Below are 69,470 nucleotides of genomic sequence, written 5' to 3'. Positions count from 1 at the left end.
GATAGAAAAGTCTGGGGGCGGTGTTGGCCTATACGTTTCAAAAAAATATTCTTTCAACATTTGCAAGGATGTTACTATAATGAATGATATCTTAGAATCCCTTTTTATTGAAATCCAATTGCCAGGCCGGAGAAATATGATAATTGGTGTAATTTACCGCCCTCCAAATAGCAATAACACTGACTTCCTGTCATCCCTCAGGAATATTTTGCATAATCCAGTAATGAATAATAAAGATTGTTGTATAATGGGCGACTTCAATATCAACTTACTAAAATATAATAATGAAAGTTCATGTCATGATTTTTTAGAAACATTTTTATCAAATGCATTCTTTCCTCTTGTTACTAAGCCAACTCGTGTCACTAATGTATCGGCAACATTGATTGATAATATCTTCAGTAACATTATTCCGCATCCCAATTCATATGTCATACTGTCTGATATATCTGATCATTACCCAATCTTCTCTCAGTTTACTCTTTCTAATTTAAGTAGTGGTGGACAGCCTCCCAAATTAAGACGTCAAGCTTCCCCTGAAAACATAGCTAGACTCGGAGCGAGTTTAGAACACGTAGACTGGTCAAATGTCTACAACACTGATAATGTTAATAGTTCGTACAACATATTTTTAGATATTCTGAATAAAGAACTAGATGCGTGTATTCCCCTTCAAAAATGTCAAACAAATTATAAAATTACTCCTAGACTTCCCTGGATATCGAAATCTCTTTTAAAGTGTATAAATAAAAAGAATAAATTGTACTACAAATACAAATCCGAATTTACAGATAGAACAAAACAAAAATATACTTCATATAAGAATGCTTTAACCAGAATTTTGCGTTTTGAAAAGAAGAAATATTTTACAAGTCGCTTAGAGTTGTATAAACGCGACATGCAGAATACCTGGAAAGTCCTCAAACAAGCTATGAATTTAACCAAAAACAAAAATGAAATTACTAAGATAAAAAGAGATAATGATGTAATCGATAATCCCAACCTAATTGCTAACCTGTTTAATACACATTTTTCCTTAATTGGTGAGAAGTTAGCACAAAAAATACCTACATCAAATAAATCTTTTAGAGATTTTTTAAATCCTCCAAATTCAAGCTCTATTTTCTTTGTTCCAACTCACAGGAATGAGGTAATGGATATTGTTTCTCATTTAAATAACAAAAAGAGTTCTGGTTTTGATAGTATCAACAATGTTATATTAAAGGGGATAATACCTTTTATTGTTGATCCACTCGTACATATATTTAATTTGTCTTTTTTAGATGGGATAGTGCCAAATACGATGAAGATAGCAAAGGTCATTCCATTGTTTAAAAAAGGCGACAATCAAGATGTGAACAATTATCGCCCTATATCTTTATTGTCATCCCTCTCAAAAGTTTTAGAAAAATTGATATATAAAAGAACAATTGCTTTTTTAAATGATCATGATATTTTTTGTGATAATCAATATGGGTTTAGAGCAAAACATAGTACAAATCATGCGTTATTATCACTTGTTGAAAAGGTAGCCCATGCTCTCGATTCATCTTCTCATATGGTTGGAATACTCCTGGACTTCTCCAAGGCCTTCGACACTATCAACCACAACATTTTACTTCATAAACTTTCACATTATGGTATACGTGGGAAGGCTTTGGAGTGGTTCAGGAGTTATCTTTCCAATAGAAAACAATATATTTTTCTGAATGGCTGTTCCTCTGAATTGCGGGATATTACTTGTGGTGTCCCTCAAGGGAGTTTGCTAGGCCCTCTATTGTTTATTATCTATATCAACGATTTTTATAGATCATCAGATATGGCATCTTTTATATTATTTGCTGACGATACAAACTTGTTTTTCTCTCATTCAAATCCAAACACCCTTGTTGAAATTGTGAATACTGAACTAAAAAACATTACTCAGTGGATTCGAGCAAATAGATTATCTCTAAATTTAGAAAAGACCAAATATATCCTTTTTAGTAATTCAATTGATGCCTTACCAGCTGATATAGTTTTTGATGACACTCCCTTAGAAAAGGTATTATATTCTAAGTTTCTTGGTGTAATAATTGACAATAAGCTTTCATGGAAGATTCATATCGATAATATTTCTAAAAAGATTTCACGCAACATAGGTATACTAAATAGACTAAAGATCCAACTTCCACCTTCTGCCTTACTAACATTATATTTTTCTCTAACATTACCGTATTTGAATTACGGCTTACTTGCTTGGGGCAACGCTTGTTTGTTTGTTTGTTTTATTTCCGTCATAAAAAATACATAACAATATATATACAAGAGATACAAGGAGTAACATATACATACAAAATGATTCTAAGCATTGATTAAAATAAAAAATAAATGATTGATTGAAACATGTTAAGAAAGTTAAAAGATCAAACTTAAGACAAGAGACGGTTGGATAACCCATATTCAGCTGCACCAATTATATGTGCGGCTGGTCTTCCATGGGGACCAAGTAAAAAAGAAAGAACAGAAAAGAAAAGACAAAAGAGGGAAATGAAGGAAGAGAGAAAAGAAAAGGTAGAAAAAGAAAGAAAGGAGAGAAGAGGGGGGAAAAATCACTATCAGTTTGCTTACTCCTACACTACTACCCCATCCCCGGGCCCCATCCCCCTCCCCCCAAAAAGAAATCAAAGTCTCAAATGTGACAACACTGATCTAAACGAGTTTAAGGTCATACAATTACGAATACTATCTGGGATACTGTTAAACAACTTTGTCCCCCTATAGAAAAATGTGCGTTTGCAATAATTAGTTCTGGGTTTGGGGAGGCACAAATTATTTTTTCGAAAATGGTAAGGTCTTGAGGTGTAAAATATGTATTTTGTTAGATATTTGGGAGCCAAATCATGGAGGATCTTAAACATCATTGTTTGAATATGAAAGTTTTGCCTAGACTTCAGGGTTTGCCATTCCATTATTTCATGAATTGAGTCAGTAGAAACATGTGACCGATTATTAATATTAATTCTACCAGCTCTATTTTGCAACTTTTGTAGCTGATCTGTATATTTGTCATAGGAAGATTGCCATATTACATCAGCATAATCCAAGTTGGGTAGTATAACGCTCTGATAGATAATTTTCAAGTTATTCCTATTGATAAATTTACTTAATCTACGGAGGAACGAAATCATACGACCCACCTTTTCACTTAAGTGGTTAACATGAACATCCCATTTCAGTTCTGAATCAATATACACACCCAAGTATTTCAGCGAAGATACTTGTTTGATGGTATGACCATCAATTCTTAAATCTAGTTCATTGTGTTTTTTTAGCATATGTCTATTTCCAAAAAGCATGCACATTGTTTTGTCATAATTAATTTTAAGTCTATTCAAGTCCATCCATCTATCAAGAATGAGCAACTCTCTATTTAACGTTGATTGAACTACGTGGGGATCTTTATGAGAAAAGTAAATCACAGTGTCATCTGCATAGAGATGGATGTTGCGTGACTTGAAAACAGTAGGTAAATCATTAATAAAAATTATAAAAAGCAATGGACCTAGTATCGATCCTTGAGGAACCCCTTGCCTGATTGGTAATTCTTCAGAGTTGCAGTTATGAATACATGTTACAATTTTCCTGTCTGAAAGGTAGCTATGAAACCAGTTCAAATTCGTTTCTTTAATCCCAGCTCTTTTAAGTTTTTCAAGTAGACATTGAATGTTAACCATATCAAAAGCTTTTTGGAGGTCAACGAAGACCGCACCAGTATACTTTCCGTCATCAAGGTCTATTAACCACTCATCCGTGACTTTGATTAGGGCAGTTGAATTAGAATGTTTAGGACGGAAGCCTGATTGGTCCAAAGTGATAATGTTGTTACAATTTAGATGTTGTACGAGCTGTTTATGGATTAATCTTTCAAGAACCTTCGATAAACAACAAAGAATAGAAATCGGTCTGTAGTTATTAGGATTTGATCGATCACCTTTTTTGTGTAACGGAATAACTTTGGCAATTTTCCATTTCTTTGGAAAGACACCTTGAACGATGGATTCATTCATAAGATAGCTAACTGGACGTATAATTTCATTTATGGACATTTTTAGGATATGAATGGGTATTCCGTCTAAACCCACGGATTTCTTATTTTTCAGTTGTAGTACTTCTTTCAGTATATCATTTTGACTAACAGTACAAAGTTTTAATGGATGTTCAACTGCCATACCAGTAACGTTTTCATCATGTACTAAGTCATTTTCTGTCGCAGAGGCCGGGTTCAACAAATTACCTATATTTGCAAAATATTGATTAAATTGGTTGGCCATGGATTGACTTTGACTGGATTGAGGTGGAGACGAAGAAATGTTCTTGGGTAATAAAGAAGATAGTGTTTTCCATGAATTATTAGAATTTTTATCTTTGGTTAGTTGTTCTGTATAATAATCTTTCTTAGCCTTTTTGATCAGAGATGTTACTTTATTCTTCAATACACGATAATCTTTCCAAAAATTCTCATTTTTGGTTTTGATAGCCTTTGTTTTGGTCATGTCTCTTTTCTTCATTGCTTGATATATACTTTCATTCATCCATGGTGATTGAATTTTTCGAACCCTTTTTGTCTTAAGAGGCATATGTGTATTTACAACTTCTAGGAATAGCTTTTCAAATTTATCAGTAGCTTTATCGATATCATTTTCCGACTCAACCTCAATCCAGTTTTGCTGAGTTAAATCAGACTTGTACTTATTGATATCAACATCTTTCAATTTCCTGTACGTACAATACTTGACACCAGAATGAGTATGATGGGATTTCCAAACGAGATAGCTCATCGAATGGTCACTAACACCATTATGTATGACACCAGAGGACTTAATCATGGAACTATTGTTAGTTAACATGTGATCAATAAGAGAGGCAGATTGACTTGTAACTCTGGTACATTCAGTAGTATTGACAAAAGATAATGAGAATACGTTGTTAATCTGCTTATATCGTCTCGTGGTACAATCGTCAAACTCTTTCAATATATCAAGATTGATATCACCCATGATAATAAGATGGCAGTCTAGAGTTTCCGAATATTCCAAAAAGTTTTCATAATGGTCTAAAATATCAGACTTAGAATTCGGCGGTCGATACCAATTTAATAGCATTATTGGTTTAGACTTTTTTATATTTATGACAACAGGTATGGCTCACCAAACTATCTTAGACAAACTTTTAATGTTGCAAAAAAGAGCGGTTAGAATTATTAATCAAGTAGATTTTCGTGCTCATACTGATCCACTTTTCTATGATAGTAGTATTCTGAAAGTAAAAGATTCATATCTGCTTCAATTAGGTCAATTTATGTTTAAGTATACTAACGATTTGTTGCCAAATTCTTTCGAGAATATGTTTTTAAGAAATCGCGCAATTCATTATTACCCAACGAGACGATCAGAAGAGTTTCATTTGCCTTTGCTTAGAACTCTCTTCGCTAAAAATACGTTTATATATGAAGGTCCAAACCTCTGGAATTCCTTTTCTGATTACTTAAAAAATTCTCCTTCTTTACATGTATTTAAAAAAGGATTGAAATTATCGTTACTCTTAAAATACAAAGATTAAGTTATTGTTCCTGCTACGCGCGCACCCATACATTATCTGTCCTGGGGCCCGTTGCAGAAAGAGTTGCGTTTAAACGCAAGTCAAAAAATCAAACGCAAGTCCCAAATGCGCGCTGTTGATTGGTTGAAAATCAAGTTGCGCATGATTTTTAGAGTTGCGATTGATTGCAACTCTTTCTGCAACGGACCCCTGATCATCTGAATGATTTTGCATTATCACTCTTGCTTTCTTTTATTATTTATTCCATACGCGCAGTGTTACCTTATTTAAATATTTAAATTTTAAAATGTTTTATCTGATGCTATGACAATTTTGTTTCGACAGTAATTCTTCAGGGTATGAAATATTTAATTTTCGTTTAATTTTTGTGCTATAATTTTTTGTTCTTGTTATATGTTTGTGTTTTGTAATTTTGTCTGTCCTATATTCTATTTTACATGTCCGTCTTCGCAGGATTATAGTTACTATAGCATAATAATTGCTATTATAAATATTGTCACCGTTATCATTATTTATTTTTTTTTCTCTTTTCTTACAAAATCAAGTATTTTTCAACCAACAAATTTGTTTTTATTTTTTTGTTAATGTTGTATAAATAAAAAATGTTATTTCACTGGGTCCTAAGCAATACAAGCTTTGCTTTTAATTTAGGTTCCCCCACTTTTGTTATCTTTTTTTGACAAATTATTGTTAATTTTTCGATTTTGTGTAACTATTTCTTGATTGATATGTATTGTCATATTTGATTTGTTATTGTAAACGAAAGTGGAAAAATAAATTCAAATCAAATCAAATCAATAGTTACATACCTAAAACATTGATTAATACAAAAAGTTCTTAGAATGACCGCATTATTGATATATATATCGTCTTCGTGGGTAACTGTAAGCAGTCCTTAACAGGTCCCTTTTCGATAATGCTAGAACAGTTGATAAACATTTCTGTTCGCGCTTGGGGGTACATACGAATCTTGTTCAGGATCACACATAACATTGCCCAGAAAATTAAATTTCAGGAAAAAATACATTAAAGTAAAAAAAAAAAAAAATCGCTCGCGCTTCGCGCTCGCACTTTCTATAAGGCTTATGAGATTATTTTATTTTTATGTTGTTTTATAAGAATAAAACTAACAAGTGACTGATATAGGTGAAGATATAATTTCGGGCCCCGTCCCCTATTGGCGAAAGTCGGATCCGCCCTTGTGGGCACATACACACACACCGGAAAAATGGCCGGTGCCCCCCCTGAAAAAGCAAGGACCCCCAGTGCCCCCCGGGAGAAAAATCCTAGCTACGCCACTGCCTTCCTTCCTTCCTTCTTTCTTTCTTTCTCAGGCTCTCTCCCTCTCTCTATATCGAATTTCTTTAATTGCATACCTACATGGTCCCATTCCTGATGAAGATGGCAGTAATAAATGAAGCAGAGTACAACTCAGTTCTGGGAATTATCTCCGTTTATGAAAATAGGCCTTCATATTCACCAAAAAGTCGACGAAACCCCGCCTATAGCTAGGTGCCTTTTATTTGAAGGCCCAATTCATTGATTATGAAACAATGTCTTGCTACACCTGACAGAAATGCTGACTTAAACTTTGACAGGACAATTACCAATGAAAACAAATCTGAAAAGTACGAACCAGCTATAGTGCTGCCGGTGGTTCATTGATGTCAATGAACAAAATTGATGACACTTTTACACACTTTGTTGAAATATTTTTCATTGGAAATTTTATTTCATACAAAAATGATCAAACAAAAAAAATTAAACACAAAAGAATAACGACCTGTAAAATATACACGTTATGTTCTGCCTTCAATTTACGTTCATGAATGGTATAGGTCTACGCCAGCGTTTTAAAACATGTTGTCCACTAGTGTACTCCAGGCTAAAAAATGTTATATGTAATTAAATAAAATAACATTTTTCAAGCAAAGTAGTGAAAATTTCATCAAAATCGACAATAAAAAACAAAGTTGAACAATGTTTTGTGAAAACAGTTACATGAAAATCGTCATGAATATTCATTAGGTGGGCTGATTATGTCACGATCCCGCTTTTCATTTTCTTATTTTATTACATGAAATCATATTTATTTCATATTTTCATACATTTGTGTATGATATGTCTCCTTATTTTTAATTTTAATTTCAATGCATATTAAATCAGTTGTCAATTCATTTATTTTTTTTTCTTGGAGGATAGAATTTGATTGATTTTATAAATACAAAAGAACAAGTGGGGATATGGCATTATCAGTTTGCTCATTGAATATTCATGAAGACATGCCTGTTTCACCGAAATAATGCAAATCTTTATATTGTCTTACCTTTGTTATTCCTTGTCCGATTATTTTTCTTTATCTGTTTAAATCTTATTTTGTTCAGCCTGGAGTACTTCTTTAATACGTCAGCCTCAAGATCAGTCATAATTTTGGGAGGGGAATTCATATTTTAAAACAAAATATAAGGCCTATATCATCTCTTATTTCGTGGAGGCCTTACTTTTAATGTATGTCCAATCAAAATTGGCAAAATTAAGTAAAAAGTTGATAAGCACTATTAAAGGTCCTCATTCATCACACAAAGAATGATGATTCATTTTTTCTCATCTAAATGATTAGTGGCCGTTAATTCAATGGGCCTAACACTCGTACACTCTATTTTATATTTTCCCTATTTTGTTTATTGAAAAATTGCTTGAGAAGTCTATACGAACTACTGTAGATTTCACCAAATCATGATATCTCAAAATATTTATAAGGTCAGTGGCGGATCCGGGTAGGGGCACATTCCGACCCGTGCCCCCTGTCAGAGCCATATTTGTCAGGGAGATATGTCGTTTATATACGCAACTGAGGACTCCCTTATTTTATATTTGCTTGTCAATTTTTCCGGACATAAATCACCATTAATTGGGAGTAAAAACTTTTTTTTCGGGGGGGGGGCTCGTTAATTTCTTGTTCTATTAAAAAATGCCCCCTCTTTTGGAAAATCCTGGATCCGCCCCTGAAAAAGGTAGAACATTTTGAAGTATACCATCCACTAATCATGACAGGTGATGATTATTTTTTTATTTTTTTTTGTTCTCCGTGATCTTGATGGGGGAGAGGGAAGTGTAATTACTATACCGTTACCAATCAATATCGGGTTAAGACATCTCCCATGCATGCACCCAAATGGCATCCTCTACCTTCGACCAAATTTAACTTATTGCCAATTGATTTTGAAAAAAGATAGGTCCCATATGCCTCTCTGTATAAAGGGGATAAGCTATAATCATATTATTTTATATTTTTAATTTGTTGGTAAAAAAAAGTTAGCTCTTCCTTTGTTCGCATCAGTGATCTCGATCATCTCGTCTTGGTATCACACAGATGGCATAGTTCAGATCAGTTGTTGAAAGAGGCTCCATCATCATCAATATTTCCATTGCACATTTATGGATGGGAATGGGACTGAAAAAAAACATGAAATTAATTACATAACTGTGAGCCAAAGAAAATGGGAGTGAGTTGGTGGGCATATGGGCAAGTATAGTATAGACTCAGACAAAGAAGATAAAGGGTAAGGTTAATTTGGTATGGCTTGTAAAGACTTTATATGCACTGGCGGATTCAGGGGGGGGGGGCACAGCCAGCCCGCGCCCCCTTTTTGAGAGGCACAATTAAAATTTGTAATGTAAAAATGCCGTTAAAACAGAAGTGTGCCCCCCTTCGATAGCGAAGACCCTTTTTTTCTTTTTTCTTTGCTTCTCAAATTTTACCTCGGGAAAAGCCCCCCCCCCCCCGCTATTGAAAAAATCCTGGATCCGCCCTGACTTTATGGACTGTATATAGAGACCCCCGAGAAACCCCCAGAGTACAAATGTAAAATGTAAATCATGTAGATATTATGAAATAAATACGTATTCGCAGGATATGAAAGATTACAAATATTCTTCAATCGATCATGAGAATGTGTATTCGTTTAACCTCGTAACTAACCCTGGTTTGAAGATACCGAAAGAAACAAAAAGGGAATAGCATATTGGATTTGTAATCTATATAGCAGAGGTAGGAAGAAACTATATTTTAAATCAAGTATAAAAAACGAAAAATCAAAGTTACCCTTTTTTCTCAGAGGACTGCATAGATCTGTGGGGAGGGGATACAAACAAAATTATAATTTGTTTATCAATAGAAAAACGGAGTCAAATGTTTTTACCATGCACGATACCTGTACCCCTCCTCATCTTTTCCCTTATAAGCTCCTTACTTCTGTGTACTTAGATTTAGGATGTTCACTGTTATGTCCCCCTTCCCAAATCTCTATCCATGTCCCTCACTTTACTCCCTCTCTCATTGTTAAAGGTCAAGTCCACACCAGAAAAATGTTAATTTGAATAAATAGAGAAAAATCATACTAGCATAATGCTTAAAATTTCATCAAAATCGGGTGAAAATTTTTAAGAAAGGTATGACATTTTAAAGTGTTGCTTAAATGGGAATGAAACCCTTGGAACAAGTAGGCTTGTGTCGAAACAGAAAAATCAAAGAATAAGAACAAAGAAAGTTTGAGCAAAATCGGACAAATAATGAGAAAGTTATGAGCATTTGAATATTGCAATCACTAATGCTTGGAGATCCTCTATTGGCAATGCGACTAGGATGTGTTATGTCACATGTGAACTTTCCCTTTGATGGACTATAAATTTCTCCCAAAATATTTCTTTTTGCTTTTTCTTATGGTGATACAAACTCTTTATCCATGACGTATTCTTTAAAAATCTGTATTACATGCCCTCCTATAGAAAGAATTATACTCTCCTGATAGATGTGAAAAAAGAGGCAGTTTAAGTGAAATATATACTAAAGTAATGGGGAGAGTTGTTCACAAGTGACATCATCTTTGTATCATTGCCAATTTGAGGATCTCCATAGCATTAGTGATCGCAATATTCAAATGCTCATAACTTTCTCATCATTTGTCCGATTTTTCTCAAACTTTCGTTGATCTGTTTCTTTGATTTTTCTGTTTTGACATAAACTATCTTGTTTGAAAGGTTTCATTCTCCTTTTCATGATTTCACAAACATCCTCGTCGATATGCAAATGAAACAGTTGATGATGTCCCTCACTCACTATATCTTTTTTTTTTAATTATACATTATTTCATTTTTTTACAGATATGACAACTTGACTGAACCATGAAGTACAATACAGTGCTAATCCCACATGTTCAGATAGAAATTAATCGTCGTTTCACTTGGCGATGAGGAGAAAATTTGAAAATTTCATAATACAATACAAAAGAAATAGTGAGTGGATGACGTCATCAGTCTACTCATTTGCACAACGACCAGGATGTGCATATAACTCTTTTGTGAAATTAAGCAAAACTTTAAAATGTCATAACTTTCTTATTTACATCCGATTTTGATGAAATTTTCAGTGTTATGCGTGTTGAATTTTTCTTGTTTTTTATTCAAATCAACCTTTTTCCGGGGTGGACTTGACCTTTAAAGACATCACCATCTTCCTATACCCATCCCCTGCTATATCTTCTTCATCTTAACTTTCTTCTATTGGCCTACATTCAGCTTTAGTCCTGTCGTATGCAAAATTTACTTTCCATGTATTTAGGCCACCCGTAACATTTCATTATCTCATTGTTAAACTGCATTATCATCAATCTCATTATTTCCATATTTATAAAATTTATCATTGATCGTGGTTACTTTCATAGCAAATGACTATTCCATCATTATGAATATCATACTGATCAGTGATTGGTCAAATACACATTTTTTTAATTGGCTATATAGAGTTGCCCAGATCTGATATGTTGGGGAAGTGTGGAAGCAGGGGGAGGGGGCTGGGAAAAAATTTTTGGCAGAGGGTGCTGAAAAAGACTTTGATAAGCAAAAAAATGGGTTTCACTACAAAATGAAGGTCGTTTTGGTGCCAAGAAATTTGACAAGCAAAAAAAAAAAAAAAAGAGAGAAAAAAAAAGATCATCTCCCCTAGAAAAATAGATTCGCGACACAAATCGACACCCATGCTATCAAGAACAATACACGCAGCACTCCCTGAGAAAATCTTAGGGGCTGTTAAAGCACCCCGCTTCCCAGGGCCATGGGGCTGGGATTGTATCCTCTACTTGACATGCATAATTATATTTCCATTTAATAATATAAATCACTTGCATGCCATGCTTCTCTGATTTCCTTCACTAATGCCCCTATTTTCCTCGATATATTCTCCCTATTTTCTCCAGCATGGAGTCTATAATATTGTGAAATGGTGATAATGTATAAATGGTAAACTCCACAAAGAGCGTGCAACTTCAATTGCATAGATATCATGCAATAGCTTCTAAATACAGCGTGTCCCCAAAAATGCCCCTCTGATATGCGGCTTAATAACTTCCAAAAATAAAAATTATTCTCAATGAAATGTATGGATATAGGAAGCCCATCTCATGTTCTAACTTCTATAAAAATTTCATTGGTCTCACTTCAGTGGTTTCGAATACACAGCCTATTATGTAACAGTGCTGCTTTTCAGCCCATTCCAAGTTTGTATGCATGCAACACTGCTTTGTGTTCTGCACTTTCTTGCATATCAACCCCCTTCGACCATTCTGACCAAGAAGATATCACCTCTATCTCCTTGTTCTGACCAAGGAATTCCCTGATCTGACCAGGGAAATCTCCATGATCTAACCAGGCTCATCAAATCACAACCTTGAGCATGTTCAGAAGGGCAAAAACAGTATTTGACAGTTCATTTCATGTTTGATAAACGGGAGATGCACAATGATTGAGACAACGGGTCATGTCTGTTTCATGCATAATTCCAACAATACTGCATTTTTGTTTTCATTACTTTTTTTTTAGTTAATTAGCTACTGAGGTCAAGTTCAATAATTTAGTGTAACTTTTTAAAAGAAAAAAGTCAAAATTTTCCTTTTCGCAAAGGGTGATTAACTTGTGGATTCCCCCTTTTTCAGCTCATTTTACTCATCCATCATTCACATTTTCTTTCAAGTTGGTGCACTGATTCCCCTTATCAATCATCAAACAAACTTAATTTTTTATGTTTCTTGTCCTTCTGAACATGCTCAAGTTTATGATTTGATGAGCCTAGATATGATTAGGGAATTATCCCTGCTCAGATCCTGGATGTAAGAATGGGGGTTAACATGCCATAGACAATGAAGAAATGCATCAATGCTGCAAACTTGGAATGAGCTAAAATGCACCATTGTTACGTAACATAGTGTGTATTCAAAACCGCTGAAGCGCGACCAATGAAATTTTCAGAGAAGTTAGAACATGAAATGAGCTTCTACTCGTGAACATTTATTTGAGAATCCTACCACATTTTAGAATTAATTCAGTCCTATGTCAGAGGGACATTTTTTTTGGGACGCGCTGTATAGGACAGGGTAACATCAATTTGTGTATATGCATGCATAAGACATCAAAGTATATGTATATGTTGTCTACCACTTCATCAACACAAATCCAAATACCTCCAACAGAAATATTCATAGACAAATGAATAAAACAAAAATATAACAAGCAAACATGCATTTGAATTCCAAACTTTATTTTTGGTTAAAAAAAAGGTAATACAACTTTGTCCATATAAAAAAATAATAACATATCCAAGCACAAACAGTTTCACCCAAATTTGTATGAGATATAAAGTTATACACGTATATGTGTAAATAAAAAAAGAAAGTAATATATCATCATCATTTTCACAAATTATCTCAAGAAGGTTTCATCGAACAGGGACAAACTTTGAAATTCCACATGTTTTAAGTCCAACTTTTGTTTTGTGGCTATGAGAAGTATTGGATTGAATTTAATTGATAGTACAATACATGAGGAATTTAGTAGGGCAATCAGTGAAATTAAAAATTAAATTCATGTGACAGTCTAGTTCAAATATTAAAGGAAAAACAAATTGATTTTGGCTTCTTGGGACATTTTGTTAAAAGAACGATGACACATATATATAAACAAATATCCACAGTACCTATCAATGGTATATGTATATAATATATATATATATATATATATTATTTCAATGTATACACAATTATTTTTTTTTCAGTCTTTGTATAGATGTAACTTAAACCTCAAAAGTTTGAAGTTGTGAAATAATCCAACATGGATATTTTCCTTTTTTTCAATATTTTCCCTAACCACAATTGATTGGATTGATTTCAAATGTAAGTAATTCAGAAGTAATGAGCCATATCAGCACACAATTAAGATATCAGAAAGCACCAGAATTATATATCTCTCTTTAAACATATATTTTACAGTGAGGATCTCTTCTTTGTTATCATCAACAAGTTTATGAATACAATAATAAACATCTTTCTTGCAGTATCATTTCTAATTATGGTATCTAATCCAACAAAATAAATACTAACTACTATTTTTCTTTACTTAGAAGAACTCTGATTAACACACTCAGTCAAGTATATGACTATGATTTCAACCTAAATTAAGGGCAACTACTTATGAGCCTGAAACCCAGCAATAAACGCCTTTGTCATACTACACCATTTTGGATGGAAAATAAAGCAAAGCCCTGCAAGCAGGGGAGCTGCGTGTATTATTCTCCTTAAACAGCACCCCCAGGTTTTCTGGGAGGTGTGTAAAAATGGGAAAATGTAATAAAAATTACCTTCATTTTTTTAGTGAAACACCTTTTTTTTTGGTTGTCAAATTTATTGAGCCCAATTTGACTTCAGTTTTGCAGTGAAAACCTTTTTTTTTCTTTCTTTTCAAATACCTTTAACATCAGCACCCCCAGTGAAAAAATTGTTCCTAGGCCCTGTCATAATACTAATTATAATTGCATTCTCCAAATTAATCTTGCTTTAGTACTTGCTTGGATACAATTGGAATGCGACTACAGCCTGACTTCACTGGTGACACCATGCACAAATTTCTCCATATCATTCCATATCAAGCAAGCATGCACATCACTTTTAAAGGTATATGATGCCCTACCCCGTACACTTTGACCTAATATATATGTCTTGTATATATGTACATAATATATGTGACTTCAGAATTGAGTCTCTGTAGTGGATTCAAAGCCTCACTTGGAGTAGATTTATCACTTCGGGTGCATTGTTTCATAAAGCTGTTTGTAAGTTAAGAGCGACTTTAAGATTGACGAGTGATCCTTCCTTGGGGTAAAGGGTATATTGAATTGGCGATGGTTAAGTGTGTAAGTCGCTCTTAACTTACGAACAGCTTCATGAAACAGCCCCCAGGTAAAGATTTTTTTATTACCTACGTATATGTGAAAGATTTATCTTAATAACTCTGGACTACCAGCCTAATAGAAATGTAATGTATTATATATTAACATATTATAAACACATATTCAATTATTGATAGTTGATTCTGAACATAAACCATGAAAGACAAAATTGAATGCATATTAGTATATTTCAAATCATATTCATATAATGCATGTATTTAATAAATTATGTTTAATTCATTTGTCATTTGTATTCAAATTCATGCCTATATTTCAATCTATTCAACAAAATAAAAACCGAAACACTTTTATATAATATGCGTACACTTTAAAAACATTTTACTGATAAATTGTTAAGTAGATAGAGTATAAAACTTTCGACTTATAAACACTGGAAAATATACATTAATTCTTCAATTGCTTAAAATCCTTAATAGCACCTTAAATCTTTGGGAAAGGGGCTCTATACAAATCTATTTGCTTTTATTATCAGCATTATTATCATTGATAGTTGATATATGTACACATGCTGTTTGAATATTTTATACAATGCTGTAAACTATGTGAAATTTACACTTGTTATTTAACAGTTTAAACAAGTGTTTAATATCAAAGTTGATTTTAAATATTTCATTTATATGAATTAAGGATGGTTGTTTAAGTTGTTAAAACAGTTAAACAACTCTTAAATTCATATGGTAAACAGCATTGTATAAATATCAAATAGCGTTTTTACTGTGTAGATTACTTTATAAGTATGTGCTTTCACATAAGGTATGTAGTATATATTTAGTATATATTTTCCATGAAGTTTGGCCAAATATAATAAACTGACAAAGGATCAAAGAATTGCAGCACTAGATAAAATGGTACATTACATACAGTATCCGTAGTTTGTCAAGGATGACATTTCTAGCAGAACATAACAAGTCAAGTGGAAATCTTGCTTTTCTTAATAATATATATGTATATATATATATGTATTTATGTATATATGTAATATACCTCTGAAACCTAGCATCTTCAGAGGCTATGATTATGACCAAATTGAATAACAAACTGCTGATCTACAACTTGTCTAACTCAAAGGTTTGCCAACACAAGTGCACTATTCTGAGGGTTAAAACTACATATTTCGGGTAGAAAAACATTACTTTAAACTATTCTGTGAAAGACATTGTAAGTAAAATAATTTGGGAATACAGTATTTTCAGTAAAACCATATTATTATTCACTCAAGATTTCATATGTATCTTCTATTTCACAAAAATGACAAATACATCACAATTGCTATTTTCTTTCAGCAAACAAATAGCTCATTACTCTTGCATTTTTTAGAACTAATTTTTCCTCCAGATTTTGATGAGCTTTCTTTACACACAAATTTGAAATTTGTTTGTTGCATATGCGTGTTTACTTATTTTTCTGCACAACTTTGCGTTATTACTTATCTATTTTTTTTTTCATTAGCCATAATTTTATGATGAACAAAATATAATGTGCAGCATTACAAATATCCTGAGAAAACCAATAAAACACAGAGAATATCTGTAAAAGCGCTTCATGAAAAAATGTGTCTTTCATGATACATACAAAACTATGCCAAAGCATGCCAAAATAAAGAACATTACGAAATACAATATTCATGCCATGCTTCAATAGGTGGTTTCAAACCGCCTCAATCACAAGAATCCCCGTTAAATTACGAGAACTTTTTAAGGCTAAAAAACACCCGTTAATTATTCCTGCATTCACACCGCCCTGAAACATACCATTTCGGGATAAGTTTCTGAAGTTACGAGCATGCGCAGTATGGTCTGATAAGCAGACAAGGCGCGAGATTCAAAATCACTAGCCCAGCAGCCACTCGCGGCTTCCATGCCCAACGACCCGCTGGGCTAAAAGTTCCCGTAAATTGCTTTCACATTGCCAAAATACCTGCGACCTTGGAAAAATCCCCGCAAAAGTTCTCGTAATTTCGCCAAGTACCTACTATTTAGCGGGTATTTTCTTTCGGGGAAATTACGCGTAGTTTGCTTTCACATTACCAAAATACCTGGTATTTTCTGATCGGGGTAAATTTCCCGATCAATTCCTGGAACTGACAAACTTCAAGGCGGTCTGAAACCACCTAATTTAACCATGCATTTCTCTGCATCTATGATTCATCAGTGATCTCAATTTCATTCAATTTAAATTAGAATCTTTCAGACACAGCATCCGTATTCAACATTTTGAAAACATAATAACAATATCTACATTATACATAAATATCTTCCTATTGGATTGACTACAGGTACATTATTTAAAAAAGAAAGCAAACAATCTTTTTTCTGAAAGCAATTCTTTGGTTGAAGTACAACTTTATCAGTGAATGTGGGATTTCTGTCTCCTTAATTGTTTGGTTTGTGGGATTCAGTCATTTAATGAGAAAATATGTTTCATCTATAGGGGGGGGGGGGTTGTATTACATGGGTGGATCAGCCCAAGGTTAAAGGTATAGGTCACTATCGGGGGGGGGGGGGGGGCTCCTATTGACTTATGAAAAAAAGTCATTGATGTTAAAAAGGTGTTTAAAAATTAAACTATTACTATCAGCTACACATTCAACAAAAGAACAAAAGTACATATAATATTTTTGTTTGAAAAACATTTTTCAATGTCTTCTTTTAGGGATAAGAAATGTGTTGTTTCTGTTTATGGCAACTCCCGCAGGAACTTGGCAGGACAGCATTTTGCTGGTAAACGCCAAGCTGGTATATAACCAATTACCTAGGAAACATTTTACGTCTAGGTTAATCAGTCATAGTGGCTGACCTCATAGATGACAGATGTCACTCTCGGGCCTTTTTATAAAAGTGGAGAAAATGGCAGAGTTGGGATTCAAACTCACAACCTTGAGATTGGAGCAGTCCACTGCTCTAACCACTTACTGCTCGTAAAGGATCTGTTTGTATTCAAGTTAATGCTAGAGAACACCACTTTCTTATTTGAAACCAATCTCCTACAAACAAGACTTCAATAACAGAAAAAGATTGTTATAAGAATCCACTTGTATACATAAATAAAATGCATGATGACAATACTATTGGACACAATATATACATTTTTGTAGTTGTACTTTATTAAAAAAAAATCATTTTGCATCATAAATTATTGGCAGCTTTGAAAAGAAGGCAGCATGAAACATGCACGGCCAAACATCATGCCTTGGCAGTCACATCACTGTATACTTTGCCTCTATTCTGCACAGCAGCGTAACGTACCCCAGCAGTAGTCGCTTTATTGATCGTCCTGGTTTGACGATACCAGAGATACCCTGCTATGACTGCCACAATCACGGTGATCAGTATTATGGGAACTACTATGGCTGCTACATCTGATTCACGCAGAAAAAGTGTATAGGGGTTGGACGAGGTAAAATGAATAGTAAGGAGAGAAAAGAGAGAGCAAAATATATAAAAGTAAATATCCATTTTGAATATCAATACGTAATTAGATTATTTCTTTTTTTGAAACATCTACTTGTAAAATGAAGAGCAATGGACACTGTTCATCTATCAATCATTGGGCGATGTCAAGTATGTTTTTTTTTATGTTGAAAGCTTTGAAAGCTACTGAAAATAATTATGTCTAAATAATGAGTGAATATTTATATTTGATTTAAATATCAAAATCTGACAACAAATAGCAAAGCCATGGAATGTTAAAGTTTAGTAAAAGTTCTGTAAAAATATGCACATTGTCATATAATTTTCCATTTCTTATGTTTATTTCATATTTTCATATACATGTATGTGTATGCTATGTCTCCCTATTTAAGTTCTAAAAGAAGTTGCAGAAATGCATACATGCATGAAATCTGTTGTCAATCCAATTTTTGTCATTCTTAAACAAAATTTGGAAAAATAATTTTTCATATAATAAGACAAAAGAATAGGTGGGGATATGACATCAACTTGCTCATTGCATATTCATGAAGACATGCATAGAACTGTTTGACTGAAATGATGCAAAACTTTAATTTGTCATAACTTTGTTATTCCTTGTCCAATTTTGATAAAAATGTCAATGTTTCGTTTGCCTGAACTTACTTTGTCTGTTCGAATCATATTAGGCCTAGTTTTATTACCCGCCTGGAGTAGCCTTTTAAAGTGCAACAACACTAATACACAAATAAATATTGATGGCTTTTGATGGCTTGAAACTGAGTGACTTCACACCTTCATGTGAAAACATTTCAAAGTTAATTGGGTGATGTTAAGTTCTGTGTTGACGTTTTGATGATTCTGTCGGTACAACACCAAACTTCAACGATGATATTGGTCTTATGACAAATCTTTTTAAGAGTTGAGCTATCAAAAGGAACGTGAGTTGGATTATTTTTGTTAACTCAGAGGAGGTGTTGGAGCTAGAAAAGGCAATCTAAATAGTGCTTTCAACACCACACCAATATCAACACCGAACTTGAAATTACCCACTGCAAAAGGTATAACATGGCAAAAGCAAAATAAATGAGATATAGCACCAATATGATCATACACAAATTGCAGAGGAATGAAGAAAAACTATTATAAGTCTTTAAAAAAATATTTAGAGCATGAATAATTTTCAGAAAATTTGCAATAGTTTTGATGCAAAAAAAAAAGGATATTAATGTGACATTTCCACTAGGTGTATGGTCATGAGATTCACAAACATATAAACAAACTTAGTTAAAAGTCCTCCAGCCCGAGTACTTTGGCTAGTATTGTTAAATGAGAAATTACCACTACACTAAGTTTGAAACCTTCAACACTAGTCTTTAATAAAAACTTCTTAATACAAGGATTATTTCATGTATGTCATACATATGTCCCACCACCAATTTTGTTTCAAGTTTGGTGATGTCAGCTAGTGTTGGCATATTAAAAAAAAATAATGAGACCAGCTTCCAAACACCGAAAGTACAATCACCGATCATGGCCCGGAATTGGTTGCTTTTGTGTTCCGAGCGCGTCGATACCACAAATACCCGACTATAACCGCCACTATCACGACGATCAGAACAATAGGTACCACAATGGCTGCCACATCTGATTCTTTTTTTTTTAATAAATGGCAAGAAAGGGGAAGGGAGAGATATGGGTGAAAATGATAATTGACATAATGGTTAGAGAATGACACACATATACATAACTGGGGAAGAGAAAGAGAGGAAGAAAGAGAAAGAGAGAAAGAAATGTGTGAGAGAAATTTAACAAGCAATATTTAACATACAATTTATTTTGGGATCAATTTGCTATACAAACATATAGACAGAGAGGAAAATAAAAGTGAGTGAGAACTTTTTTTTACAACAGAACTTCTTGGGTACACCACATTAACAAATGAATGGGAGAGAGAAGAGTGGGGGTAGAGAGAGCGATCGAGGCAAAGAATTAGAAGAGGGAAGTGAGAACTGATAATTTGTGAATTTTAAAAACACATTTAGAAATTAAGACTTACTTCAAACATACCCATATAGAAGTATTACCAAGTTGCAGCATTATTAAACATTTAGAGATTTTTTAGGGGATGATAATGGAATGTTGAATATTATGGTATAGGCCTTATAAAGACTTTTATGATATAACATATAACTTCTCTATTTTTTGTCTGAAAAAAGGTTTTAATAAGAAAGAGAACCCTCGCGAAATTTAATTTTCCTCTCGAGAAAGTTGATGACTTAATGAGATGGTAAATGGCAAGATTGTTTTGTAAAATTCCAACTTATACTCCAAAGGTAAAAACAATGTAATATCAATGGAAATTGATACTTGTAAAGAAGAAAAAGCTTAATAGAGCAGTGATAACTTACTGACTGCGTTGGTAGTAGGTTGTGGTGATTGACCGGCTGTAGTCATCATTGCCACCGGGTTAGTAGTTTCATCTTGAGCCTGGGTAGATGCTGTGGGACTAGGGATTGTTGAAGCTGTCGTTGACACCATGGTTGGAACTGGACTATCATCTGTTTAGTATAAGACAAGTGTGAATTGCAAATCCAAATAATGATAAAGCCATGAAAATATATACTGATGATAGGTATTGCTACTTTTGAGATGATCAAACTCTCAAGTAAAGTTTTGACAGCAAAACAAAGAATTGGAATAAATTTCGATATTGACACTCGGGTACCAAAGTTGAAAATCCCAGGCTTCATCTAACTATAACTTTAAATAAATGTGTCCTTGAGTACAAGTTGTCATGGGAACTCATGAATTGAGCGACACCAGCCACGCATGACAGAAAGGGGCAGGGGTTATATACCCCTTGGGTAGTAATATATTCTCCTCCCCATTTTTCACTTGTAAGATTTTTGAGTGGGGCAATTTCATCATTTTGGAGGGGTGATAACATGAAGAAGTCAATCCACCTAAAGCTACCTAGAAAGGAAAATTCTGAATCCACCCACCCCACCCATTCAGATATTTTTATTGCCCACAATGCAATCAGGAACAAATGGAAATTCAATTTGTTCACACAAAAGTAATTTAGAATGTTTAAAGATAGAATGTCTTTAATAAGATACAAAGATTACATGATACATATATGTAAACATTTTACAAGTCAACAAACAAAGATCAGTGAAATTAAGGTAAAGGCGGGGGTAATATCATTTTATGGTATAGCTATTAAATGTACAGATTGCAACAGGAAAAAAGAATTTACGAAGCATGAGGTTCTGCCGAGAGGTGATCTCTGACGTTTGCCTGACCTAAACAAATTATAATATTTATTGAGAGCATGGTTCTCATTGGTCAGGATCTCTTAAGCTTTTTCTAGGATATAACCATCATTCTCATTAAAAAATTACCCCTTTTCTTTTGTTACTTTAGAGGCTTGCTTTTAAATTCTTTGTAGTTTTTGTAGATCTTCTTTCCTACTCGCATGTATTCAAACACTCCAACCTCCCTTAAACATGGAATCTCCCTTAAATTAACACTCACTATCCTGTATGGTAACTCGTGTGGTGCCATCTACGACGGTTCCCATGTTAGCTTCTCCACGCGACTCGATAGTTATGGATACCGTGAAGGATTCATCAGTCTCTATGATAGGGTCATCAATGAGGAGGATATCAATACCCACTCTGGTTTGACCCTCTAGCATGGTGTGTGTGCTACCCGCAGTAGGGGCAAAATCCTGTCCTTCTAATGCTGTGCCACTGGTAACTGTCACATCTGCAATGAAATACCCAAGGAAGAACATTCCATCACTAATTTTTACTAAAATAATGCAATAACATATTGAGTAGAATAAAGTATAACACAACATTTCAGGGTTTCACTACATTGGGTTATATACAAACAATATAAACCCCTCAAAAAAAGTTTGGAAATCTGAGTTTGGCCATTAATTTCTCCCAACTCCCAATTTTAAATGATCATTCATGGATATCAATCGCACATTAATATTCACTAAAACTGAGGAGGGACATCCATTTCATATCTCCTTAAAGATTGAATGGTTAATCAGATTAAATGTCTTGATAACTCATTTTACAATAACTGGTGAATTCATGATAGTTCAAAAACTTTATTACGAATGAAAATATTTCTGATATTTCATCAAATTATATTAAAATTAATTTTACACCACAAATAATAAGAAGAGAAATAAAAGTCTGTTTTCAAATTAGTCAAATATGCCATTCTTCACATTATATTACTTTTTCCTTTCATCTGATAATAATTTAAATGATGCACAATAAACATCCAATCTCTGTAATAGTGTTTGAAAGATGATTATCAAGGACATATATGCCCTTTAAAATATACGCTCTCATCATCACAAAACATGAGGACATATCTTCCTTTGTTGACTCTCACATGGAAATATGCTGTTGTTTCCCAAACAAAATGGAAATATGCTGTTGTTTCCTAAACAAAATGGAAAAGCAACTACTGTTTTGAAGCTTGGCAGACAGCCAGACATGCAAACTCAATATCTCCCCAAGGGATTTTCATATCATATCATAAATGGGTTAGCCCATTGGTACGTTGGGTCCATTTTTGTGACATACCAGAACTATAAAACTGTGTCTCATTTAAATCAGGCAAAGATCTTCTTAAGATTTCTTCTGCAAAAATGGTGGCCCACAAAGATTACTACTTACACATCGATCATGATGTGTTGCAATTCAGACCTATTTCCAATGATATATATGAATGTGATATCCGTGTACCATTGGTTAAAAAAGTTAATTTATGCTACAACAGGTCCAGAAAGATTTGAAGATCAAACATGAATTGCTATATATGGTAGGAGACATTCCTCACACTAAAACATCAAATCTGAGCCACATCCGAATCAATCTTTACTGTGAAATAGAATAGTTGATACCTAATTTACATGAACATCTTGTAATTTTTTTTTACCCAACCTGATGGACTCGCCCAAATGCAAGAAAAGATTTCTGGCAGCTTATGACAAAAGTCAGTGTAAATCAGTAACTGCATATCATAAAATGCTCCAAATTATGGTTTATACTTCCTTCAGAAAGGGTTCAAATTTCTGAGAGAACAGTATATTTCTCAAGTGGCTGCCAATAAGGTCATGGGCATGTGATTTACTACCACAACTGCTTGTTCTTAAATCCTTTATACTTTTCTATTTGATATTTGAACCCTGGCTAGAGGAAGTATGAACCATGATTGGGAGAATTCCCAGAAAATATAGTCAGTAATTTGAACTTAATTTTGTTATAAGCCACTAAAAATCCTTGCATCTGATTGGCTGAAACTCATTGTGAAATGCTCCGTGAGGATGGATTGCACCAACCTCTTCATCCAGGATCTAGCCAAAAAACACATTCTAAAACCAGCAGCTTTGGTAAATATTTCATGATCATTATTCTAAAATTCAATATCAACAAAAATCAAGTGATCATTTTATGATTTATCATCGATTTATTCTTGAACAAAATTTGAACTTAGTCTTTCGATGCCTTCTCTTGGCAATGGTTATTTGAATATAAAATCATTGTAAACACATACACTTCGAATTAATGATCAAATATCAGCAAGTTCTATTAATGAATATATTGTATCTGGAAATATTTGCCCAATTCATGATTTTAGAAGTGGTATCATACCAAAATGAAAAATGAACCAAAAAGTATGTACTACAATTCAAATCATTACATCTTAGTTGTGAATTCTACATGTTTTTATCAGATCTAAACTAGCATCTCTCACCTAATACATGCCTCTCAAACTGACAATGAACCTAAATTTTGAAAATTTATAAACTTCTGATTTTCTGAAACTTAATAAACTGGTTTTAATAAACTGCAAACAAACTTTTGAAGTACATGTATGCATTTCATCATAATAACATGATTAACTTAATTTCCAGTATGAAGTAATTGGTCATAAATTATGTATCAATAATTTGCAAAGCTTACTGATGTCATTTGTAATGCATAAACCTGTTTCAAATGTTCTCCCTTTTCTGAGATATTCAGGGGTATAAAAAAACCTGCGATGAAGATCAAAGCTATTACCACTAAGTATTTGGACCACATGAAACATGATTTCAGGTATGACAAAAATCATCAACAAGGCCAGAATTTTAATTAAGTACACAGACAAATAACCACACACACCAAAATCTCTCATTTGTGACATTTTAAACAAGTTGTAATCATCAAAGTATGCATTATCAAATTATTCATGCATATCATAATACCTGTGTATTATAATGACCCACACAAAGAAGAGTAAAAGCACCAAAATAGCCTTGAAATGAACAGACTAAAACTCATTGATTTTTATTACAGGTAAAACCATCTTTAAGATAAACACCCCACTCACAAGTTGTTTTCTTTTAATCAAAATTTCAATGTAATCTGTTTTTTTTTCTTTCCTCTCATACAAATCTGCACTAGTGGACAGATGTGTGTGGGGGGGGACATGGACCCTCAAACATTGGCGGTGGAAGCCAAAAAATTTAAGGGGGTCCACCTGGAATTTTGTGATGGACACATGCAAAAAATTAAAATTTGGCAAGCAAAAAAAAAAAGGTTATCAACCAAAATTTTAGGGGGGGGTCACCGGAATTTAGGGGGGGACACAGGGGACGCAAAAAAAAGGTTACCCCCCCACCTCAAATTTAGGGGGGACCTAGAAAAAAATAGAAAAGAGGAAAGAAAAAGAAAGTGAGAAGGGTGGAATATAATTATTTTCTGAATATTATGCAAAAATCTATCACAAAATTTGAGTTTTGTAATAAAAAAATCTAATTTTTGCTTGCTCGCTTGCAAGTTTTTATAAATTTTGCCTGATATGCCATATCTGGCCCCTTAAAATTGTTGGCTTATTATGCCACTGCAACTCTCTCTCTCTCTTCCTATGTTTCAAAATAGTTGAAATGCCCTCTAATTTCCTTGATGTGGTCTTGGTAATATTAGTTTATATATTCTGCTTATATTGTAATACTTGATTACTTTTTCTTACCGAACTGCACGATTGTCCCCACTATACCAGTTCTAGTAACCACAACTTCTGCAACCCCAGCATCCTCTGCTACTCTGTAATCAAGTTGTTCAAACGAAAACAAGGCAGAGGCCGGCTCTGCTAATGCATCTGCAAATTCAAAATTAAAAAAACAACCACAATGAGATGTCCAGACATTTGAACTATGTTCTTCATGCATAAAACTTCATAGTTTGAATGCCCTGAAGAGCGTAACTTCTAAAAAAAAATAATAGTAATTGTTTTATGTAACAAAAAATGACACAATAGCACATCATATTGCATTAACACACATAGGAACACAGGCAATATGAGCAACAAATGCAGAATTTAGGAAAAGTATAACATTAAGAGTAAATATCACATGATCTAATAGTTAGATGATTGGTCTAAAAATAACTAATTTCTTCATTTTTAAAAGAGAACATTGATAGCTTTAGTTTTTTTTTTTTCTATCTTCCATAAACAAAATCATGTTTCAAAAGAATATATACATATATTTTAAAGTATTTTAGTTGTGCGATGCCATTAATGTCATGAAATATACATAATTTTTGAAGTTGTGCAATGCATTATCATGAAATAGTGTTTTAGCACACATTCTTCTTATATGAAATTTTCAATCACTATGAGAATGCATTTTAATTAGATATTTCTTGTAGGGTTTCAACTGTTATCTAGTCAGTTTTCTAAGTGAAAATATCATTAAAATGCATTTTTGTGTATTGCACTTACCTATAGCTTCAAATATTGTTCCAGGAGTACCTGAGCATTCACCAGTGAGAACAGGGCTATCACTCGATGATGCCAACCAACCTTTTAACCAAGCATTCGCCGCATTACTACAATCAAATGGATTACCATTCAACAACCTGTATTGAAAAAAGATGATTGCATTCTGATTATCAAACCAATTTTGTCGGCAGTCATCCAAAATGTCGTATCACAGATATGACAGTGCAAACCCATTTCAGAGATAATCAACTTCAAAGTGTACTACAATTTCCACACTTTTGTCCCCAGCCTTAGATTTTTCATTGCCTGAAAAATACATTTTGTTTATTTGTCTTCTTTACCTAGGGTAGTCTGTTCAGTGATTAAATCACTGTTCTCAACCAGGGCCCTGCACAATACATATGTACATCATAAGAACACACCATACAAAACATGAAATCAACACTATTACATTACAATATACATTGTAATTACATGGCACAAATTACAAGACAATGGTGTCTTTATTTCGAAACACTAAAACAAGAATCCAAGGAAATATTTCAAAAGAGCTACAAGATTGTAATTTCCGTTTCAGCAGTTCAGATTTTTCCTGAACAAAAACGCCATAGGGAATACGACGATGCTGACCACACTTTCCACAATTTATACGCGCGATCAGCATAATGTGGTATCACTACTTTCTTGTGCAAAATCATTGCACTGCAGAAACGACGGTTTGGCTGACCGTGCATTTGTAAAAGTGTGCATTTGTAATTTGTAACAGTGATCCCCTTACAAACAAAATATACATTAAAACGTGGTAAATTAAGAACTTAAAAGAACAATCAAATAAAAAATAGGTCAATTACAACCATACTACAAACAACAGACACAAAAAACACACACAAATGTTTGTGTAGGTTTTGTAGAATTAATAAGCAGATAAAATAACTTTTCTATATTTAGATTTAAAAGCATGTATTGTGAATGTATATTTTTTAAATTGATAGAACTTATTACATTCTACAGATTATCAAGCTACAACCAGCATTTAAATTAATTCTCCTCCTTCATCTCAACTTTCCTCCTAATGATATGTTAAAAAAAATTACAATTTTATGGACTATCTAAAAATTATCGTACTCAATAATCAATAAAATGATTACATATTTGTTTAATCAATCCGAGACAAATACATTCTATCTTCTGTATTTAAGGATATAAATGTATCACATCATCAGGAAATATGAATATGACATCACTCTCGTGGAGATCGTTTCATGACTTGCGATCAAAATGATGAAGTAATAGTCTTGCAATATCTTTTTAAGGTTTATCAACAAAGAACTCACATTGAAATAGGTGATTACCAGTACATATTAATGCTCCCAAATTCCCAATCAGTACATTGAAGAAGATGATTGTATTATACTGGTTTATCAACAAAACATCTGTATAAAAAAATGATACTTATACCATTCTAGATTCTAGTCTATATCAAATCACTGATATTAACAAATGGTTTTGAGATGATTTTTTTTCACATTCATGGGATCATTGTTCTATTTCTTTCCTTTAAATGAAAACGCCATTAATCCATATATGGAAGAATAATATTTGGACATAATCATACTTACAGCTCAGTTAGACCAGACACCAAATTGAAACCAGTCTGATCGAGGGTGGAAAGACTGTTCTGCTCAAAGTTTCTACAAAATGAAAAAAAATATAGCAATTTTCAAGACATGATCAACTTCAGTGTGAGATAGTGAGGGGGGAGGGAGAAGGGAGAGAGGGCAAGAATATATATTTTTTTCGAAAATATGATTTTGTGAAACAAAATTGATTTTTTTAGGCTGTACATGTATAAGTTTTTCAGAAAAAAAATGGTTCATTTTTTAACAAATCTATTTTTGTTTTGTAATGAATTATGCTTTTATTTCCATTTTTCCTTTTAAAAGGTATTTTTATGAACTTTGAAAAAAGTTAAACTGATAAATCATAACCAATTCTCTATATCATCTTTGGTGTAAATTCAAGCAGCAAAGCTTCATGTACTCTTCAGAGGGGATAAACTATTGTGTCCCCTCCCCCCTATTTCAATATTGTGAATATTATGAAAAAAATCCTCAGTTTGAATACTTTAAATGGCAAGGATTTCAATGAATACACAGAAAGAATTGATTTCATGACAACGGGTACTTGGAAGCAAAACTGAAATGAAATACAGCGCAGTACAATGGCGGAATTCGACCCTGAGGTCAAGGCAGCAGTTTGAATTTGATATCTAATGGGACCCATTAACATTTCATGGAAACCTGTTCTTCCCCGGACCCCCCCCCGGGAAGAACAGGTTGGCTATTAATAGCCAATCTGAAATGGGTCTATGGGGGGGGGGGGGGGGGGGCCACTTCCATTCACGAGTGGATACCATGCGCGACCATGGGGTCTCGAAAAGCACCCTAAACACGTAATTTCCATATTCTGAAAATGCACCCCTTAACAAGTATTGGCGTGTGAAACTCTACCCTTAACAAGTATTGGAAACAAAACGATACTCTTGGCAAATATTCCCTGAAATGAACCCCTTAACAAGTACAGGAACGTTTTATTGTTACGGGTCCTTCGGTCGTCGGCTTTACCTTATTTGGTTTAGTACGACCCCACCTTCTACACCTCGCGCAAATCGGACTCTAAACACGAAGTGTTGGGGCAAAAAGGACATCCTTTATAAAACATTTCAATTTTGTTTTATCATCCCAGCAAATTCGACCCTAAACACGTAATTTTCCTAGCGAAATAGATACCCTTTTTAAAAATTATTTTTGTGTTTTTGACACCCTTATCACGTTACGTACGTAACGTGCCCTATCGTAAAAAGGACATCCTTTTTACGTGTTTTTTTGGTCGCGCATGTTATCCACTCGTCAATGTAAGTGGCCCCCCCCGGGGTCTATCCCTACGATTATGTATGCATTGTTAAATTTTATTACTGTTACATTGTTTTTAATTATTAGATCATGTAATGTTTATTTTGTTTATATTTATGCATTTTTAATCATGAATAAAAAACAACCAACCAACCTGTCAAGAACAAGATAGTGATCATACACTTAAAAAGAATTGCCTGTCACGATCAGAAACAATCATCATAGTAAAGAGAAATGCAGAGTTGCAAACTCAAATATGTACAATGAATTACCCTTGTGGGTTTTTAGGGGCAGTATTTTTTTTTATCAAATGTTCTGAAACTCGCTATGTTTTTTTTTAAGTGTCTAAGCTATAAAATCAATTAAAAATGTAAAAAAAAATAACATAAACTGAAAAAAAAAATACTGCAAAGACAATTATACTCACATTGATGTTAACTGATTGAGATCATCAAATGCCCCAGGCTGAATCATTGTGATCAAATTGTTCTTTAAAATTCTAGAAAACAAGAATATGAAATTTACAAGCCACAATGAATAAATGCCTTATGAGTACAACTTCGAACCAATTTCCAACTAAAATTTTGTAGGAGTATTTTTCAAAAAGTTTCATCAAGAACACATATGCATGAAGTATTCAGTTTAAGCAGTTGCTTTCCAAATCCAATGGATCTCATCCAGGAATATAGAAAGGTGGTCGTGTTTCAGAATGACAACTTATTAATTTCTCTTTCAATGCACATCATATTACAACAAAATTAAATTAATAAAATAAACTAATCCAAATAAAACTAAACTAGCAATATACTGTAGTTAAATTGAAATATTTGTCTACATTTCTTTAAACATTAAAAAAATGAAAGAATAAAAATTGAAACCTTTTATTTTTAACTTCATAATTACTTCATAATAGGTCCTACATGTATATCATAATCAGGCTTTATGTTAAATAGGTACTATGTGAAGGCCTGTACAGTACATAGGGCCCTCATAATTCATAAACTTCCTGTGTTAAATTCAATCTTTAGGCCCTATTCTGTTTCCAGTTTTGAAACATGTAGAATTGTGGACAAATACAATTTCAATATACCTAATTTGAAAAGTCTGTATCTTGCAGTCTCAATTGAATTACTTGATATAATGAATGTAAATGCATCATGAAATAATTACAATTTAAAACAATACAGATCAAATGCACTTGAAGTTAATGGTCAATAGATCATAAAAATCACAATGATAATTTGGTTTAGATTAGAATAGATCCTGGGGGGTGTTTCACAAAGATTTAAGCATGACTTAGAGTCACACTTAAATGCCGAGTTGCGTACGGTATGAAAGGCTTGACCGCATTGGTCAGATCATGCCATGAGGACGCGCACTACTGCGTATCTACCAATAAGATCGCGCATTGCATATCATGTACGCGTCAGCATTTAAGTGCGACTTAAGTCATACTTAAATCTTTGTGAAACACCCCCCAGGAGAATGATAAAAATATAATAAACAAATAAACTGTTTAATTTTTGTCCTATAAAGGACAGTAAATATATAGACATACTTGTGAACTTTGGGCATTTCAGATAGATAGAATAATAGATAGTTTGATAGAGATAAATACATAAATATTTGATAGATATAAAGATAAATACATAAACTTAATAACCTTCATGTAAGTGAGATGAAAGTCAAGGTACAAGCTACTCACATTCTTTGCAAAGGTACATTTGTAAATGTGTTTGATGTTATTTCCTGAAGGCTATTGTAAGAAAAATCACTGTAAAGAAAAGAAGGACATATGATCAAGATTGAAGAACATCATTAATCGCACCAGTTATTACGTAGAACATTCCGAGTTTACATGAACTCTGTCCCTTCAATGACTTGCATGGTTGTTGGGAGTGTAAGGATGCAACTTACAATTGTATGGTTCGCAATTAAGGCATCAAGTTTTTCAAGTTTTGTAGATCAGTAAAGATTGGTCAAGAGAGTTTCCAGGGCAAAGAGCGACAAGGAGTCACCAGTTACTTCAATGGCATGGGATTTCATCCCACCGCTGCAACAAGGTATACATATATGATACAAGATTTGATCTGTATGCACTCAAATCCAAAGGTGAAATCTAGGTTTCATGTATAGGCACACCCGGATATGCTTTTCACACTACACAAATTTCCCTTAGTCCCGGGGAAAAAGATGGGGCTGGGGGCCTTAGCCCTACCATTTTCCCAGGGTTAAACTTAGCCCACTTGGTTTTACATGACATTCTACCAAAGTGAACAAGCATGGTAAATATTATGCTAATATCTGGCCAAGGTAAAATGCAAGGTAAGCCGGATTATTGCAGTAGAAGAAGAGAACTGTAGTCAGAAACCAACTGGGCAAAGGAAAAGTGGGGCTAAGCACTTGAAATTGCATGTTAAACTTGAGCTGTGGGACAAAATTGTCAATATTCATGAGCTGTGCGATAGTCCAGTGTTAAGCCAAGGCGTTAACCCCAGCTAAGTAGTATAAGGTTAAGAAAGACAGTCTGAAACAAAAAAGATGGTATATATATATAGGGTTCATAATACTCCAAGCTAGAAGATCATAATGTTATAAAACTAATCATAATGGTACTTATTTTTAGGTATACACTGCAGGGTGGGTTTGTTCATTTCATGTACAATTTATTTACAAGAGTGTCCTAGAGTTTAACACATACTTAATTCAATATCCTGATTATCAAGAAACAGAGGACAAATTATCTGATGAACTTAGTGATTTTTTTGTAAAGAATGTAAAAAATTAAAGCGGCTATGGGAAAGTGCATGTAGGCATATTTCCAAACTTGCTTGGCTTGGGTTCCACATGTACAAGAATGATTATGCTAAGTGTCATGATTTATTGCTGAAAATAAAACACAGATTGGGGGATCATATGTTGTTTGTTTTCATAACATGACCAAAGCTACTGAATTAACTTCCTATCCAAGTATGTGCTCCAACTTTCATCAACGGTAACATTCAATTCCAAACTGAAAACGTATTTGCTCCTCTCCCATTAACAAGTTAATAATGTATTGTGTTCAGGAGAAAATAAGTTTCATTTTAATTCTATTTCTATTTTAATTGCTCCTGTATATACATTTACTTTCTTGAAGCACCAAAAGTTGGACCAGTGTGCTCTCTATGTAAGAAGCCAATATTGTTATTTAAATTTTTCAAAGTTTGCACAATTAGAAATAAATCAAGGACAAGAAGCTCATCATATTGAAAAAAAAACAATTGCAAGCACACTATAACCATGGCCATGATGCAACAGTAGACCAGGTCGAGAGCATATACATAGTCCACGCCAGTCTCGAAGAAAGTGAGGGAAATTGGCATAGAATTTGAAATACAAATTCCTTATGCAGCATGACAGTTTTGGTATAAGGATCCTGAGACATGACAAAATTCAAGGATTTAATTCTAGGATTATTAAAAACCTTGTAAACCTGGGCCCCGTCTTACACAAAAAGTTATGATTGATCCGATCAATCTGTAAAAAATTCTGTATGGAAATCCATTAATGTCATAATTTTTCTTTAGGAAATTTGCTTAATGTCCTTGAAAACAAAGAGAAGCATACTGAATTGTCAAGAAACAGTCAATGTATGAATATACATCATTTCTAGAAATATATTTTGAAAAACATGTAATTTTAGATTTTCACGTTGCTGGCTTTCCATGGTTACGATTGATCAGATAAATCGTAACTCTTTCTAAGACAGGGCCATGAAGTATGACAATTCTGAGTTCAGTTGAATTTCCTACTCTCCAAATTTTTATCACACCAGTCTAACAGGCTCGCATGATCATGGACAAATTATTATGTGTAAGTTAACAAGCCTATTGTAAATTGCATACAATTTAATTTCCCCATGCTCCATCCTGACTTTGATTTCCCTTCAAGCATAATGTGATTTGTTCTCAAGATATTAATTCTTCCACAAATTCAAACTAACAACCCCTAAAAAAATGCCACCAGCAAACATCAGAAGGAATGTGTAAAAATAAAGAGAGATGGTCATTCAGGGATTTTAGTTCAAATACATCAAAATATGTATCACAGAAAAGTAATTTTAACTAAGTCTACAAAAGGTATGAAAATTGTATATTTTTTTAAATTTTCATTTCTCTGAATTTCCTCCCAATACAGAATTTTTTTTCAAACAGCACAAGGGTAGAAATTATCCTTTTCTTCATGAAATAATAGAGATTCCCCTGTTACTTATAAGGGATTTAATGTATGAATTCAGTTTAACACACAATGTAGCTTTTGAACAAAACTGTCTCCTTTTGTATGAATGCTGAGAGGTCAACCTAGCTTTTATTTAAAACTATTTGAGAGTTATAATTCGATCATGGTGTTGTTAGCCACGTCCATGTCCCACTCCAGACTTGTTGAGGAAATTGTTCAAATATAATACTTCCCCTAGGATCTCATAAACAAATGATGGTGTTGTTATTCTCAACTTAATTGATTTAAAAGAACAATCAATCAACCAATACACTTGTCACTTGTGTATTTTTCATATTTAGCACTTTGAAATGGAAATAAAACACTTAAAATATTTTGGTGATAAATGAAATTTTGTAATTGTTCTGAATGAAGTTTATTAAGATTATTTTTTTTATAGTCATTATGCCCTGTCACTGTGATTGGGGCCAAATCAAATATCCTGACAGAGTCTATAGATTCTTGAGGCCCCAAAATGCCAATAATCTTGGGCAACACTACTTTGATTTGTTAGTTTTACCCCCATTCATTTGCTTCATTCCCTTGGATTCCTTCTCTACTTATCTCTTTATCAGGGGCTGCGGAATGGTTTTCAAAGTGGGGGGGGGGGGTTTGCTGACCATGCTAAAAATCACAATCATATGGTTATTTTTACATTTTTGTACAGTTTTTGGAAAAAAGTGGGGGGAGCTGAACCCCCCCCCCCCCCCCCCCGGTTATAACCTGCCATTTTCATTACCAAGGTGATGTTTATCTGTAATATTCCTGAAATAAGAATCAATGGCCTTATTCCAGACTACTTTTTTTTTCCAAACCAGAAAAACGTTATTTGTAGGTCCAAAATTCTCTATGAATGCAAATAGTTTCTAAATAAAATCATATTCCAAATAAATTTCTCTGTTTTTTAACGAAAAAACGGTACTTCTTAAAATTTGAAATGAATGAATAATTTGTAAGTTCAATTGAGCTTTCATGAAAGTGATTATGGCATATTTCCTCCTTATCTTGATTGAAGAATGAAGATATTCTGTAAGCTCTAATATGAATCAATGAATATTTTACCGAACTAATTGAAGAATAGATCAGATGCACATAGTCAAATAGGCCCATATCAACTTAACTTGAAATTGCTATTGTATGATTTCTCAGACTACATGAGAGAAACACTTGAAGACATAAACATAACATAATAACATACGTAATTGTAAAGAAAAAAAAACATATCCTAAATGTAAAACCCTATCAACATTAATTCCACATTAAAATCAGAGGGAAAACTGGTTTGTTTGACCTCTCTAAGTATCAAAATGAATAAGAACCCCAAGAAACTTAGCTATGTATATGTCCAATGAATTGCCTTTTACACAATGTGATGACAGGAGTGATTACCATACTTCCTACTGAAGGGACTTTCCCTTAATGGCCACACCCAAGACTGTCTGGTCAGCAAAAACAATGGGACCAAACCCCCCCCCCCCTCCCCAATCTTTCCTTAACCAGACAGTCCAACCTTGGAGAGCACTTCCCTGGTCTAACTCCCACTTCCCTGTATACATGCCATAAACACAAGACATTTGCACAAAAATCACAGTACATGTATAGTCTTGAGGACGCAATGATGATGATTTTTTTAGATATGTCATATACTTCTTGATGAAGAAGTATATGACATATCTAAAAAAATCATCGTCATTGCGTCCTCAAGACTAGTACATGTACACTATGAAACTGAGAAAAATATAAATTTTACAATTGATAATTACATTTCTCTTGAAGAAAACTGAAACACATCATGTCATCTAATGCATTCAATTATGCCTGTTGTTGGCTTGCTCAAATTGGTAAATTGCCATCAAAGTCAAACTCAATTATAATGTCAAGTTTGGTTTAAACTTTTATTGTTGTGATAATTATCTGGAGACTCATCTTGAATTTACACTGTAAAATTTTAAATTTTTGAAATAAAAACTAATACTTACAACAGTCATCAAACAGATAATATAGACCCCCAAAAATAACTTATGAGTAAACATTAATAAACATGCAAAAAGGGCCTCATAGTAGTCAAACTAAAATCGTATTCATGATTGAGGAGCATCTAGATATTGGAAATAACTTATTCCTATAAACATAAATTTGCAAATATTGCATCAGTAAAGTATATAAACAAAGCTAGTAAACTTTATGTGAAATAACATTATGCGAATAAGCGTATTCATCTTTCTTGAAGCAGCACTTACTGTACACTGGAAGAAGCTGAAGAAGGGGTTGATAAAGTAATGTCAACGAAGTATTTTTTTTTTTTTGGGGGGGGGTCCAAATTTCCAAAGTTAATTTGGAATCATGATGGTAATATATACAGAATATTGAATTTGAGGGTTAAAATGGTGCATTATTTACGAATTTCCCGGTATCCTTCACTCTGTTAATTTCTTTAAAAAAATATTTTTTATTTTCAATTAGTCACTATTCATGGAGAAAAAAAAATATATAGACCTACACATTTTCTACATAGCATTTGAACATCAATCACTATATACATCAATATATGATATAATGAAATTTTGAGGTAAAAAATTGTGACCAATTGCACTGTTTCTGGAAAAATCTTACATTACTTTTAGTTTACATAAAAGTGTATAATCGCTACGTCTAAAGCACGTAAGTTGAAGGCCAATATATCATCCCAATTTATTAAATGATATGTAAAAACTGTTTTAGCTACCACTAAAAGTCTACCTTGGAACTCATGTAGGCTAATTTACAAGTCAATAGTACAATATTTATCACTCTGTAAATAACTGATAAAAAGACTTGATGTGTAAACAGGGCAATGGACTTCTGAGAATGAACAACCTTTCACATTCAAAAGCATTTTCATTCAGGCAATAGAAGTAAGTAATATGATGACAACACATTCAGCCATTCAGAGACCATACTCCATAACTCTAATACTCCACCCCGATCCGACCCCATCACAGTAGCTCACCCTTCACAACAATGGCAATAGATCTAGAAACTCATCCACACCCACAAGGCCACATCTCTTCTTACCCCCTTACTATACTATACCAGCGGAAAGTTGGCGTCAATATGTACACAGCAGGCCCCCCGCCGGCACACATGCAAATACTTACAAGACGTCGAAGTTTTGGAGGGATACTGCTGGAATGGTGTTAAGATTCAATCCGGAGCAATTGAAAATACGATTTTGACATTGACATCCATCTGGCGTTCCACTAGGGCATTCTTGAGCAAAAACTAGGTGAAATATCACCAAAAGGAACGTTACGACAAAAATCCCCCTCGCCATGGTTGTGTGTGCAAAGTAAATCCTTTTTCGCCTAGCTTTTCCCGCAGTACCGCTGCTGTCCGAAGAGTCACTGACTTTGCCTGAAAGGGTTTTGGTCGAATGAGCACTATCAATAAGATGAAAAGCCGATCGTGGGGGCGGGGCGCGCTGAAGGGTAAATATGAACACCGTGATTATTCTTATACTCAGCTTTTCCGCTGTTACTGATGAGCCCTTATGTAAATATTGTGATATTTTGTTTATAAGTACATCAACCCCAAGGACCTTGAGGGCTGTTCCCTCCGAGGGTGGGGGGGGGGCACTCACTATATCAATACAAGGTGGATAAGATCATTGACATGCATATAACTCACTCACACTTAAAAAGTATCATGTCTCTTTGACTTTGTACAAGTGTTACTGTCTAAATTCTCTCACACTTTTCAACAAATAAAAGTAGGCCTACCATGTCTCCTTCACTTTGCTACCAATATAAGTATCTCAATTCTCTCACAGTTTTCAGCCAATAAAAGCACCATGTCTCTTTCACTTTGCTACTACTATATCTCAATTCAGTCACACTTTTCAACCTATAAAAGCACAATTTCTTAATTTTTGCTACCATTATTAGTATCTAAATTCTCTCACACCTTTCAACCAATAAAAGTACCATGTCTATTTCACTTTGCTACTACTATATCTCAATTCAGTCACACTTTTCCACCAATAAAAGTACCATGTCTTCTTCATTTTGCCACCAATATTAGTATCTAAATTCTCTCACACATAAAAAGTACCATGTCTCATTCATTTTGCTACAAATAAAAGTATCTCAATTCTCTCGCACTTTTCAACCAATAAAAGTACCACGTCTCTTTCACTTTGCTTCCAATATAAATATTAATTTCAACCAATAAAAACACCAAGTCTCTTTCGCTTTGCTATATACCAATTTGAGTATCTCAACTCTTACACCAACATAAGTACCACACCTCTCTCACTTTTTAAAGTGAAACTCTGCAGTTATCCATTACCTCAAAGAAAGATAACAATTCATGATATTTCTCTTATACTCATCTACCCTCCCAAAATATTCCTGAAAGGACTATCACGATAGTACCCTTGTGTACAGTGATGTCACTAATACTAATTGGTGTCAGTTAAGACAGTGACCTGGGTACTGTAACATTAGGCTTAGTAATTAATTGATTTTTTTTTATATAACTCACATGTAACAAATAATGAGATCAATCATAAACATAATTTATAATTAATTGCTAAGCTTTATGTAACAAGGCACATACATAAGCAAAATCTACACGTAACTATATTCTCATGACTGCATGGAGGTTCATACAACAGAGATGAAAGACAATCTGTTTGGAAATTTATTTATTTACAGTTTACAATTTCTCAGTTGCTCACAGGGAAAATAATCATCAAATATAATGAAAAATACATTAATATGAGCCTTTTTTTATCTACATCAAATATATTTCTCATGGCCTGGAAATACACTGACTTTGTCTGACAGATTACAAACATCTGTCTAATAAGTGGCATCTTTTTTGTTATTACTGTTAAGCTTTCATGATTATTTGATATACAAATATATCATTCATGTATATTATTCACTGCTTTGATCAAATATTTAGGATATTAAATCTAAATTGACCTTATCAGTCTCAATCTAATATGTATCATTTTACATATATCAAGAGGAATGGTTTGTTTCAAGTGCTTTCATGATCAACTCAAATACCATTGTTTACCTTTTTGCAAGTACATCAACAGGTATTGACTTCATATACATATCACCTTTTTCAAGAACGTATCAGTCATATATATATATATTTTTTTTCTTTGGGGGGAACATGTTTAAGTTCATTTATATATTTTATCTATTTATTTGTTCATTTATTTATTTATAAATCATTTTTAGTAGGGTGGCTCCATCAGTAATTGGCATTCTGTTGTCCTTGTAGGCCCTAAAAAAATACAAACATAACATGATAACAAACATAATTATGAAAAGTGCACAATGTGAAGTTTAGACAAACAAACTGTAAAGAAGAGATCAACACAAAGGGCCGGTTTATAAATTAAGGCTATTATAATGTTTGAAGTTGAAATTTAAATCCATAATTCCTTGGAACAACCATCTTATTTGCCTACATCAACCATATTTGAATACAATAAACTATAAAGAGAAGCTTCAAGATGCAATGACAAACAATTTAAATAGCATGATTGAAGGAGGGCAGGCGAAAAAACAAATATTATTGTGTAAAAGTGCTAAAACAACACTATTTCAGTGAACTATGCTTATATCAATATATTTCTAATCAAGAACTTGGCACATGCTGCAGAGCTGCTAACCTTTAGAAATATAACTGATTAAGCCAAAATCATTGATTATGATATAAAGTTGGTAATTTATTGGAGTACATTGGCGATCGGTGGCAAGCTATTCCATCAATCGATGTTTACTCTCAGAGTCTCAGGCCTGCACTGTATTGCTTTAAGAAATGCTTCATATAATTATGTGCATTACTATGAAGTGTTGCTCTTAGTTATGGATGAGAGTTCTTATACACAAGTCTTCAAAAAAAAAGGTCAATTTGTCTATGAGTTGCAGAATGATTCATAATAAAGACAATGATTTTTTTTTTTAATCGGTAAAAGATTTTAGTTTTTACTTTCATGATGCCATCATGTACTTAGAATGTGTAAAGAATTGCACATGATTCATTGAGAATTTTTTAATGGTTAGCATTGTAAAATATCTCCTTTACAGCATAGCTTAACATGCATAATATACATTGATCTTTAATTGAAAAAGCACTGTTGACCGATAGTTTTAACATGACTACACATCTAGTTCTCACAAGTGTTTGATAATACTGCCATTTTTTTCTTTTATTTAAGTGCCCCTGCCTGTCTATGCCAAGAATGCTAAACATCATCCTTATATACAGAAATGAAGTCTTTTTTTTAAATTCTGATTTCATGCTGTTAATAATTTTTCAGTTCTGTTTTTCAAATGTTTATAAACATAAACTTCCTGCTTGTAGAGAATGGTCGAATTCAAAATATCACATTAATAAAATTTGATACATGCCCGATGAACATCAAAACACAGTCCAGAGCCTGGGCCCGAATCACAACTATGGACAACCAGCAACGTCAACATCTATTACGCATGTTTGTTCAAAATACTTTCTAGCTTTGATGTATATTCATGCATTCATTGTTTTCTTGAAAAGTCAATGCACTTCTCTTTGCATACAAAGGACATTCTGCAAATTTCCCGTAGAAAAAAATGATGACACTGATGGATTTCCATAGAGTTACGATGGATCAGATCAATCGTAACTCTTTGTAAGACAGGGCCCTGTTATGATGGTTCATGGAAATATTTGACAAAATAATTGCTGATGCACACTATATCCCAAAGTGACAGTTCAAATGAATCAATCACCATTTCTAAGTATCCACTTAGTAAACAGAACAGTTCATAAGTAATCACTACACAGGTGATTTCATACAGTTTTGGACAGGGCGATTTGGATCAGATTCGGTGTGTGGAGGCCCATGACTAATACAAGCTTTACAAGCTTTAACGTCAACTAGCAAGTTTCTTAGGCATTCCATTTTGGTCCAGTAGACTCAGTTCCTGGTCTATCACTACCTGTGGTCCTGGTCCTACTTTGGAGTGGATGATGTATTTCAGAGCACCTGGATTGGGGTCTCGCTTCATGGCACTTTGGAGATCCTGTGTATAAAAACAAAATTACATTTTTTCAATGATTTATTCCTTTTTTTTTTACTTCTCTAGTAATATTAGCATTGGAAAGATAAGGTGTAATATAATAAATCAATGAGATTAAAAGCAGATCTTTCAAATATTTTCATAAATCTGATCCACACGATTGCACAAAGAAGGAGATAATCCAAAACATTATTCGGGGATCTCAATAAATATTTATCTTCAATATGTTTTACTAATAATCTTATTAAAATAAATAATATGAAATGAAATGGATATTAGAAAATTATTAATACATTCTAAAAATAAATTGTTAAGGCTTGAATTCAGGTTTAACCTCAATCTGCATATTGAGAGCTTCGTCATATGCAGAGTTGCAAAAGATTCAATAGATTACAAGAGTACTTAAACGAGGATTATTCATAATACTACTATCCAATCCTCTGATGTACTCCACACTGTCTCCAGAAGGAGGGAAGCTATGATGGATCAGAGATAGCACCTCATTCACATTCTCCTTACATTGGGACCAGCACTTACCTGAGGTATATCATGAATACTATTATCTAATCGTCTGATGTGCTCCACATTGTCTCCAGAAGGAGGGAAGCTATGATGGATCAGAGATAGCACCTCATTCCCATTCTCCTTACATTGGGACCAGGAGCACTTACCTCAGATATATCATGAATACTACTATCCAATCCTCTGATGTACTCTACATTGTCTCCAGAAGGAGGGAAACTATGATGGATCAGAGATAGCACCTCATTCACATTCTCCTCAAGGATGTACAGTACTGCATTGGGACCAGCATCAAAGGTGTAACAGGCCTGCGTAATGAATTGATAAGCATACATGTTGGTAAATTAAGAAATTTATAGTTATGACCTACAAAGCACATAGGTTTCTGTATTGGAGCTTTGATGAATTAAGACAGTCTGAAGCATTATAAAGGAGATTGCTGTATATATGCCACATGTCACATAATCCTGCAACAAGGAATATTGTTAGCCTATCTAGATTAGAAATCCCAGCATTCTGAGAAATAGAAAATGGAGGGAAAAAAATCAAAGAATTCAGGAAGAAGGAACAGAATTCACAGAATCTCACAGAAAATGCAAATTTTCAGGCCAAACAAAAAGAAAGTGAAAATCATGAAAATCAAAGCAAAAAAAATCAAACTGTGCAGGATTGTAAAAAATCATCCAATCAAACCTGTCTGCCCTTTCAAGTATGTATTTGCCAAGGTTTACCTGCATGAAAACTAATGTTTTTTTTTTGTTTTTTTTATAGATTTTCACCATTTACCATTGCTTTTGCATGTGTTTGTACATGTAATCAAAGAACACAGAATGTGATGTATAGAACACCAAAGAACACAGAGTTTGCATTTTAGAAAACAGAAAACTGTGGTCTCTAAAGAGTGTAAGCTGGACAAGTATATATCACTCCAATATCAAAGGCTCCTGTATGAAATCTCACAACTATGGACACTTCAAGAACCCACAATCATATAAAAAAGTATGCAAAAGCAATTGTAGTAGCTTTCTACTCTCGGATACAACTTCATATAGAGTACTAAAGTGTGATGTCACAAATTTTCACTTTTTGCATTTCAGCGTTTTTGATACCATATTTTGGTAGAGCACGATGAAAAACTCCCACAACCCAAATTTGGTGGGAATCAGTCCAAGGGACTCCAAGATATGACCTCATGAATACCTAATTAGCCCCATTGAAGTCAATGTATTGTTGGCCTGGTTCCTAACATTTAGAACCAGGCCAATAATACATTGACTTCAATAGGGCTAATTAATTATTCATGAGGTCATATCTAAGGCCCCCATGAACCGATTCCCACCAAATTCTGGCAGTGGGTGATGTTCATCATGCTCTACCAAAATATGGTATAAAAAACGCTCAAAGTTTTTTGTGACGTCATCACTTCATTACTCTTTTACCGATACCTGCCAAACATGATGCGTCATTCCCTACTCTCCAAGAATTCTATGATCTCATAGTGAGAATTTCATACCTTGGTTTTTCCGTGGAATGAGTTGTAATCATGGACCATCTGAACAATCGACCTTGATGTGTCATTCATGTAGGATATAGGTGGGTAGGTGTCCAGACACACAGCATGCATCTGATTGCTGTCCTGTGATATAAAGAATTCAATGTGGAGTCTATTATATATGTAAAATCAGATTTTCATCTTGGTATACAATCAGAGTTATTTCATTTAGTACAGATAAAAAGAATAAACCAAAAACAAAGATACCCATGATGAATCTTTTAATGTTTTTTTTTGTGCCAAAACACATTAGAGGTATTCAATTAGAGAGGATTTAACATTTGGGTTTCTAAGCATAGCATGTCAAAAGTAGAGTACTAATCAGCCACTGGCTATGCATGCACTTTGCGAAAAAAAAAGAGATCATATACAGTATGCACCCATTGTTAAGGGGTGGATTTTACCCAGAGAGGGATAATAGTCGTTGTGAATTCAGATCTTTGAGTCTGAATGAAGAGGTGACATGAAGTCTCTAGTAAGTTTATGATTATACGGTAATGATAAATGGCTATACTATAATTCAAAATCCTACACAAGGTTTCCATGGCAAAGAAAAAGAGTATCTTTGGTTTTATGGTACACTATGTATCTATCGGGGGCATATGTTGGTCCTATTTCAGGACTAGCATTTGCCTACGTAAGATACAAACTGTACCATGAAACCACTGTACCCTCTTTGGTATCCTTGTCAGTTACTTCATATATGAATTAATGGGATTAGGTGATTTAAGTACCTTCATAGTAAGTTGAGCAAAAGTCTCATAATCCCTTTCCCTGATAGCTTTCCTCATAGTTTCCATGTATCCTGGTATCAATGTTACCCTGTGCTGAAGGAGTTCACTTGTTTCTACAGTAGTCTGCATACCAGCAGTGCTACTCGTGTGTTTCTTCTGATCGCTAACCTGCAGCGGGAAACAGAAGATACCTTCAAAAACCCTGAACATCAAGATATCCTTCATATACGATAAGGATAATGATTTCATAAAGAGAAGAAAATATCTCCTAACAAAACGAGGTATGAGGGTCAGGGTTCGGCTCATTTACAAGGTAATTGATCAATTATGTAATAACTTACATTTTTTTTGAGTAATTGTAATTTTATTTGAAATTCTGAAATGGAAATAATTGTAATTGCCTTCAATAACTGTCAATTACTTTCAATTACTTTACAATAAACTTATTTATTTTATGATTTAATTCCATGACCCTTTTCATGTCAAGTGCTTCAGCATCAAAGAGTGTAATAAGCAGCATCTGTGGTCTTCAACATAAACCTTCATCTTGTCTGTTTCTCTGTAACTTAAAAAAAATGTTGAAAAAGGTGGTGCTAGTACATACAGAATACAAATTGATTTCATTTATGACTTTCATAGAAAGAAATTGAAATTATTACTGTAATTGACAAAAATAATTGGTAATTGTAATTGAAAAGAATGTCTGCATTCTGTACTTAAATGTCTGCATTCTGTACTTAAATTGAAAAGTAACTGTAATTGAACATTTGTTTTCAATTAAGTAATTGTAATTGAGCCCAACCCTGATGAGGGTTAAATGGCATCTTCACTATATGACTGAAATCATGAAATTTCAATCAGCTGAAAAACAATAACAATGAAAATTGATTCTGGATTTTGAAATTTCAAATTCCATGTACGTGTATGGTGACAGTGATAGTGACTAGGTAACACAAGCAAGAATAAGCTTAAATATATAGAGGCACAAGCAAATTCCATCCAAACACAAATTTTGATCAGTGGTCAGATGTTAAAGCAGATACAAACAAATAGCGCCATCTGGAGGGCTCAACTACTCAAACCTGGCCAGTTTCCTGACCCATAATGCTAGTGTAGTCTCGTAATATACCTCCTTGAATGATAACATGCTAATTAACTACTTAATACATTTATACCACAATAATTATGTTAACAATTACTTTTCCTCTCAAAACATTTTAGTTTCTCCATACAAATACAATTATAGGTCAATTTATTCTCTGTAGTTTTAGTAGATATCTGAAAACATATATTTTAGGACTTATATGTATTTATAACACACAGTCAATGAAAGACCACACTCAGTTCACTCCCCCTTTAACACCTATCACCTATTTAGCTTTACTTTATCGCTGCAGCTTTCAACCATCTCCTGTGATTTGAATAAAAGAACAGGGGTACGTTTCACAATGAGTTAAGTGTGACTTGAAATGCATATAGCACTTAAATTCCCATCACCCAATGGTCATTAATTGATCAACTCTACATGACAAAACCCAGTAAGGGTCATGTGGTCCAGTGGTTAGGGCATTGGACTCATAATCACAAGGTTGTGAGTTTGAATCCCAACTCTGCAATTGTCTCCACTTCGATAAAACGGCCCAAGAGAAATAACTCTTGTCTATTACGTCAGCCACTATGACTGATTAACCTAGACGTAAAATGTTTCCTAGGTAATTGGTTATATACCAGCTTGGTGTTTACCAGCAAAATGCTGTCCTGTTGAGTTCCTACGGGAGTTACCACAAACAGAAATAGTACTTACTACAAGTATAAGGATTCTCATCTCCGGCCAGTAGGTCTCATCTACCACCTGTTGAGCTATACTGTCACTGCCATCATTAGATTCCCCATCCAGCCACTCCACAAAGCCCCCATACATGCTCCTGCATGCGCTCCCAGAGCCCTGACGGGCGATGTCGGACACGTTCCCTTGGACATCATAGACCTGTGCCAAGGTAGCGACTGTAAGAAGAAATATGGAAAGTAATATATTATTCAAGTAAACTGTAAGTGAAAGATATGGGCGATTCCGTACGATAATTAGCCTTCTGATATTTTAATTCATTTCATAAATTGACCAAGTCATGATCATTTGAGAGCATTACAGACTGTCAAAAGAACCAGAAATCAGAAGGAAGACATTTCATGAAGGTCTCACATACATGGGGTCAGATGTATATATTTTATGGAATTGCCCATAGAGAAAACAATAATTTTCAAATGTCAATGGGAGAGGGGGTACAAGTTTGAGTCATCAGATTGAAAAATTGCAATAGTGGGATTTCATTGGGTGCTATTCATGGTGTTGAAATAGAGAGAAAGCGAGAGAGAGAGAGAGAGGGACAGACAAGCAAGAATGAAAATACTCAAAAAGCATGATATTAAAGTTAAAATTTTACCCAGACATGCATATCCAGCAGCAGATGAAGCTAAACCAGCAGCAGTAGGGAAATTGTTTTCAGAACAGATATGAAGCTTCCAATCCTCAGGGCATGATTCGTCGGCCGATATCTTCCTCTTCCGAACCCTTTTCCTAACTGGAGTAAAATTATATGAAACCAGATAAATACATCATACATATGACATGAATGTAAGATAGAGTGATTTGGATCAACAGTAGATAACCAGAATGATTCACCAAGAGTGCTTAATAGAGCAATTTCATTCCATCATTGAAATAATTAAGGGGGTAGGGTGTTTGTGTTTTACAAAGAGTAAAGTCTGAGCTGATAAAAATCATGCTTAATTGTCATCAAACACTTGATCTTTAAATTTCATTGATTAATGATAGAGTGAGTCACATGACTGTGTGTGCAAGGAGGGGGGGGGGGTGGGCTGGTGTGCTAAAGGATGGATGAATGCATCATACTTACTCTCTTGTAAGCAGGTTCTTACTCTTGGGTTCTCTAAAGACTCTTCCCTGAAAATAAGAACAATGATCTTCATCAAAAGCCAAACAAAAAAAGCAAAAACACACAGATTTAGTCTATTACAAAAAGAAATCTTTGAATAAAACATTGCATTAAAAATAAGAAATAACTGCCCAGGGGCCTGTTGCAGAAAGAGTTACGTTTAAACGCAAGTCAAAATATCAAGTGCAAATCCCAAATACGGGTGCTTCATTGGCTGAAAATCAAGTTCCGCAAGATTTTTTTTAGTTGCGTTTGATTGCAACTCTTTCTACAACGGGCCCCAGACCTCTTGTATGAACTTTAATCCAGAAACTTGCAGAAGTAAATGCACTAATTAAAATGTATTTGTTATGACCATCCTAGTTACTGATAATCTTCCATTGGAGGCATAAAATACAGATTAAAAAGAATGTCTTAAATGCAGATTAAAAAGAATTTCTTAAATGCTAATTGAAGTGTTGTGTAGGAGAATCTGGGCAATGTAACGCAAATGATTTGCATGAATATTTAAGGCTGTTTTGGGGTCATATTTTGAATGCAAGGGCATGTGAAGAGCAATCCTCTTTAATGGACATTTTTACTATAAGAATCTTCCTTAATAACATGAAAAGATCTTGAAAACTTGCAATGATCAGTTTGTTCTACAAGAGTTTCTTTAAATGGCTCTAATATATGTTATATCTATTCACATTGAATGAAACGATGATATTTTTTGTGTGCTTTTCATCTTCTTTTGATTCATCCTTGAACCCATTATTGTAAGGATTGGTAATAAAAACCTTCCCTCTTCAATGAATCAACTATTAAATATGTTCTATCAAAAATCAGACATCACGGGTCGTGTGGTCCAGTGGTTAGAGCATTGGACTCATAATCGCAAGGTTGTGAGTTCGAATCCCAACTCTGCCATTGTCTCCACTTTGATAAAAAGGCCCAAGTGTGATATATGTCGTCTATTACGTCAGCCACTATGACTGATTAATCTAGACGTAAAATGTTTCCAAGGTAATTGGTTATATACCAGCTTGGCGTTTACCAGCAAAAAATGCTGTCCTGCCGAGTTCCTACAGGAGTTACCACAAACAGAAACAGAAACATTAAACTCCTATAGAAATTTCTACATGTATCTTTATAAAAAAAAATCGCTGAATACTTCAAACTTACTTGCCATTGAGCCAGAGTCTATCTTCAAGGAAGTGTTTGCTGCCAGCTATAGTCGTGGTGGTGCACAGTTGATCAATATGAAGGGTAGCACTCAAAGACGAGTTCACAGGAAGAATTAATTTTTCATCTCGCTTGCCCCCTTGAAAATGAAAAGAAAACAGAGAACAATGCAATATACATGCAGCCATTCCATTGTGACATGCGTGACATTTACACAAAATTTTAAAATCTTAAGGTTACTTACTTGAAAATCGTATATTGCGTACTTGTTTTTCCAATTTAGTTCAAACAAAGTATTGATAATACACATTGTCCAACAAAAATTTTGAATTTACAGTATTAATTTTTGTAGGAGACATTTCAATTTGTTTGTTATGACTCATGTGACACGCTACTATTGAAGATTCCTGACCTTATTGTATTTGTAATTTCCGCAAGATTTTGTAATTTCCTCAGGATATACACACCAGATTTTGATGAAATTTTCTGGAGAGTATTTTGAAAAATCTGGAAATATTGTTTTGAGTCGATAGCCATTTGAAAATGTGACTCGCGTGACACAGGAATGTGACTCACATGACAAGTATCATTTTGGGCTATAAGTTGAACAATCATGATTTCATACAGTAAAATGGGCCAAATTTCATTCAAACAGAACATATGGCCATTTGCATCCCATTTGTTTAAACAAAGGAACTTTAAAGTTATTTAGTACATTTAGCAGCTCAAAAACAAGAATACTGCGCTCTGATTGGTCATAGAGACCACACACCCACGCAAATTCCAATGTTCCCCACACTGGGCCTCTGCAGGTCACACTCACCATGTGGTAATCTCTTCAAATTACCTCTAAATCTAACTCTAGATTAATTTATGCTACTCAGAAATCTTGTCTTGCATCTTGATGGAAAAGGCTGGCTGCTGACCCATCTAAAATGTGTCACATATCAAGAGTGACATCGTATGAAAGTAGAGTTTGAGCTTTCTGATGATTATAAATAACATTTGTGCCCAAAACACAAAATTTTGCACAATTTGCAAAAGAAAACAGAGGAAGAAAACTCTGTTTGAGGCCTCTAATATCAGGTCTGAAATTCACCTATTTATCAAAATATTTTGTTCAAAAGAAATAACCAGTATAAAAGAGTAACATTTACTCTTTCCCACATATTGCGAGGTTAGTATACTACCTCGCAATACGTGTGACTTTTTCCTATGCTGGCTATGGTATACGATCGATTTTAGAAAGTCATTTCGAAGAATTTACAAGTGAAGTTTCATAAATTTTTAGTACAAAATGTTAGGAAATATTATAGAGAACAAAATAGAAGATGATTTCAACTATTGAATTCATATTTTAGTGTAATCCAAAGACAAAATAGAAGGCTTCAAAAATATTAAGTGTCCGGACTCCCGACCCCCCATCCTACAAAATTTTAATCAATTTTACTATTTGTAAACAACTATTAGGGCCTAGATCTATCCACTTGTTCACTGCTACCATCTGGCCTGTGGAGAATCTACAGGTAGGACTATGGTATGCCAATGCTGTATAGAGCACACTTCAAAAAATCATTAAAATATCACTTTTGTGACCAAAATTACTAATTTCCATACAGTTTTAATTTATTTATCATTAGTAATGTGGGAATAATTTTTGTATTCGCCCGAGCGCTCAAAAACCTGAATTTTGGGCATATTTTTGTGTACGCCCTCTATTGGTGGAAAGTAATATGGCAAGAAAATTTTCATTTTTTGATCTCTATTTTTAATTAAGAAAAAATGATATAAAGAATCAAATTTAAATAAGAGCCAAGCAGTATGAATTAACAGGTCTAATGGAAACTGTCAGTGTAAAAAAATCAAGCATTTGCCCCAAAGAAAAAGAGAAAATAAGCCAAACATTGCCACCCTTATTTTGTCACACATGGAGATATAACTGAGAACAAGGTTATATTATAACCTTGTTCATTGAATGAGTGGATCTACTCAAGTCTCAAAATGGTTAAATTCTTCGAGAAAAAAGTCTCACAGCACAGTCACAATTTACAAGATTTTGTGAAGGGTTGAAATTCAGCCACGAGTCGACTTGGATAAATCTTGCTCATTAACATAGGACATGTAGGAGCTTGCAGACCAACTGTCGACTTTCTCACTCAGCTCAATCGGCCAACGGCCAACCAACGGGCAAAACCAGTGAACGGGGGAAATCGGCCATCTGTCATAACTGCACCGGGGAAGATCCGGGCGGGTGAAAATGTGACGGCCGCTCTTGTAAGCGCACACTGCTGCATTTTCACTAGTACTAGAGTCTACCTCAAAATAATCGGATTATTAACATCCGAACTAAGAATGAAGCGAAACAAAATACATTAATTTCCGAATTTACATCTTACTTACAATACTTGACGACAGCAATGTTAATTGGGGCTTTACATGTCACTATTTTGCCGATTTCCATGTCTGTACTTTGTTCACAAAATTTCATACAGCAGAGATATGGGAGGGGCCAAAACGGTGGTACGATCCGTACCGTTAAAACGACAATTCCTATTGGACAGAGAATAACTTTGGTCCAATTACAGTCTTCGTATCATCATGCAATTCAAGATGGCAGCTCCCATGAGCTCAAAGTGCACCATGCTGACAACACCTAGATATCATTGCCTACAGCATATCCTGGCTCTCAAGGAAAGGAGAATGGCATGTTTGAAAAAGGTAAAGTCAAGGATTGATCAAGATTCAACCTACATCTTTTTCCTAGAACAAAAGTAACGATAGTCATGATAGTAATATAGACTAAATTCTGATTGAAATATGTCAGCTAGTCCCACATGTTGAATATGCTGATGTAGATAGACGCGTACGTTATAAAAAAGGCAGTGTATACAGCCACACGCGTGTGTCTTTACCATCCAGCCACACGCGTGTGGTTATATCCAGAACACATATCTGTGGATACCGCCACACGCCGCCAGTAATAACAGTAAAACACGTATGTCTGTCTGACCGTCTATATCACGATCAAAATAACCTCATTTCTTCATTAAATTCTTACATTCTAAACCCTTTTGATATCCTTAGATCGTTTCAATTTCATTCTCACGTCTTCTCTCCTTGCTTTTCTTGTCTTGTTACAAACGGTCGTCTGTTTAACAGCAAATTCTCTTTTTCTACTTGTGTCGATTCTGGCTTCCTTCGTGGTGGCAGACCCATACAGCGTTAGCGCAGCGCAGTAGTATAGTAGACATACACAGTTTGGGTTTCGTACGTACGCGCACATAGCCTAGATTCAGTAGAGAATCGACACAAGTAGAAAAAGTGTGGAAATTTGCTATTTAACAGGCGGCCTTTTGTAAAAAGACAAGAAAAGCAAGGAAAGAAGACGGTGAGAATGAAATTGAAACGATTTAAAGTCATAAAGAAATCAAAGGGGTTTAGAATGTAAGAATTTAATGAATAAATTAGGTTATTTTGATCGTGATATAGACGGTCAGACCTACATACCGCGGTACGTGTTTTACTGTTATTACTGGCGGCGTGTGGCGGTATCCACAGATGGGTGTTCTGGATATAACCACACGCGTGTGGCTGGATGGTAAAGACACACGCGTGTGGCTGTATACACTGCCCATAAAAAAAAATATATCTTTTTCACTTGACTTGAGCCACACGTATGCAGCAAAAAAATATGAAAGATTAAAGAAGTTATTAGAATTTTAAGATTTTGATCTTCGAGTTCGACGTCATGATATGCGAGGTACTTCCCACAACAATATTGACTTGGTATTTTAGGCTTTAGGCTTCATTGTGAATTTGTGCCTTCAGTATATCAATAGACAAATCTTTTCACATGCATCACCCACTCCTTAAAGAAATAAAAGCATGAGTCACCCCATGAACCATAGAAAATTGAAATTTATGGATTTTATATAACGTGTAACTCTTACTCTTCCTGCACAAAATCCACATCTCTCGTACCTCCTTTCTCTCTTCTCTCTTTTGAATGTGTAATCGTATTGTATCGCCACCCGATACCTATTCTACTCTGAGGAAGTGCTTTGTGCTCTTAAAATTATTTATACAACAATGCAGCAACCTGCTGTAGATCTCCGGGATCACAAATAAAAAAAACTTTAAATTCTAATATAACTTTCTTAATCTTTGATGGACTTTCCCTCAAACCTTCACTGATATTTTTATTATTTTTTCTGCTATTTTTACAAAAAAACTTTTTGTCAGGGTGAACCTCCCCTTTAAATACACAGGTGCCCTATAAATAAGTTGATGTGTTTGTCAGGAGTCATTGCACCTTCACACCACCCTATAAAATAAAGCCAAATTTGAAAGCAATTCTCCACAATTCCCTCACCCATGCAGCAGCAGTTGGAGGGGTCATTTTTGCCCCTTTTTTTCTCTCACTTTCTTACATATTTTTCTGCTTTCTCCTTTTTAAGCTTGATTTTCTTATTGATATTATTTCTTTAAACTTAGACTTTTTCTTTCTCCTTTTAGGTGTTTATTTTCTCCTTTCTTGTCCTTTTCTACCTTTGTTCTTTCTTTCTTCTAAGTTTATTTCTATGTCCCATTTGTTCATCATTTTCGGTCCTCAGACCTCTTTTTTTCTTTATTCATTTTTATTTTAACTTACTGTTCTTTGCTCCCTGAAAATTCCTTGGGTCTTTTTATTTTTCTTTCTTTATAATTTTTTCACAAAATTTTTGACTTTTTATATTTTTTTCTTTGTTTTTATGCTGTCCTGTTAATGTGTGATATAGACTGATAAAAAAAATGTACATTAGTTAGATAAAAAAAATCAGTTCTTTTTATTTTTAGTTGGAGAGTGAATGATAATTATTAAGATCCCATACTAGGAGATACATAGTGATGTAGTTTTTTTTATTAGCAGTCAGATTATTGACTGCAATTCAGTCATTGAAATAACATTTTTATTGGACCTGACTTGATATAGGCCTACAACCATATGATATTTGTTTTTGACATCTCAAGAAAATTGTGGGAAAACAAGAAATTCACTTATCAAAGTTGTTTTTTTTTAAAGAAAAGATTGCAAATTTGCCAATTATCTTGCTTGAAGCAAGCTGTCTTCAAGATCACTCTGTTTGCATAGGCCATATATTAGTGAAGTAGAAGGAGCTGAGTAAGTTTGTGTAGGCTACATGTATATTGATTATTTCTGATATCTGTGTTTTAGGATGATGTTAAAAAGGATATACATGTAGACAGCCAGGAATGTATAGAAGTCTATGTTTGAAATAACACACAATATAATCAGTATTAAAATAATAGCATTAAGATGATAAAATTAAGACATCTAGACATTCTTATATCTACTCTTCATTTCTCTTGGATCCAGAGTGTAGCTAGGATCTTTAAAAAGTGAAAGCAACAATCTAAGCAGGAAAACTAGCCCAAGTTTATAACCTGAGCTATTGATTTTTGAAATAAAACACATCTTACCTTTCAGTTCTTGTCCTCCACAAGCAAGTTTATAACTGTTTATGGTGTTTTTCTATTGACTTTATTATCCAGGTCCTTTCTACTTTCCATGAAGAGAAACATGAATCAAAAGAAAGCAGAACTAACTGGTCTTTGGATACAAAGGCTACAAGTCACCGACGTCATGCAGGGGTACGGCAGATGAAAACCATCAAGCTTCCTGATGTTCTCTCAAACAATATTGCATCAGTCCTAGACGGTAGGTGCAAGATCATGGAGGTATCTTCAGACTTACATTATATTCATGTTTGAATACCTCATTAAAAAATGAATCCTGATGTCAAGTAGTGACAGACATGCAGTTAGGTAATGAATGAGTTTATTTAGTAGGGTAGTATACAATCAAATATTAAACCATATCATACCAAACCTCAAAAATGAAATAAACCTAAAACACAAACCTAAAAATAATGTCATCTAGTTCCAGTTTCATCACAGTTTTACCGGGATCTCTACTGAGTTATCCTCATTATTCCCTGTGCTTGTGGTTCACTGTTCAGACAAAGACAGTTAAACATTTCATTTGTATTTCAATTCTCACCTGTGACCAGTGATACCTGAAAAAGTGGTTAGCCCTCAAGCCTCTCATGACAATGAATGTTGATGCATGATGAAATGCACAGATTGATTGATAGGCACTAGCTCTCCCATTTGAAAGAAGTTGAATATCTTGATTAATTCTTCAAATTCACATGGAGAGAACTGACCTCATCTAAAATTGTGTTAATTATGAATTTAAAAACTAAACACTGAATGAATATCAAAGACCAAAGTAAGATTAAATCTCTGTGTTTCCTATAGGTCTGACTATTCGTAATCTTATTCCTGAAGCAACCAGATTGTCTAACTATTTGAGCAGTCGTAAGAGACCTGTAGAAGAGTCTGAATTAAGAGCAGCAGCTCGGCATTTCTCTGAGGAAATTGGACTAGAAGGTGAGTCATAGGGAGCATTTTCATGAAGTGTCCTATCATTGACCTTGACTGACAATGTTATTATAAACCAATCATGTACAAGGATTTTAATAGATTATAACATTTTTCATTCACCAGGAGGTCGGGAGTTCAATTCCCGGTTGCGTTAGACCAAAAGACATTAAAAGGTGGGAGGTGCTGCTACCTTGTTTGGTGTTCAATGGTTGAAGGGATAGAGTAAGGTCGACCTGGGGCTGCATTATGGCTGCCAGGCCCACAATCAATTGGGCAAAAAGAATTTTCAGAGAATTTCTGTTTCATTTCAGATTTCTATTTGGAACAATAAAATGGATTATTGATTGTGGGACCCTTGTATTGAATGTATCAAACTGATTAGACATCGGTATGAAATAACCATACTATTTAAGATTGATAGAGGATAATGCAAAGTGTCAAAGTTGTAGATTCTAAATTAATGGGTGATTTCGTTTTGCTTTCTCTCCCCATAAACCAGATATAGATGCTGATGACGTCAAGAGCCAGCTGTTTCCTCAAGAGGGAAAAAGAAAGATACAACATGTGATGAAAAACCTGAGAAGAAACCTCTATAAATGGCAGTCAATAGAGTAAGAATCGTGTGACTTTTAAAATGATGCAAGAAAAAGGGAAATTCTTTATCAAAAAATGTTAACCCATAGAATTTTTTCAATTTTGAGCTGTTCTTTCATTACAATTAGCATTTTGGGAGATCCAATATTGATCAATTACTTGTCTATTTTTCATTAAACAATTTCTGGTAAAGGCTAAAGTTTGTGGTTCATTTTCCTTTGGATTCTTGAAGGGACATATTTTTACGACAGAACTGCATCTTTCATACAGGAATCCTATATTCTCACATAACAGATAAAACATTTTGGGATGCAAGAGAAAGGGCCATTAAATCCCACTATCAAGCCACAATGTATTCATCAGAGCAACTTTCCTGCATTGTATTGTCTATTATGAATGTGAGGATAAGTGATAACAATATGCACGCAGGAAGATGCATAGAAACTCTCTGACTTTCTGGCTAATGAAGATGACACAAGAGGTTGACATTATCACAGTGCGGTCTGTCTTGTTTGATTAAAATATAGAAAAATAGGGAATTAGTTCCAAGTCTTGCTTGTATTTTCTTGGCTAAAAATGTATGAATTTTACAAGACTTCTTAAGATTCCTCCCATGACACTAGTTTGGGAACCATTTCCTTTCAAATCTTCTTTGCGATAAATCTCCCTCTTTTAAACGTCTTATTCTTGGCAGGAGGAGTTCACATTTGTTATTCTCTTTTGGGAGCGTATTATTCATGAAAAAAGGGATTCATTTTCTTTTCAAGAATGAAATTGTGAAGGGGTGGGGATATATCTTGTATTAGAGAACAAGGTTATTGAGATCAATCACTGCAATTAATTCTCGTTCATTTCACTAATACTAGGTATGATGATGTGAAAAGCTTAGCATATATGCTTGCAAGGATGCCCCCTAACTATGCTGTTTTGTCCAGAGTTCTAAACGAGGTACGTGGAATTCACCCATATACGTTATGCTTCATTTTAACCATCATCAGAAATTTATCTAATCAAGAATGCATTAGCAAATACAAGTAATTGTGTCCCATTAATAAAATTTATATTGAGCATAAGAGGCAATTTCATGTATATCATTTATATCATGTATATCAAGTCTCCAATTGAATTTTTAAAGAAGCCCCTTTTATGCAGATGAATAGCAAACATCTTTAGTAACAAAATTATGCATCAAACATAGGCCTACCTTGTGTTTTCTTTTATCACATCAGAACATACTTATGTAAATGTTATGTATTCATTTCTTCTTGTTGTTCTCTGTGTTGATATTACAATTTGATGTGTTTTCTTTTCATTCTTGTTTGATCATAATTGTTATTGTTTTTTATCCTATGTCAGATCAAACGAGGTGATCCAGGTTATGTACCTTCAAGCATCCTTGATTTTGGATCCGGGCTTGGTACTACAACATGGTAACTACATTCAAATATATTTATATGAAATCAAATTTTATCACCTACAGATAATTAAATTGAACTGGTATATTCATGCATACAACTAGTGAAAGTGAAAGTACATGGCTTATTCTTTACAACCGATGGGGCTTCATTAAAAGGCAAAAGGTAAATCTCTTCAAAAGAAGTGTTGACCAGTACAAAAAGTATAAGTCATGAAATATGCCTTTCTCAAAACCACTCTTTTTAAATGTACCAAGAAAAGCAAGTTTTGCAAAGATTAAGAAACCACTCTTCAATAATTCCAATAATGTTACTGCAGTATGACCCAATATTATCAGTTGTTTTAGTATGTATTTATGAACTGGTTGGAAATATAATTGTTTCATGCTGTCAAGCTCTTCAATTTTTTAATATTTTTAAATGATATTATTTACATTCCCATGTTTTTTATTGTGCTTTCCATTCTTAAATCAATAAACCAATGATATTTCAGGGCAGCCCACAGTACATGGGGAGAATCTGTCAAAGAGTACTACCTGGTAGAGGTTTCCAAGGCGATGCATCAACTCTCAGAAAGATTACTCCAGGTTTCAGCTGGCAAGGAGGAGCTCCTCATTCCGAATGTCTACTTCAGATACTTCATGCCAGTCTCTCTCAGGGTATGTATGATTTACATCTCTGGTCTAGACCTCTACTGGGTCTCGTTTCGTAAAGACTTGTTAGAATAACAAATGCCTAATTTCTATAACCAATTATATATTAGCCAATCAAATTGAATGATTTTAGTAGCTTTAAAAAATTATTGCAAATTTGTTACAAAAAGAGTTTTAAGAAACAGATTATGCATGAGCATGCCTTACTTGAGTGATGTATTTTATGACTCACCCTCATCCTTAACCTCATCCATTGATATTTATATCCTACATAGATTAATCCTGTGTAGTGATTGGTTCAAATACCATGTAACCAAATACATTTTAACTACAATGTTGCGGGATGTCAGACCTAGATATATTTTTCTCTATACCAATATTTTGACGTCATTATTTCAGAAAAATTGATATTCAGCTTAACTCTAGGGTGCACCGGTCAGTGAGCTGTGTCTCTCCCGGCAAGTCCCGTGATGGGGGAAAAGTGGGTCATTCAACATAAGTAGCTGGACTCTGCAAGCTTAGCGCAATGATTTTGGTTCTAAATTCTAAAGTAGGATGTAAAACAAATATATCAGAAATTTCCTTCGAAAGCATAGTGGGAATTATTAATCCTCGGTTGGACTGACAAAACTAAACAAAAATTCCAGACCAACCTCAGATGAATAATTCCACTATACTTTCTCAAATCCTGATATATTTGTTTATTTTAACCTTTAATTTTTTTCCAGGCACGATACAGTATGACAGTATCAGCATACTCCCTGCTTGAGCTACCTTCATTCCAAGACAGAGTCAATACTGTACGATCATTATGGAAACTGACAGATGATTACCTGGTCTTGATAGAGAATGGCAGCTATGAAAGCTACTTGGCTCTTATGGAGGCAAGAGATGCTATCCTTATGATGGTAAGGAGAGAATTATAATGTTGGATCTAACCTTGTAATCATATCAGTCATTATGATAAGAAGAAACTTGAAAGAACTTGTTGCTGAGGTAGGAAACAGCGGTTCAGTGTCTTCTACGAGTCTTAATGTATTAATATTCTGGTACTTATTTCATGCTTTCAAAAGATGCCATGATAACCAAGTAAAAGTTTCAAATGATTTTCATCCAGAAGTGGAGTTGTACATCCAGGAATTTCGTAGTCGAGAAACTGGGTCATGAATGAAGATTTTAACCTTTATTCTGTTTACCACAAACTATTTTCCATCTCACTTTTTCTTTCCTTGGCCTCATTTTCTCCCTCTTTTTTCTTTATTTCTATCATTCTCTTTTTCAAAAGAAGAGCCATGATCAGACTGAGGAAGATTCTAATACTGAAGACTCAGAGAATCAGTTTCATGACAGACTCAAACCTCAGATTGATCAAAGAGGTGGCTATGTATTCGCGCCGGTAAGTGTTTCAGACCTACATTGCTCTAAAGACTAACAGGTCTTGAGGCCTCTGCACTCCTTACGACTGGTCCACAATCTGATTTTAGACAAATTTTATTTTGCGCATTTTCTGAAAATGTGAATGAAAAGTATTTTCTTTATCTGAGCTTCAAATTAACTGTAAGAATTCTGATATAACAATTTTGGATGATTGCAAGCCTATACTTTGGAGTAAATGCCAAATTAGTTTTAAATCATAGTCAATCATACGATTTGTATGACGTCATTATGACTAGATATTCAATATTCGCTTTATTTCTGATAAGGATGGTAGCATAGTCGCAGAATGTACATAAGTATTGGTACAATAATTTTCACAGTAACATGTTCCATGTGTCAATATTTGCATCAAACTTATCAACGTTATATTCCCAAATTGGGTTGCAGACCATTCGTAAGGAGTGGGGTAGCCTTTCAATTAATGTAAGGGCGTGAAGGCCATAGCCGTATATAACTTACTGATTGGCTTCATTGCACCCTTCAAAGACCTTAGATATTTTTTTGCCTTGTTTGATTTTTCCTATTAGGACTGTAATATTGAATGTTCCCCAATATAAACTTGTCTTGCCTTAATATATCGAAACCTAAGCTCTGAGACGAGGATGTATTCTGTTACTTTGATTCATTTCAGTTCATGAGAAATACGAAGAAGGGATAATCTGTGGTCCAATCCACCATTTGTAGATTCCTCATTTTCATGATGTTTTATCTAATGTCTATTCATTTTCCATTGCTTAAATAATCATGCCTTATTGACTTCATATTTCTTATTTCAGTTTTTGTTGTTTGAAATATGTAATGAGTCTATTAGAAATGAATAAATATGAATATCCATATTTTATTGTTCGAAATGAAATCTGAAATAAAAATACTCTGAAAATTCATTTTGCCCACTTAATCATGGGCCCGGCAGCGACTGTTGCAGCACCAGATTGACATAGCTCTAGCCCTTAGATTGTTGAACGCCAAACATGGTAATTGATTAATTGTACACAATTAATCTGGCCATTGGGCTGCAAATCATGAATTTTAAATTGAAACAAAAGTACACACACTGTCCATGCACACACAATGAAGTAAAAACACATAATACATTACAGATTCTATGCTCGCATACATGATTACTTGAAAAACCAAGGAAGTATCAAACACCAGATATAGATTTATTTTATGAGCAGGTCTTCCTGTCTGGTGGATCATAACCTGTAGGATATTGAAATCTTTAAATATGTCTTATTTCTTGTGACAGTGTTCCCATGATGACCCGTGCCCTAGACTACAAGAAAGCAATGGTGTACCATGTAACTTTGAACAAACCTATCAACCCTTGACTCAGTTTTCTGGTAAGAGATCAACTGCAGCCGACACTGAGAGGTTCACATATCTGATACTCAAGAAAGGGCCCAGAATCGATGCTCATAGTAAGTTAATAGATTTACACTCAATCTTAATCATAGGTCTACCTCAGCTGCCAAACTTTGCGTAGAAGCAAGACATCAGAGATGTTCATAAAACTCCTCTTTAATTGTCTGGTGCCCCCCCTGTTTTTTAGTCATGGATAGTTAGTTACTTGTAAATTTGAAACCATTACATCAGGTTTATCTCATGCAAGTTTGACTTTATGGCCTGTATTCTGAAGTCGGGTTTAAGTTAAACTCAGGTTTAAAGTTGTGGTTTAAGTATGGGAAGCCAAACGTATCAAATTTTTTATTAAGTTGTATGTTTCTTATGTTTACTGTGCTCTTTCCTGATTCATTGATGGTGAAGCCAATAATTGTTTTATACTTCCTAGACAATTATGAATGATTTAAGAGCCAAATGAGCTGAAGTATGATGTCTCTACTGTTAGTGATTTATGTGACAATTGGCTCGCCATACTTAAACGACAACTTTAAACCCGAGTCTAAGTTAAACCTGACTTCAGAATACGGGCCAATGAGTCAGTTGATTTGTTTTTCCATGTTGAGCTTGTGAATGACATCAAGGTCATTGTATTATGTTAACCTAGTTTTGAAACTCAAACATAAAGTAAGGTTCGGGAAGTACATGTTTGATGATGTTTTTATACCGCCCTGTTTCCCAGGTTCATCTCCTCACATCCTTTTGAGTGTTGCAATGTACCCCTTTTAATCACAAAGATGTTTTTGTCATTCATTTTATGAAATTATCCAAAATTGATGTGTATCTATTTCTATTTCCTTATTATTTCCCTCAAATTTTGTATATCAATGTCAAATCTATTGCAAAAACTGGAGTATAAGATTACAAACGTAATAATTAACAAAATTTTGTAAAAAGTTATTCTTTAAAATTCTTAGATGTTTTTTTAAGATTAGGATTATGTTTGTATCTTTTATTTTTTCAGATCATTGAGTGTTCAATCTTGATTTTATTTCAGATTGGCCCAGAGTTGTCAAACCAGTGCTTAAGAAGTCTCGTCATGTAATATGCCGTCTCTGCTGCAACGATGGGAGTCTTAGGGAAGCTGTGTTCACAAAGTCTAAACATAGCAAGTGAGTAATATGAAGATCAGTCAAGTAATCAGAGAGAAAAGGGGGAGCTGAAGGGGAGGGGGGGGATACAGACAATCAGAGAAAGGCAGATAGAAGGCAGAAAGAGAGAGAGAGAGGGGGGGATAAAGAGGGTGGGGAAGAAAGAAATATTAGTCCAGGATAGGCCCCATTGAAAATTGACCAAACCTTGTTTTTTTATATATACAATATTTTTTGATGGTTTCTTGTCAATTCGAGGGTGCTGATTACGAATCTGAATGATGCCACTCGTGTAACCTTGAGCATTTTCCGCAAATTGGCAAAATCCAATATGGCCGCCAAATTATGCAAATTACCCATGAAACTCATAAAATTGTCCGCACATTGGCTGTGATATGCATGAAATTGTGTGGCAGGAGTGAAATACAGTCTTAAAAATAATTTTTGACAAAATATTTATTTTCCTGATATTCAAAATGGCCGCCATAGGCCATTGTATACACTATCATGTACATTATGAATAGGAAAACTAATTTTCACAAAAATGAGCACTAAACTGCAAAAATCGCGATGTATGAACGAAACAATATATGCAAATCATCATTACTAATGAGATATATTATTTATTATGTCAAATATTGGAACATTGCTGTATTTTGATATCTAAAATAGCCGCCACTGGCCCAAAGAGTATTATGTACAATGGCAATGGCCGGGGCCAAAAAAATGACATGATTGAGCATTAAAATGCAGATTATTAAGATAAACGAGTGGAATACTGACTAAAAACATAATTGTAAAAATGCCATTTATGTGGTAAATGCTGTATTTTGAAATTCAAAATGGCCGCCATAGCCCCCATATTAATCATGTACAATGCGAATAGAGAAACTAATTTTCACACGAGTAAGAAACAAAAAATGCATGTAATTGTGATCTATGAATAAAATATTGTCTGACAACGTGTTTTATAGCAAGACATATCATTTCTTTTGTCATGCATGAGATAAATACTGTATTATGAAATTCAAAATGGCCCCTATAGGCCCTAACAGTATTATCTACAATGTGAATTGGGACATATAATTTTGTGAGAATTTGGATTTGCTTGACTATGACATCCATATACATGTAATCCTGTTGTATGAGTAAAACGTTATTTGAAAACATTTTTTTTTAATCATCGCATTTCTTCTACCATACAGGTGATAAATACTGTATTTTGACATTCAAAATAACCTCTACAAGCCCTAAATAAATTATGTAACATGCGAACAGGGAAACTAATTTTCACAAGAGTGAGAATCATAAATTGCATATAACTGTGATGTACGGGTAAAGATTTTTCATCTTAAACATTATTTCTAACTGAATACATCACATATTGGTCGTGGGCATGGTGGAGGTAATAAATGCTGTACTTTGAAATCCAAAATGGCTGCCATAGGTCCTAAAAGTATTGTATACATTGTAACATGGGACATATAATTTTGACAGAATTTGGCTTTGCTTGACTCTAAATATTGCATGTAATTGTGAATTGTGATGTAAAGGTGAATTATTGTCTAAAACCATGTTTTCTAACTAGATATATCATAATGCTGTGTAATTAGGGTGATAAATGCTGCATTTTTAAATTGAAAATGGCCACCATAAGCACTTATCGTATACATACAATTTGGGTGGAGACAAATGATGTTCACAAAAAGGGCATATGACAGCCATTTTGAATGTTGAAATACAGTATTTATCACCTAAATTACATAAGATATTATATATTTTGTTATAAATCATGTTCTCAGACAATATTCCACTCATACATCACCATTTGACCAAGCAAAGCCAAATTCTGTTCAAATGATTTGTTCCCATTCATATTGTGTATAATACCGTAAGAGACTGTAGCTGCGGCCATTTTGACTTTAAAATAACCGTATTTATCACCTAACTGGCAGAATAAATGATATATCTTAATAGAAATGATGCTTTCAGACAATATTTTACTCATAGATCACTATTACGTGCATTTATGGTGCTCACTCCTGTGAATATTGGTTTCCCACTTTGCAATGTACATAATAAGGTTAATGTCGATGGCGGCCATTTTGAAAGTCGAAATACAGTATTTAACACAAACTTGAAACCTGAATGATATTTTTCGTTAGAAAATACGTTTTTAGACAATATCCAATTAATTTATCACATATCTATGCATTTTAGCGCTCAATCTTGTGATTTCTTTTTTCCCATTTCTCATTGTGTATAATACTTTTAGGGCATTTGGCAGCCATTTCGAATATCAAAATACCACATTTACCACATACATAGCATATTTATAATATATTTCGTTAATAATTATGTTTATAGTCAGTATTCCAATTGTTTAATCTTCATAATAAGCATTTTAGAGATCACTCTTGAGAATTTTTTGGCCCCCATTGCAATTGTACGCAATAATGTTTGGGCCAGTGGCGGCTATTTTAGATATCAAAATACTGCAATTTTCCCATATATGACATTACAAATTATATATCTCGTTAGTAATGGTGATTTGCATATATTACTTCGTTCATACATCGCGATTTTTGCAGTTTAGTGCTCATTTTTGTGAAAATTAGTTTTCCCTATTCATATTGTACATGGTAGTGTAAACAATGGCCTATGGCGGCCATTTTGAATATCAGGAAAATAAATATTTTGTCAAAAATTATTTTTTAAGACTGTATTTCACTCCTGCCACACAATTTCATGCATTTCACAGCCAATGTGCGGACAATTTTATGATTTTCATGGGTAATTTGCATATTTTGGCGGCCATATTGGATTTTGCCAATTTGCGGAAAATGCTCAAGGTTACACGAGTGGCATCATTCAGATTCGTAATCAGCACCCTCGAATTGACAAGAAACCATCAAAAAATATTGTATATATAAAAAAACAAGGTTATGCCTCTTCTATCCTGGACTTCATGCATAGGGAGCAGATTGAGAGATCTCTTATGTACATAACACAGGGGTCTGTTTCATGAAGCTGTCCTTGAATTTGTGCATGACTTTATGAAGAATTGAACATTGAGTGCCAGAATTTGAGCCAAGGATTTTCCTTGATATCTTGGGAAATTATGACTGTATTGTATCTCTAATGATTCCCTTTGTTTGAGGTATGTTCTGAAAAAAGGTGTTTTAACTGTACAAAAGATAAACATTTGCAAATTCAAAGATAAATTCCAGTAGTTGCAGTAAACACTGATTTCATGAGAAAGTCTGTAAAACCAGGCTTAATTGTCAGAATATCAATGAGGATCTAGATCTGGTACAGTTACATAAACTTAACTTTGTGAAATCTTGAAATCTACGCTGAAAAACGTTCACACTGAAGATTACCAACACAGATAGGCACACGTGCGACAGTGTATTATTATTGCTGGAATAAAGACCCGACGGAAGTGACTGAATCCGCGCTTATTTTGCTTATTTCTCAGCAATTACACAATTTCTTCCAGGATCCTTTGGCACATATTTTTTATTCATACAAACAGACACTTGGGTGGTCATTATATCAGATTCTGTAAAGTCATTTTGAGATCGTTACCAAAACTGGAATTTATCTTTAACTTCAACCTTTATTTCAGCATGCCTAATTCCAATTATTCTTTAAGAGGTGGCAATCTTTATGAACTGCTCCTATGAAAGAACCTCCCAGGAAAGCTGTTGGGATATAGTAGTTCATTTCAACATAAATACAAGTACTATTTCAATTTACACATTGAGAATTTTTGGCTGTCAATTACGCAAACATTTATTGGATACTATTAAGCATTAATATAGATTGCTTGGGGGTTAAGAAATCATGTAAAAGCTTTTAATAGTTTTATTTTTTCAGTGAACAGGTGTTGCTTGTATTTCCTTTTTTATCAATATCTTGTTATTTTGTCTTAATTCTGTTCCTTGATCAGAGACATGTATCTTTGTGCCAGATACACCAACTGGGGAGATTTGCTACCGGCTGCAAAGAGTGAGATCACCGATACAGATACAGACAGTTGATGACTTCTCTCAAGCATGTCATGTGACAAGGATGGATGATGCCCTTGTGCATGAAGATCGTGCAAGTCTCAAGACAGTGTGGTTGGACAATGTTAAGGATACCCTGCATCGCGAATGACCTAATAACTCAGAGCTGCCAAGCAGTACTGATTTTCTGTATTTAGTACTGAAAGTGAGAAGAATACTAATGGTTTCATGTAAAATACAGATTTCTAAAGTTTCAGTTGTATGTGTGGTTCTTATGGTATTTTTTGAAAATGCTGGTTTCCTGACCGAAATACTGATTTTCAGCTTTAAAAATACTGAAATGTTCCTTCTCATGTTGGCAGCTCTGATAACTGTTCTCAGGCAATTCTGCGTTTTTGCCATATTCACGGCTAGGCAACTCTGATGGCGTTACTAAGCACTAAGTGCTCTTCAAAATCATGTTGCAGCATACATGTATAAAATCTAATGCAGGATTTTCATGATGTGGAACAAAGAGATATTGACTTTAGGGAAGAGAAGATTCTCTGTCATACACTTTTCATGCCTGTGTTCTTGTATTGCAAGTAGACGAGGAGGATTGTACGACAGGTATCGATTTAGTAAGATCAAGAATATAAACCATTTCTCCAGCTTACAGAAGTCATAAGCATAGGAACATTTGATATGTAGGGGTGTCGTGGTCTAGTGGTTACGACTCCGGTCTTTCAAAAGGGACATAGGTTCGAATACTAGCCATGGCGTGTTTTCGTTCAACAAGAAATTTACCCCCATTGTGCTGCACTCAACCCAGGTGAGGTTAGGGGTGCCTGGCAGAATTAATTTCTTGAATGCACTTAGCGCTGAGAGACAGCTCGAGCTAATGCCGAGGTAATAATGATATTAACAATGTGTCTCAGAATGGATGATTTCTGGATAGATGGCACTATTTAAATGCCTGTTATTATTATTGGTATTGTTATATTATAATCTGTCATTGCTGGCAGAAAGAACAAAGTCCAGTCATCAACATCAGCCTCTGATGTGCAGCTCCAATTGAAGGGAGAGTGCAGATTATTTACGAGAAATTAATTGTTGCAAAGTGAATTTTTCATTTGTGGAAATCCATTTCAAATGCTTCTTAATTTTAGTGAAGAAAAACCCAGGATTATTATTAATTCACAATTTTGATTTGCAATTGTGTTGTCAGGAAGTATTTGTGGTTCCTCGTGCAAAATACTCTTTAAGATTGATTCCTTGGCGCCTGGAGGGTTTTCACAAAACAGTTTACTATTATTCTAGTATTGAGGTGTAAAAAAGGAGTGCTTATGTATGTCCTTCAATAGAAATATAATATATGGCGATGGTAAATCATTCCCCATATCTAATAGCCCTCATAACTTATTTTGGGTTCCAATGCATCATTTAATGTCATTTAATTATGAAGATAGGAATTCAGAATAGAAAAGAACGTATTATACCGTCTTTTTTTCCCCTTTCTGTTACTGTTGCAGTATCCAATGTATTGAATTCAATTGAAATGTATTTTTAAAAAATATATCAAATCACAGATTTGTTTCTTGATTAATTTGTGATTCGCCCCTTTTCATGTTGATCTCATCTAGCCTTACAATTCTAGATCTATATCACAGGGTGCCTACCAACTACTTATACCCCTGCCCTATGCTATTACCATGGCAACACAATTTCCAACACACTTGGAAAATGAATCTTGCCTGTCTTCGTTCAATCAAATTGCTCCCTCTTTTTGGGGGGGGGTGGTAGAATAGATTATATTGGATGGCTTTGTGTCATGAAATACCAGAAATATTCCACTCGTTAGGGCCAATATTTCACTCATCTGTGATTCTTGGAATATTTTCCCGAACTCTTGGAATATTTCTGGTATTCCATTCTGAGCCATCCAATATAATATACCGGTATTTCAATTTTTACTGATATGAAAATAAGGAGCAACTTCTCTGAACCATGAAATCATACAGCATTGCTAATTTCACATGTTCAGGGAGGAATTAAATTGTTTCACAGGACAATGAGAAAATAAGAATATTTCATATTTCACACAATAAAATATAAAAGAAATAGTGAAAGGATGAAGTCTCATCTCATTTGCATTCCGACCAGGATGTGCAGATAACTGTTTTGTGAAATTAAGAGAAATTTCAAAATATCATAACTTTCTTATTTTACATCCGATTCTGATGAAATTTTCAGTGTTATGCTTGTTGGATTTTTCTCTTTTCATTCAAATCAACTTTTTATTGGGGTAAACTTGTCCTTTAAAGTCACTTATACTTTAATTCATTTTTACTATTCTAGTTTTGCTAATACCCCCCCCCTCCCCCCACACACAAGAGATCAAGAACAACCAAGGGAGATAGAAAAACTTGATGTTCTATGAACATGTAACATTTATTTGCATTTTGTAACAGATATGGTTACCATAGCTAGTTACATCAAGTGCTTACGCGACCACTGTACATGATACTTTTTACATAATTTATGTAAATATTGATACAATCGAATCATTCATTAAATTCTCATCAAATTTTTTTCTCTATATCAAAAATACTTTTCATAAAGCCTCAATCTTGTCTCTCCAAATTCTCAAGCAAGACACTTGTGGCAAACACATGTCATGGTGATATTGACTTTGCAGAAATTGGGCTTCATTTTCATGTTATCATACCATACATGAAGGGCAGTCTTAAGTCTCTTAGGCAAGTGGCATATATGCTCCATAAAAGATAAGATGTGTTTTGGCCATAACAAATGGGGGAGGGGGGGGGAGAGAAAAGAGGGATGAATGTAATCTAGTCTTTCTCAAAGAACTAAAGTGACAAAATTCCTCTGGAATAAACAAAAAAGAAAAGGTTAATTTCAGCTGAATGTCATCAATAATCTAAATTTACACAAGACATTTTGAAAATCCCACCCTCTATACAATACTGTATAATAAATTTGGAAATGTAATGGATACCAAGATTATCTAAGAGCCCGATGATATAACAAACATGTACATCACATAAGGAGAAGCCCATCGTAACCTAATTTAATTTCTGCAACAATCAGTCCCCTTTGTGTTCAAGAGTTGTAATGTGAAAGTAACCACTGTGAGTTTGATGAATTACTTGAGAAAATACGACCTTTCCATACGTAACCAGTATTTGAATGACCAAGTGCTGTTCCTGGATGAAGTATTCTGAAAAACCAGGTGAAATCTTTGATGTTAATAAGCCAATCATGTGAAAGAATACATTCAATTATTTGATTCAACCAAATATAATGAATGATACATATATGAATGCAGCAATGATATAATAAATTTGACAAATCTTTAAATCTTACTGCCTGTGTCTTATGATTTTGGGAGATCTCTCTTATTTTAACCCCCTTTTTTACTTGGGGAAAAATGAGACTAAACTCAGACTCAAGACCAGTCAATACTGAATACATGCCAAAAGTATACTTCTACTTCTAGAATAGTATTTCTGTGACTAATGCATACAGGCATATATGTGCTATCCATTTTCATCCATTTACATGGTGAAGATTTTCATATAATATCATGAAGATTGGCATTTTAATATCCTGGTTTTCAGAACACAGTACTTTATGAATAAATTAAAGAAAACACAAACAAACTGGGTACTGTATATGCTAGCATTCTATAAAGAAAAAAAAATGTAAAAAAAATATGAATCATAAAAATAAAAAAAAAACCTAAATATTATTGATCATTAAAATAATATGCCCCTAAAAAAGATAAAGAGAAATATAGTTCCTACAAAAGTATCCTACTTTACCAATAAATTGAACTTGACTATTACATGTAAGCAATATCAGATAACATGCAAAAATATGAATAAAACTAACACACTAGTCTACAACGAAGAACATATGAAATAATATATGCATCGGTAGCATTTTCATACCGTACCATACCAATAAAACAATGATTAAGATACTAAAATCTAACTTATAATCATAATATGAAATATTACCTTAAAAAATATGAATAAAAGAAAGTAAACTTCATAACACATTAAAAACAATCACTGTACTAATCCCAAATAAAATGTAAGAAAAACAGGATGACAAAAGTAGCCTAAATTACTAAACAACTAAAAAGAGAGATAAAGCATGTGATCAAACTCCTATTATCAATGTTATAGTGTGTGAGTACATAAGCAAATACATAAAGCCATCCATTCCAGACCTTCATTATCTATCTGAGTATTCTTATCACTTACAACATAAAAAAATAAAACAAAAGCATGAACTACATAGCTTGAATAAAAATGATACAGTCCCAATAACTGATCAATCTAAAAGCAATGTCTAAGAGTGTTTTGAAGCTATAAATTGCATGAGCGGTAATAAACATGACAGGACAATAAAGTAGTTGATATGCTCCCTGTCTGATAAAATGAGCATGCAAGAAAGAAAAAAAAAATAATAAAAAGATTTCATAACAAACTCCATGTTACCCCCATCCAACCAAATCAATCTTCAGCTGTATGTCAAACTATCATGTTGTCACGTCTCTATGAGTGCTAAATAGTATCCAGCATATGTTAATATACAAAACAAATTATCATCAATTCTTGATTGAAATATACCATAAATGTTGTTCTTCTGTCTTGGACAAATGTAAATATTCCATAGCGTTTCATCAACATTTTCGTCCGACAAGTTGTCAGATCTGACAACTTTCCTTGATAATGATTGGCTGAGAGGCACCGTTACCATAGTGGTAAAAACGGATAAAACATCCGACAAGTCCTTTCGTGAAACGCTCCCCAGGTAATATACCACTGACATGAATATTTGAATGTAAGTGACTGTTAAATGGTGCTAAGCCAAGGATGAGAATCAATTAGTTTTTTTTAATTGTTGAATGACATTTCCAGTCACATTTTAACTCTTGAGGAAAATGATTACTTCTGCAGTTGGGGATAATTTATAGGAAGCAATTTGATTACAAAAAATGATAATCATTCCAAAAAAATATGGTACAAATGGTTCCAATTCTATTAATGGCATTCCAATCGCACCCCTACGAAAGACACAAGAATGTGAAATGTGCAACCTGAAATGTGGAACAGACGTAAATACCATTACTTGTTTTAC

At 34.0% G+C, this 69,470-nt stretch overlaps 3 protein-coding genes across 7 annotated transcripts; 1 reads left to right on the top strand and 2 right to left on the bottom strand.

The window, feature by feature from the left end:
• Window positions 1-17,700: 17,700 nt before the first annotated feature.
• Window positions 17,701-36,631, bottom strand: LOC121407588 (leucine-rich repeat-containing protein 4-like). Of its 3 annotated transcripts, none has more exons than XM_041598733.1 (9): window positions 36,416-36,631; window positions 30,724-30,792; window positions 29,446-29,517; window positions 27,726-27,797; window positions 26,107-26,243; window positions 25,354-25,482; window positions 21,844-22,077; window positions 20,715-20,864; window positions 17,701-18,254 (listed from the first exon to the last, which is right to left on the bottom strand). In XM_041598733.1, the coding sequence occupies exons 1-9, from the start codon at window positions 36,589-36,591 to the stop codon at window positions 18,079-18,081; spliced, it is 1,215 nt and encodes a 404-aa protein (XP_041454667.1). In that variant the 5' UTR covers window positions 36,592-36,631; the 3' UTR covers window positions 17,701-18,078. The 3 variants fall into 3 exon arrangements, with proteins under 3 accessions (XP_041454667.1, XP_041454668.1, XP_041454669.1); XM_041598734.1 differs by lacking the exon at window positions 17,701-18,254 and adding an exon at window positions 18,884-19,956; XM_041598735.1 differs by lacking the exon at window positions 17,701-18,254 and adding an exon at window positions 18,884-19,950.
• Window positions 36,632-39,974: 3,343 nt separating this feature from the next.
• Window positions 39,975-49,838, bottom strand: LOC121407587 (diphosphomevalonate decarboxylase-like). 2 transcript variants are annotated; one of them, XM_041598731.1, is made up of 9 exons: window positions 49,669-49,838; window positions 47,269-47,407; window positions 46,066-46,112; window positions 45,592-45,729; window positions 44,955-45,154; window positions 43,151-43,318; window positions 42,378-42,500; window positions 41,014-41,172; window positions 39,975-40,345 (listed from the first exon to the last, which is right to left on the bottom strand). In XM_041598731.1, exons 1-9 carry the CDS (start codon window positions 49,754-49,756, stop codon window positions 40,196-40,198), a joined length of 1,212 nt encoding a protein of 403 aa, XP_041454665.1. In that variant the 5' UTR covers window positions 49,757-49,838; the 3' UTR covers window positions 39,975-40,195. The 2 variants fall into 2 exon arrangements, with proteins under 2 accessions (XP_041454665.1, XP_041454666.1); XM_041598732.1 differs by lacking the exon at window positions 39,975-40,345 and adding an exon at window positions 40,710-40,841 and having other exon boundaries at window positions 41,107-41,172.
• Window positions 49,839-49,866: 28 nt separating this feature from the next.
• LOC121407586 (methyltransferase-like protein 17, mitochondrial) lies at window positions 49,867-64,581 on the top strand. 2 transcript variants are annotated; one of them, XM_041598730.1, is made up of 12 exons: window positions 49,867-49,986; window positions 52,822-52,987; window positions 53,590-53,721; window positions 54,215-54,326; window positions 55,176-55,257; window positions 55,666-55,739; window positions 56,218-56,383; window positions 57,106-57,285; window positions 57,666-57,773; window positions 59,064-59,235; window positions 60,213-60,327; window positions 64,262-64,581. In XM_041598730.1, exons 1-12 carry the CDS (start codon window positions 49,867-49,869, stop codon window positions 64,350-64,352), a joined length of 1,518 nt encoding a protein of 505 aa, XP_041454664.1. In that variant the 3' UTR covers window positions 64,353-64,581. The 2 variants fall into 2 exon arrangements, with proteins under 2 accessions (XP_041454664.1, XP_041454663.1); XM_041598729.1 differs by having other exon boundaries at window positions 57,663-57,773.
• The last annotated feature ends 4,889 nt before the right edge of the window (window positions 64,582-69,470 follow it).

The sequence above is a fragment of the Lytechinus variegatus genome, chromosome 2 (genome assembly GCF_018143015.1).
Source record: "Lytechinus variegatus isolate NC3 chromosome 2, Lvar_3.0, whole genome shotgun sequence".
Taxonomy (NCBI): Eukaryota; Metazoa; Echinodermata; class Echinoidea; order Temnopleuroida; family Toxopneustidae; genus Lytechinus; species Lytechinus variegatus.
This window is presented reverse-complemented; position numbering and strand designations above follow the sequence as displayed.

What these genes read in the sequence shown, in the direction of transcription:
- LOC121407588 (XM_041598733.1), bottom strand. Translation starts at nt 36,591, where the DNA reads ATGGCGAGGGGGATTTTTGTCGTAACGTTCCTTTTGGTGATATTTCAC. An exon ending in AATGTACCTTTGCAAAGAAT is followed by an intron (nt 29,518 to 30,723) that starts GTGAGTAGCTTG and finishes CTTGTTTTCTAG; the next exon opens with AATTTTAAAGAACAATTTGA. An exon ending in ACGAGTTACCATACAGGATA is followed by an intron (nt 20,865 to 21,843) that starts GTGAGTGTTAAT and finishes TATACTAAACAG; the next exon opens with ATGATAGTCCAGTTCCAACC.
- LOC121407587 (XM_041598731.1), bottom strand. Translation starts at nt 49,756, where the DNA reads ATGAAATTTTGTGAACAAAGTACAGACATGGAAATCGGCAAAATAGTG. An exon ending in AGACTCTGGCTCAATGGCAA is followed by an intron (nt 46,113 to 47,268) that starts GTAAGTTTGAAG and finishes TCTTATTTTCAG; the next exon opens with GGAAGAGTCTTTAGAGAACC. An exon ending in TGCTGGATATGCATGTCTGG is followed by an intron (nt 45,155 to 45,591) that starts GTAAAATTTTAA and finishes TTCTTCTTACAG; the next exon opens with TCGCTACCTTGGCACAGGTC.
- LOC121407586 (XM_041598729.1), top strand. Translation starts at nt 49,867, where the DNA reads ATGCAATTCAAGATGGCAGCTCCCATGAGCTCAAAGTGCACCATGCTG. An exon ending in GAATGGCATGTTTGAAAAAG is followed by an intron (nt 49,987 to 52,821) that starts GTAAAGTCAAGG and finishes TTTATTATCCAG; the next exon opens with GTCCTTTCTACTTTCCATGA. An exon ending in TGTCCAGAGTTCTAAACGAG is followed by an intron (nt 55,258 to 55,665) that starts GTACGTGGAATT and finishes ATCCTATGTCAG; the next exon opens with ATCAAACGAGGTGATCCAGG.